Genomic DNA, 60630 nt, shown 5'->3' with positions numbered 1-60630 from the left:
GTCTCCTTTCTATTGTAATATTAATAACTCATGTGCATTAAATCACAATATTTCGTGCAAGAGCACTGATCTGTAGCGCGTGCAACACACGCGCCACTCTATGAGAGAACCAACGCCAGTCTTGGAAGTCCCCGACTCACTGGTTTTCCGTGTACAGTATTTTCCATGTAGTTTCTTTTATTGTCTTTGTTTTCAATAAAAAAAAATCCAAAAAATTAGTCCCCCCTCCGCTTAGCGGTATTTGGTGGGGTTGGTACCATATATCCCGCTTAGTCGGATATAGGGATTTGGTAACTCTATCTTAGATAGAGTTGTGTTGTCTCTTAGACTTAGGTCTTTAGAGATTCGCAATCTGGACTAGACTATGTCAACCATATTAGTGTGTTGGGAAGCTATAACCGTTGTAACTGACTTGTTTAAGTCAAATTTGTAAGCCCTCTTTAATGAATGGATGTGATCTGTTATTCAAAAAAAAAAAAGAGCTTGAGTGTTACTTACACCTCCACAATGTCTATTACATAGCTTGCCTACGTGGCATTCTTATCGGAAATATTCTATTATTGTATGATAAATGACCCATAGGCAGATTGTGTAATAATTATATAAAAGTCGTGTCTCGGACTGATGCCAATCATCTCATCATCGTAATGGAGTATCCCACAGAGTCCTACAGCTATCCAATCGGGACCAAATTTAGATTTTAATAAGTATATTTTATCTATTATATTTATTTTTATATATATATTTATCATATTTAAATTATTATTTTTTAAAATACAACATTATTTAAGAATATTTTTTGAATCATTAAATAAAAAATAAATAAAAATAATCAACACATATTATCGAAACCCATCTCTCATAAGTTTAGCATTTCTCATCCAACATCTCACAAGGTTTGAAGATGTTAGAAGATTGATGGTAACGCTAACATAACTAGTGGTACAGAAGATATCATTATATTCTAGAATATAGACTATAATATTTACGTCATTTAAATAATAAAATTTAAAATTTATTTTTTAAATTAAATTTTATCACATAGACACTTAATTAAATAATCTATACACCAATTTGATAATATAATTGTTCTTAAAATAAACTCAACGACTCGTAGCTTTCATGTCAATTTCTTGTACGGACTACAGGTACCTCCGTCGATCACAACCGTGGATATCAAAGACGATTTGCACCAGCAAAAATAGCTGCCCACAGATTGGGCTTAAAGCCCTTCTTGGCATACCCGAAACTTGCTTGCACTGTAAAAGTTTTTATGGAAAAAAAAAAAAAAAACCTTATTTTCTCATTTTAATAGGGAAATATGCATTTAGAAAAAGAGGAGGAACAATAACCCAATACAATACCATAACCATGTGACATGTCAATATATATATATATATATATAAATAAAGAGAGAAATATGAGAAGTATAATTAAATTAATAATCTGATCTTGAATTTTTCGACAAATTATATATTAAAAAAATGGCTGTCATTAAGAAGATTAATGTGATGGTCCAAAATACACTATAATATAAGTTGACAGTTTGCCATTAAAAAAAAAGAGAAATGATACTTACAATAGTGAGTGTGCAAGCATCGTACTATCACTTTGAAAAGAAAATTAATTTTTTAACAATAAACTTTATTTTTTTTCAAAACGACTACACGATCTTCACACACTTCACGATTATATGAAGCATTACTCGTCGTATATATATCCTTACTCATGATCTAAACTTTTTCTACTAAAATCATATAATTTTTCTCCTTAGGTTGTTTTCTGCATAAGAATATTTGACCTTGTACGTAACTACGTCTGATTATCTCAAGGTATTATAATTATCAAGTTGATGATGATAAGCCATCTGACCTGTCGTGGGAGAATAATTCTATGAAATCCGCCATAATTGACAGGGTGGTATTCCTTTGTCCAACAACTATGTTTTGAATAAACAATAAATAAATAAATACGAAAAATGATCAATATTGATGCATCTGCCTGTTGTTAGTATTCTTTGATGGGTTGTTGGTGCCAAGCAATCCCTTCTGTCTTTCGCACACCTCCCTCCCACTCTCACTTTTTTGGTCGATATTTTTAAAAAATAATAATTAAAAGGTAAATATTTTTTTTTTAAAAAAATATTTATTATTTATTTATTTAGCATGATGCTGGATCTTATCTATCCAAACAATTGGCAACAATACACACTTTGATTCATGCGATATTTTAGGAGGCCATTATCTATCATTTTCAAAAGATTCTCAAAAAATGCATGACCACTTGGTTGATAAAAATCAATTCGACAAGTCACATATACTTGGTAGGAAGAAGGGTTCGTCCCTTTCCTCCACATCAAGCAATCATGCTACATGCATGACATAATCTTTAATAATAAAAATAAATGGCCGGCACCATCAAAATTAGGGTCTAAGTTCCAATAAACTTAAATCAATTAACATTTTTTTTTTGTACTTTTAGTATTATTTTATAAATATTTTTTGTTTAATTTAAATGCCATCCTTCTTTATTTTGAGATGCAAAATTAACAAATATTATTTATTTTATGATTATATACACCCACATATACAATAAATACTAGGTATATATATATAAAAAAAGATATTTTGTAAAATACGCATATTTGATAAAAATCCAAAATATAAATATAGAACAAAACAAAATAGTGTTTACTAAACTTCAAAAAGAAATATTTGACCAACCATTTTTTTCTAGAAAGAGAGAGAAAGCCATGTCGTAGTAGGTACGATAAAACAAAATGAAGAATGTTGTTTGGATAGTGAAATAAAATGATATGATTTTAGATGAAAGTTGAAAGTTAAATAAAATATTTTTTGAATATTGTTATTATTTTTGAATTTTAAAAATTTGAATTAGAATTTAAAAAAATTAAATTGTCTATTATATCTTGTATGAGAATTTAAAAAGTTTATAAAGATGAGATGAATTGAGAATGTTTCTTAATCCAAACAGTATTTTAACGTTAACATGAAAGGAGACTTAACAAATACATCTATTGTTGTTTTTGTAATACGACCGCCAAATTAATAATTTGTTCACATTTTTTAAAATTCAACGGCTAAAATTATTTTTAATTTATTTTAAAATAACCGTAGTTTGAAGTGATTAAGTATATTTTTATGATAAAAAATAACAATTACAAATAAATAGAGTTAATTATACCATATTAAATATATTTGGTTATCCTTTTTATAAGAAAGCAACCCTTGTGATTAATTAATATGGGTCTCTTTCGGAAGTTTATGGTGCCTTACGTTTGTTAATGAAAGGTTTTAATGGTCTTGAGTGTTGCCTAAGTAAGACGTGGCCGGCTTATTTACAACTATTTTATAATTTATGTGAAATTGTGGGTAATTTTATAAAATTCAACTTTATTTTAATAAAGTCACGTAATTTTATTAGTTGAGTATAAAATGAACTGTAGGTGTATCATTATCCTTGTCTTAATTATCGATGAATTAAAGTAAAGCCAATGATACATAAGAAAAGTATTAATATTGCAATTAACCCAATGCATAAATACTAAAAAGAGGGCAATTCAAGCTCTTTCTCTCTATCGGAACTTAGTAAGAGTAGTGAATAGTAATAAAAAAAATAAAAAGTAATGATAAAATATTAAATAATAATGAAGTGACTAACCCAACACAACCTCAAGCGTTGTTTGTATACAGAGGTGAGATTCCTTACTCTATATGGAAAAATCATCTCATGTCCAAATAGTTAATGTGAAATCTGAAAATTGGTTTGAAATTATTTTTAACAAACAACTCCTCAATACATCCAATGTGTTTTTTATAAGAAGCTTTCTGGGCGGTCTCCTATAATTCGTTTACCCCAAGCCTCCTGACTCCACCCACGGTTTTCTCAGTTAAATATAGAAAAAAATATTTTAAGCACAATATTTTTATAAATATCTTCTTAATTATTTAATTATTTTATTGGCAAAAAATATTTTTATTTGATATTTTATAAAAATAATTTAATTTAATTAAAATAATGTCATCTTATAATATTATTATAAAATATATTATAAAAATTAAATTTGGGTAGGTAATTTATAAATTACTATTACTTATTTATAAATATATTTACAAATAAAACAAAATCATTACAAATACTATGTAATAATTGGTGGGACTTACATCTATCAAATTTTCAAAAAATTAAAACCATTTCATCTCACTTCCTAATCTAAACATATAAAATTTTTAAAATTCATCTCGTCTCATCTCAATCCATCTGATGTCATCTCACTATCCATACAACTTCTGAAAGAGAATGCTTTGTTGATCTTAACCTAGTTGACATCATTTCTCAAATATATAAACCAACATAATGTGACAATTTTTTTGTACACTAAGAATATTCATATGATAATTCTTATTATTTATTGTAATAAAATTTGATGCTATATACATACAAATGATTAGGACTGAGCAACCGGGTACCGGATCGGGTATCCGGGTATATCCGGCCCGGAACCCGGATTCCAAATCCAGGCCGGAGTCCAGCTCGGATATAGTCGGGTATGACCCGGGCTGGAACCCGGATTGATCCGGGTTTTTACAACCCGGAAATTCGGTTCCGGCCTATACCCGGGTTTTTTTTTTTTTTTAAACAAAACCTATATTATTAATTTTTTTTTCAGGAAAAAAATATTTTGGCACTTAAACTTAGAATCCAAGCTTGTAATGACAGCGTTGTTGTTCGAGAAAGTATTGCAAAAGATGAATGAATTGAATTGATACATTCGAAGGCAGAGGACAAAGAAAAGCAACCCAAATTCTACATGATATTCAATGGTTCTTTTTTTTTTCAAGCATTTTCATATTTCCCAAGAGGAAACTCTAATTCTTTTAATGTCGGTTTTTGATTGTTGTAGACATTGGAGCTTCTTGCCGAGGTGGTGGATGTTTTGGAAGAGGAAGTGGCTCGGCTTGAACAAGAAGTTCTGCATTTTAGACAGGATCTGTATCAAGAAGCTGTCTACACATCATCCTCTAAAAGGAGTGGAGAGAATTCAACGGATTCATATGCCCAATACCCGATTTAGAATTACAAACCAGAGCGACACAAATTTGCTGCCTCATTTCACAAGTCAATATCATTCCATAGATGCTGCCTCATTATCAAGATGAAGCATGTATAACATAAAATATATGCTTCCTGTATTGCTGATAGTCAGATTGCCAATTAAAACAGCAAATTATAACAGAGGACCCATCCAAACAGCAAATTAAAACAAAAACCCCAAAATTAACCCTAGATTAAGCAAAAAAGCCAATCCTCGTTGGAGGGTTATGCTTAAAACAAAAAAGTTATTCAAAACCAAACGACAAAGTAGGAGGATCCATCAAAAACAGAGGACCCATCAAAAATAGAAATTTATAATAGTAGACTCCAACGATCAAGACAAAAAATGAAGGATTGAGATCTGGGCATCAAACACAAAGAAATGAAAACAAAACAGACCCAAATCAACAAAGTACTCAAAGGAAAAAAACCCTAAAAAAACTACTGCAGATTTGAACTTGAACAGAGATGTAGCATAGATTGACCCTAAAAAACGCATAAAAAAAAAACTTGAACATATCGAGCAAGAGAAACGGCGAGCCCAAAGTATGAAACCAAATCGAAAAATTGAATAGGAAGAACTCTGGATTTCTCCCAATGGCCCAAAGTATACGTAAACTTGAAAACAAAAAAATACCCATGTTTAACAAAAAATAGCAAATCTGCCTTCTTTGTTGGGTCGATCGATTGAGAGAGAGAGAGAGAGAGAAGAGAGACTACTGATCTAAAGTCCGGCGGCGGTGGCGGAGAGAGAGATAGACGGCGGCAAAAATTGAAGCGAAGGCCTAGGGTTTACTTCGTTGAGCTCGGACGAGAGAGAGAGAGAGAGAGAGAGAGAGAGAGAGAGAGAGAGAGAGAGAGAGAGAGAGAGAGAGAGAGAGAGAGAGAGAGAGAGAGAGATACAAAATAAGATACAATTATTTTTTATTTTTTATTTTTTATTTTATTTTTTTATAAAAACCGGGTACCGGGGTTAAAATCCGGTACCCGTGTATAATACCCGCAACCGGCCCGAATTGGACCGGTTTTAATAATGCAAGTTTCGGCCCGAATCAAATCCGGGCCGAAAATCATAACCGGACACCCGGTTATTCGGGTTCCGGCCTGGGCCGGGCATATGAACAGCCCTACAAATGATATATTTACCTATTATGTTATAATTGTAATAATAAAGCTTATTAACAGCCTATATTATCAATTATAATTAAAAACAAAAAAACAAAATAAAAATATGGGCCATATATGCCCTTTCCATGTCCTAGTAATTAATGTGGCTGCTACAGTTTCAAATAGCCTCCCCACCACATAATTGCAAAAAAATAACTAATTTTATTTTACACCCCAATTTATTATCATTTTCCAAATTGTCCCGTAAACTATCAAAACCATCAACTTGCACCCAACAATTTTTTAGTCTGTAGTTGTACCCTTGGTTCAGCTCAGCCTCATAGGTTAAATCGAATGGAACTGTAGGGGCCACCAAGTTTTAGTTTTCCTAAAATACCCTTGCATAATGTTGAAATTACCTAACTGCCCATTAATTTATAATAACTTTTATAAAATTAAATAACAATGAAAATGTTAAATTAAAAGGTTGCGCCACCTGTACAGATGAGTTCTACATGCAATTTGATGGCTTGGATGGTTCGGAAAGTATTTTTAATATATGATTTTTTATTTTTATCTTTATATTTAAATATAGATATTTATATATGTATTTAAATAAAAAGATAAAAATGATAAATCACATATTCGTATATAGTATAGGAAATGATAAGCAAAACTTTTTTTTAAAAAAAATTGATATTTGTTTAATAATGATCTTAAAATAGAAAATCATATCATGATTTTAAAAAGAGTAATGATTTGTAGTTTGTAGTCGGTATACAAATTATGCGGATATATTTTGAAAAAGTAAATAAATTTGAGTATATATAAAAAAACTATTTTTTAATGGCAGGTCCTACCTTTTTTTTTTTTTAATAAGAGTGCACGAAATTTAAATATTGATGTAATTGTATCTAGCGTTACTATTTTCCATTTGAAACATGATTAAATAATTTAATTTTATTATAGGATTAAATCTCGGCAAACTTTCCTAATACCTATTGTAAGTACAGCCCTTGGATCTCCAATTGATTGTTTTTATGGCCACATGATGCTTTTTATAGAAAGTTGATGCGAATCAAAGAGACAAGTGAACCCCTCCTAAATCATTACATTGCATGTGAGTACATCATCCATCCTTTTAACCCTATTTATTATACATCTGACCACTCTTGATTACACCAAGTCAATGAAGATCGATGAATTAAGCTTGAATTGAAATTTGAAATTTAGCTCAAACCAGAAAGTTTCTTCTTCTATTGATAACTTTTAAGAGCCCATTTGGATAATTTCTTATTTGAGTTTCACTATTTTTGTTTAATAAGAAACTCTATAAAAGTTGTGACAATCTTGGTAAACATTTATTTAAGAGTATAAATAAGAGTTCTCATATATATAATCACTTTTACGTATTATTTACGCACTTTATTAATATGATCGACTAAAATAATTATTTTATATTAAAAAAATTAATACAACCAATCATATTAGTGAATTATGCAAAAAGTACATAAAAATTACTGTATACAAAATTTTTATTATAAAAAAAAATATCACTTGTCAATTTAGATTTTATTATTATCGTCATATTTATTGATATGATGTATTTAATTGGTCATATCAATATCAATGGATGTAATTAAAAATGATAAAATTTAGAAAAAAATATATGATTTTTTTTATATAAAAAATACGTAACAAGAAATTTTGAATTTTATTTTAATTTTCAATGCATCAAGCAACACTACTCTTCACCTAGACATACATGCACTACATATATTAGCCTCTCTCTCTCTCTCTCTCTCTCTCTCTCTCTCTCCCTCCTAGTTTAGTCCCTTTATTTTCCTTTATTATTATTATTTTTGTCTATTTATTTCTCTTGTTCTTCAGCTGAGACATGGAATGGATAAAAATTTGTTTGAATGGAAATGAATGAAGATGAATAAAATAATTTCACCGTTGTCTTGGATTCCTCAAAACTTTTACTACATTGTAGGCCTCTAGATGAGTGTAAGAGCAAGTCAAATTTTGCCTATTTTGAGTAAAAGTGGTATATATTGGATTAGTTAAAATTTAAGGACTCAACTTTTGAGTTAAAGATTTTAAATAAAAAAAGTTTTGAGTTACAGTAAAGTCATTTATTATTTTAAATTTAGTGAGCTATTATTTATCTTTAAAATAATATTTTATTTTGAAAATATTATGTATCAGGTTGATGAAAAAAATAGTTATAAAAATAATAATTTTAAAGAAAAATCAAATTCTTAATTAATATATAGTGTATTTATAAAATATAATTTTTATTATTAAAATATATAATATTATATTATTATTTTGACTTTAAAATGGATGATCTAATATGAACTAGTATCTTTAATGGTTTTTACCAAAATCTTTAACTTTTATATAAATTTTAAATTTGACAATGGTTAGACCATTGAATTCTTTAACATGAACAAATAATTTTAGATATCTTGCTCTAGAAGACATAGAATTGGAAAGTCAATGGCTATAAGTAGAAAAAACCCAAAATAAGAGGGAGCAAATGAGAATAACGAGAGTCCAAAAACTAGTAAAAATGGAAATATTCAAAACAATTTGTTCTTCAATATCAAAAAGAGATCTTGGACACCGTATTCCCATCCACTCCATCTCGTAAACTTTCATACACGAGAGAGGACAGATAGCCAAATCTATTATATATATTTATAATACACATTTGAGATGAAAATTATTTTCTCATACATCTAATCCTCTCTGTCTGATATACATACATAGTTTTGGTTACATAATATATATAAAACAACCATAATTGAAAGAAGAAATAAAGGGAGAAGAAAAGAGAAAGAGAAAAGGAGGGCCTCACGCCCTCTTCTTCATATCATGCCTCTTCTCAGATCTTAGATTCTCTCAAACTTCCCATCTGGGTCGTCTTCATCTGTTGGTAATATTTTTTCTACAAAATGCTTGCCTTTTTCAATTTCCTTTCCAAGCATATGTTCTGTTTTGGATCTTTTAGTCATCCTGTGTTAAATTTAAATTGTTTTCACTTTGGTTTCTAGAATTCCTGGGTTGTTGGTCGATCGGTGATTGATCGGTGGATGCTCCGAGGTTCCTGGATTCAATCCAAGAATACCCATTTCTTATCTAACAATCAGTGCATCCAAGTTTTCGATGGATTCTGTGATGAGGTACATCTTCTCGTCCAATCCGCATTTCCATGTTTGCTTCATGGTTTTTACGATACACAGAATTCTATATTCCCCGGAACGCTACTATTGGATTGTATTTTACTTGGTTTTCAGTAAATTATTAGTAACTGATTAGATCCGGTGAGTGCTCTTTTATATCATGTGCTTGCTGAAACTAGTTTGGTTGGTGTAGAAGAAAAATGTTTTTTTTTTTTTAAAAAAAAAAATTGAAGGTGATTATCTTCTTATCAATTTGTTTTATTTATGATTGTTGGAAATTAAACTGATGGGCTTGCGGTAAATGGATGTGTAGAATGGAAATGGAGCCTGGCAAGCTTTTCATCGGCGGAATATCTTGGGACACAAATGAAGACCGACTTAAAGAGTATTTCCAGTCTTTTGGAGCAGTAGTGGAAGCTGTGATAATGAAGGATCGGGCCACTGGTCGTGCCCGTGGTTTCGGTTTTGTTGTTTTTGCAGACCCTGCTGTTGCAGAAAGAGTTGTTATGGAGAAGCATGTGATAGATGGTAGAACTGTAAGTTTGCACGTTTGAATTCATGTTTTCATTTCTGCTCGCTTTGACTCTTTGAATTTAGAACAATACTGTTATATTGTTTCCCTGCTGACATCGTGAATCAGAGTGCCCATTTTAGATTTAGGTCGGTGAATCTATTATTACAATCGAGGATTTATATGTGCCTGGATATTCTATCGTTCATCATGATTCAATGATCATTATTTTTATTTTATTTTTATAAGAAAGGGATTTCTGAACCAACTCTTGACATGTTCTCTGTTGATTGTGGAAGCTTAAAAATGTAATGTATGTTGTTTTTCTTTGCTTTTCGAGGCTTATTTGCCAGATGTTGGGTTTTGTTGACCTTGTCTCACTATTGAGTTACTCTTCATATGTGCTCTGCGTTTGTCTGTATGATTGTTTCAGATAGATAGGATTACAAAACTGAGAAAAAAAATGGCAATCAAAGTGTTCTTAGTATGAACTTCCCAATTTAGCAACTTCAGGACCGTTTGAGAAGTTGTTTACTTGATTATACAATGGATTCTGGAATGACAGATTATTAGAATGGCAATGCCAAAAAGATGTTTTTAGACAGAAGTGACCGTGCCTAGAGATTTCAAGAGTGATTACTGTGGAGGCAATTTGTTTGGAAGGGCAGTTTTAAAACAGTACTTGAATGGTGCAAAGAACAACAAGTATTTGCAGGAAGATTTTAATTTATTGGAAAATTGGGGACAACTGTGGGAGTCTTAAACAAAATTTAGAATATGAGTGTGTTTGGCATTACTAATCATGAAAAGAAAAGAAGAAGGTTTGGGCTGACAATTGCTGATAGTTTAATTCGGCTGGAAACAGTTCAGTGATGCTCACTAATGTTATGCTTCATTGTCACTTGCTATCATTCTCGCTCAGTGGATTGCTATCATTCTCGCTCAGTGGATAATTTGTGGAGTTGCTGAATTATAGATTGGAACCTTAGAAGGATGAGCTTTAATTTATCTAGAACAAAATTATATAAATAGATATAAGGCATTTTGTCATGTTCTCTCTTTCAATCTCACGAGCCTATGATTTATAGATTATTCATTGAATCTTTATATTCCATATCACCTTCATTGGCATTTGAAGACACTAAAGTCTTTTCCAATCTTGCACTAAATGTTCTTGTTTGATTTAAAATTTCAGTTTTTCTACACATCTAAGACACTCTCATTTGTATTTTAAAGATTTATTAAGTCCATTTTTTCATCCTTTAGCTTTCCAATCTCAGGTTGAAGCAAAAAAAGCAGTTCCTAGAGATGATCAGAATATTCTGAGCAGAAACAATGGCAGCATGCATGGGTCTCCTGGTCCTGCCCGCACAAAGAAGATATTTGTAGGAGGTTTAGCATCCACAGTCACAGAAAACGATTTTAAGAAGTACTTCGATCAATTTGGGATAATAACAGATGTGGTGGTGATGTATGACCATAATACCCAAAGGCCAAGAGGATTTGGGTTCATTACATATGATTCAGAGGAAGCAGTGGAGAAAGTATTGTACAAAACCTTTCACGAACTCAATGGCAAACTGGTTGAAGTGAAACGAGCTGTCCCTAAAGAACTATCTCCAGGGTCAAGTCGGGGCCAAATGGGTGGATATAACTATGGTCTGAGTAGAGTTAGCAGCTTCCTTAATTACACTCAGGGATACAATCAAAGTTCAGTTGGGGGCTATGGACATAGAGTGGATAATAGATTTAGTCCAGTTACAGTTGGTCGCAGTGGATTTCATCCCTTCAGTCCTGTGTATGGGACTGGATTGAATAATGAGCCCAGGTTGAGTCCAAGCTATGGAGGAAATGCAAACCTTAGTTCTCACCTTGGCCTTGGACGTGGATTGAACCCTTCATATGCTGGGAGTTCAAATAGGAATGTTAACCCCATTGGATATGGTGTGGGCAATGGTGGAAATAGTTCGATCTTAAATTCAGCAAGCCGTAACCTGTTGGGGAATGTGAGTCTTAATTATGCTGCTAACTCTGCAAACCCTAGTCCTTTAATGGGCTTGGGAAGTGGAAATTCTGGAATTGGTTCTTTTGGCAATTTTGGAACACTTTGGAGCTCCTCTCCTAACTCAGGCCAAGTTGGAGGTGCTGGAACTATCCACAGTAGTGGCAATCTTAGTTATGGCAGTGGAGAAGTCAGTTTTGGTTCAGGAGGGGTAGGGTATGGAAGAAATAGTGGAACTGGTGTTGCACTGGCATCATCATATGCTGCATCAAATGGCAATTACAGAGGGTCTTTTGAAGAAATTTATGAAGGCGGTTCATTTTATGGGGACCCAACTTGGCGATTGTCACCTCTAGAGCTAGAGGGGTCTGGCTCATTTGGTCTTGGCCTTGGACATGGAGCTTCAGATATTTTGAGTAGAAGCTCTGATGATTATGTTGGCCTTTATGGTGTTACCAACAGACAATCAAACAGAGGTAAGATTATTTTTTGTCTGAGTGTTATATTTCCCCCCTCCCTCCTGCGGTCCTTAATGTTCCATTTTTTTGGTCAGTTTCCTTGGCAAAGGTAACTGATGTAGAGAATGGACATGATCCTCCGTTCTTCGACCAAATCGTAGGTCCTGGCTTGTGGTTTTATCATGCACTAGAGTTCCCAAAGCATCTCATCACCACCATTATGGCTAATTGTGTTATCCTCTTGATTTTAAATCAACGACCATGTTTGGGACCATTCTTTATTTACAATCGGAACACATAAAAATAGGCCATTTATTTTAACTTTAGTTCTGTTAAGCAATGATCTGCTGCCATGACCCTCTTGTATAGGTTCCGTGTACTTGGCCTTGCCCTTTGTTTTTATCAATAAATGTTTCAATTAGTTGTAAAAAAAATTGATGATCTGCTACCAGAATGCACGTTTTCTATGTTGGCCATTCACTACCCGATCAATTGGGTCCTAAACATGGTTCAATTGTGTGCTTGGTGGTCATTTAGTTGTGAGTGTATGACAAGTACTTCAAAACAAATTTAGTCTACTGATGGAAAAAAGTATATTTTACAATCTCTCAACCCTCCATGTCAACAGGCCATATAATAGATTAGCTTTTACCTGCATTCTGTGAATATTCTGCATTCACAGAATGTCTAGCCTCAGTTATCTTTCTACACCATATTTTCAATTATTTATTCTTTTGATCTTGAAACAAACTATTTATGTTAGGCTACTCTTCTCTGTGGTATTTACATGCTCTTGATCAATATTTATCAATATTTGCTTCAGGAATTGCTGTGTAGGAAGATTATGATATGGATGTCCAAAAATTATTGTAGGTGAAGTATAATTGATGAAGAAGGTGAAGTAATGTTAATCCTCATACATTTTCGTCGTTCAGATGCTTCAGTATACAAAAATATGATTAGAGCTAATTGGTTTACCTGTTTGAAAGAACTCATCAAGAGGTCAGTTACAAGGAATTTCTTATAAGGTCTGGGCTTGAGTTTAATATAGGTTTCTTCCTTGGAATTGGAGTGAGATGCATAATCAGATTGCTGGGTATACCGACATAAAAAAATAAAAGGATTGCTGGGTACATCCAGATTTATTGGACCACGCATCTCTGGCTTCACGGTGATACAGAAACAAGCAAGAGTTCTTCCTTTTTATTTTCTCCCTCTCCCCTTTTCTGCTGTAATATTAGGCAAAGTTGCTGGCAGTTCTTGTCACTCCGGTTGCTTTTATTGTAAACTCCTTCTGGAGGATTTGTTTTTTGGCTGATTGTACGTAATCTCTGGATGATTTACTAGTGTGATACTCTGAAGGGATTGTCTTTTGGGTTACCTGAAAATAATTTACATCATAGTGATTAATTCCCCCGTGCAAGTTTTTCCTTGACATTTTAAGCTTCCTTCATCTGTTGGAAATTGTTATCTACTGCCTTCCTTTCAAAAACAGAAACAAAGATGTTTCTTTAAGAGAGAATACAACTATTCATTATATCATTTTAACAGTTTACTATTAGGAAAATTCTAAGCATATATTTTGTTATGGTTGATGCAACAGGCACATTATACCTACCATTTCCCAAATTGTTACACAGGTGTTATACTTTAGAGTGTTACAAGTAGCATCCTAAATGGTGCAAACTTGAAAATTACTAGTTGTTGAGGTATTAACCTGAGTTGATCCATGTTTTTATATTTAAGTAAGGAGGTATGATCTTCTAGATTTCTGTAAGGGTGGAAGCTGCATATCACAATATTAAGAAAGGCTTTGGATAAGCTGCATATGCACCTTTTGTTAAGCCATTGCCAAAATGAAAGAGAAAAGAAAGAATGGAAGGAAAATCCAAAAGAATCTACAAATGTCAAATACTGTTGTCACTCAGTATCATGAGTGGATATGCAGTTGCTTCATTTCTAAACACAAGGACAGTGCAAGGAACAGCATTTCATTGAAAGTGGCCGGCCAAGCTAGACATCATTTCCTTTATTTGTTCCACTCAAATGAAAGTGCAATTGCTGCAAGCTCCAGATGGAAAATATGAGAGCATGCATACGACTTTGCTCTTTGTCGACTGTCATTCATGGGTTATATCAATGTGAATGGGGCTAAATTACTCTCCCAAATGTGTGGCGTTTTGGTCTCTGTGGGTTATATCAATATGTGAATGGGGCTAAATTACTCTCCCAAATGTGTGGCCGTTTTGGTCTCAGTGTCCATTCTCTAAGTATCATCTATTCCTATGTCAGAAAATTTTTTTTGTCATCCTCACACATTACACACCACATTTATTTTAATTTTTTTTCACTTTTTCTATAATAAATATGTAGTGTGTGGATGATAAAAAAAATAATTCAATTAGTTTAATAAGAATAAAATGAAATAAAAAATAAAATAAAATAAAATAAAATTTTAATATATAAAATGTGTAATGTGAAATGATGTATAACATTCCTCTTCCTATGCCTATCTGTCTTTCATCAATTTTGCTTGGATGCCCATGTTTTTAAAATTTTCACTTTAAAATGTGATATGTTGAAACTTGAACAAAAATAATGAAATGATGATAATTAAATTAAATATTAAAAATTAAAAATAACATCTTTTGAATTCCTTATTATTAATGGACCAAAATTTTTTTCTCAATGCCTATCAATCCCTTAAAAATGTTTATTATGAAAAGAAATGATAGTTACAGTCGTGAGTGTATAAATATCATATAATTATTTAAAAATAAATAAATATAAGATTTAAATAAAAAGAAAATAATTTTTTTAATAATAAATCATAATTTCTTTTTTAAAACGATTACATAATATTTCTATATATTAAGATTATATTTAGATGTTGAATTGAATTGAGATAAAAGTTTAATAAAATTTTATTTTTAATTTTATTATTATTTTAAAAATTAAAAAAATTAAATTATTTATCATATTGGATGGCGCGTTCCGGCGGCATGGTTCTCGTCATTTTTGGAATGACAGGGAAATTAGAAACCCTCAAAACTAATTGTTGGGACAAATTACAAGGAATCGTAACAAAAAATGGCTGTCATTAACGTATCCAGCCATAGACATACTGTCACGCAACGTCGTTGAATCGACATCTTGTCATTGTCTTGTCGCATTAATTTAGCAGCCACTCCCACCATTTTAGTTGTTCTCACTTTTCCTACCAAATGGCTTGAAGCCTCTGCGAAGCTCATTCTCGATCTCCTCGAGTGGCAGGCCTTTCGTTTCCGGCACTACCAGGACGATGACTATGAGGCCGATGAAGGAGCATCCAGCATAAAGAAGGAAAGTTGCCCATGAACCCAAAGCCTCGGTCAGGGACAAGAAGGTCATGCTCACAATCAGATTGGAAGTCCAGTTGGCCATTGCCGCCATTCCTCCACCAAGGCCTCCGTATTTTAGGGGATAGATCTCTGCGTTCACAATCCATGGCACTGTCCCCATACCCGGAGAGTACACTATGATGTATAATCCGAGGAGCACCACGGCCAAGAAAACCAGCCTACTAGGACAACCCTTATCGTACCACACTAGTTTGCTTCCCTGGCATGTATTTCCAATCGCCTTTTCATTAGCCAAGCAAGCCCCCGGTTGAAACTGATCACGGAACAGAAATCATAATTATTAAGAAATTTAAATTGGCAAGTAGAATTAATCATACATGCTAGGGAGCCTAGAAAATTGGAGAAAATCTCAAATGATCAACTAGCATAGGATTAACGATGAGTCTATGGAACTTACTTGATCGCCTCCGCTCGCGCAGTAGCCACACTTCATCTTCAGGCAGTCCATGCAGTTCCAAGATGATGCATCAGGGACTGAAGCGTATGCAGAGCAGGTGCCATTGGGAGCAAAGTGGGTGGATTCAAAATTATTGATACCCGGTGCATTGCGGAAGTATAGAATACAGTAGAGAGAGCAACGAGGCCAATGATGATGCAAACGATCATCATTCTTCTTCTGCCATATCTATCCACGAAGCACATGCTGATGACTGTGCCAACGCAGTTGAGACCAGCCGTGACAAGAGAAAGGCCTAGAGCGACCACCTTGGAAGCATAGCCAGCGAGCTGCATGATGCTGGGGCAGTAATACAAGATGGTGTTGATACCAACAAATTGCTGCACAACTTGGACAGCGATGCCTGCACAAAGCGCCCTCCTCACAACAACGTTCCCCATAGGACTTCTCAACTTGGAGAAGAGATTGTTTCCGATAGACGCCTCGGCGGCCTCGTCCGCTTCAATAGATGCGCTCAAGAGCTTCATCTCTTTTTCAACTTCCTCATCAGGATAGATCTTCTGCAAAATTGCCCTTGCCTCTTCTTTCTTGTACTGATAAAAGAGGAATATTGGAAGTTTGAGAAAACCATGCATAGAAATTCATCAGATATGTATGAAGAAATTCATGATGCGAGTCAGATATATATATATGCTCATAGATCACCATTCTGTACAGCCATCTGGGAGATTCAGGAAGGGATAACATGAGGAAAACTGAACCAAAGGTGGGATCCCGGCCACCCCAAGCATCCAGCGCCATGTTCCTGGTGCTTGCAAAATCAAAGGTTTCAAATACATGGTTGAGAAAACTCATGCATGCAATCAGTAATTTTAGCATTTCAGATCATGTCATGATCATGAGATTTCAAATATTGTACGTACGTACCTGAGTAAAGCCCAGATTGATAAGGTAGGATAAAAATTGTCCAAACTTGATTAGGAGACCGTTCATGCCGACGAGTGTGACAAAAAAGAAAGTTGTGTAAAAAGATTCCTTTCACTGAAATTGAATAGATTATACAGCATCCTCTATGGTTAATATATACAACTAATGCAGACAGAAAATAACCAACTTTAACAAACTTATTGACGTGTCTCTATGACAGATATATATAAAAGAATAAAAAGAATCTTCTAGAACAATTACTACTGGTTCTTTTAGCACTCTCCCTCAATATGGACTATGTATATTCAATAGTTTCATCTTGGAAATCAGAGCTTCAAATTGTTGTTGTCCCAAAGCCTTGGTAAAAACATCTGCCAGCTGCATATTGCTCTTGACGTGCAGTGTCTTGATCAGTCCAGCTTGAAGCTTCTCCCTTACTACATGACAGTCAATGTCAATGTGCTTTGTCCTCTCATGGAATACTATGTTAGCAGCTATGTGTAAAGCTGCCTGGTTATCACAAAACAGTAGTGCAAGATGTGGATGAGTGACATGTAGATCTTTAAGCAATTGGACTAACCACATTAACTCACAAACTGTTAATGCCATTGATCTATATTCAGCCTCTGCAGAACTTCTAGAAACAGTGGACTGTTTCTTGGATCTCCACGAAATCAGTAAATCCCCAAGAAAAATGCAAAAGCCAGTAACACTTCTCCTTGTATCTACACACCCAGCCCAATCTGCATCTGCGAAACCTTTTAGATGTAGTTTTGACTTGGAGGATAAGAAAATTCCCTGTCCAGGAGTTCCTTTAATGTATTGCAACACCCTATTTAATGCAGCAAGATGTGTATGTCTAGATTTATCCATAAATTGAGAAAGCACTTGAATTGCATATGAGATGTCTGGCCTCGTAAGGTATATAAGTCTGCCTATCAACCTTCTGTATGTTGTAGGATCATCTAGCAAGTTACCTTCTGTTCTACTCAGTTTTAAATTCTGCTCCATGGGGAATTTCTGTATTTTACTCCCTAACATCCCAGTGTCTTCAAGAATTTCTAAGGCATATTTCCTTTGACTAAGAGTGATGTCATTTGCTGTCCTAACTATCTCAATACCCAAGAAATATTTCAAAGGACCCAAATCTTTTAATTTGAACTTGCTGTCCAGAAACAACTTAAGTTCCTCAACTGCACTTACATCATTAGATGCTATTAAAATATCATCTACATACACAAGCAAAGCTACAAAAACATGGATGGGCCTCCAAGATCCGTCAAGAAAAAACATGCTTATTTTTGGCCTCCAAGGCAATAAGCATGGATTGGCGCCAGTTGTGGTAATTTTCCCCTGAAACAGAGAGGGGTTGAGAAACAAGCATGGCACCAGGGCTCTCAGAATAATGAAGGAAATAGGGATTTGAGGGATGGTTTGTATTTGCAACGAGTGGAGGGGGTGGAGGGTTAGGATCGGTAGAGAATTCCATAGAAGAAAGAGTGTTTGGCAGGAACGATGTTTTTACCATAGAAAAAAGAAAATGTTGCCCAGATGACTAACACAAGAGGGGGGGTGAATTGAGTTGTATTAAAAAAAATAACAATTATAAATCAAATATATAATATAAAATATAAACAAAATATGAAATGACAATAAATATAAAGAGTAAGGGTAAGAGAGAAGCAAACTCAGTATGTTAACGAGGTTCGGCCCCATTGCCTACATCCTCGCCTCAAGCTACCCCTTGAGGATTTCCAAATTCACTATTCAACCTCATTCAGGTGGAGATAGAAACCTATTACACATTTGAACAACACCGCTACAAAGGATCCGTGAAGAACACCCTCTACACTTGCAATCACCTTACACGTGGTGATTCAACTATTCCCCGTGTATAATACTTTCTACACACACAAGGGTTATACACACCATTTTTCTGATACAAGAGTTGATAGTGGGTAGGTTATCAGAAAACACTCCTCAATGAATGAAATAAGAACAATACAGCACAAACTAGATCTCTCAAAATGAACAAGGATTAAGGCTCAATGCTTAGAGAAGAGAGAATGAAAGCTTTGAATGAATGTTGTATGCTCTTGGTGTTGTAAATGTGAAGCTCTCAAATGATCTATTTATAGGCATATGAGACTTCATATTCAAATTTAAAAAGATTCACATGTCAAAGACAACATCATTCACTTTTTCAAAAAATTCAAATAAAAGGTTCTTCTTTTTCAATTGTCAAAGACAACATCATTCACTTTTTCAAAAAAATCAAACCTAATCTTTTACTTTTGGCATATGACAAAATGAGCACACTTTCCTTTTCAAACAATTCAAACCTAATATTTTACTTTTTGTATATGACAAAATGAGCACACTTTACTTTTCCAATTTTTCAAACAAAATCATCTACCTTTTGTATAAGTCTAAAAAAGTATCAATCACTTTTGAAAATATTCAAATAAAACATGCACATGTGAAAGATGACAATCAATCATCTTTAATATTTTCAAAGTTCAACCCTTTAATCAAGGCATGCACATGCAAAAGATGACAATCAATCATCTTTCAAAATTTTCAAATTTAATTTTCAAAAATATTTATGCACATGTGGAAAATGTATTTTAATGCTTTATGATAAAATATTAATTTTGAGCATTAATCTTAATTTCGAATTTTGAAGAGATTTACAACATTACTCTATAATTTTAATGTGAACTTGTTCCCTTCTTGCTCATGCTTATTTCCTTGATGTGCTTGACTCCATTGTGTAGACAACTTGAGCTTGAGACTTCTTTATTCTTTGAATTCATTTATTATCATCAAAATCCATGTGTAAATATATAATTACATAAAACTTGAAATCTTGGGTTCAACAATCTCCCCCTTTTTGATGATGACAAATACTTGATAGAACTTGAAATCTGTATTAATACTTAAGCTCCCCCTGAGAATGTGCGTTAGTTTTTCAAGCAAAAGTATAAATATAATTTCAAGTATATATAATAAGTTTAGTAATTCAAACAATGTTAATGTTCTAGTCTAACACTTCTCCCCCTTTTGGCATCATTAAAAAGGATTCGCAACAATTAAATGGACCTGAAGAAAACGGTGCGTTAGTAGACACTGTAAATAAATAAATAAATTTCATCCGTCCGTAACCCGACAAGTGCGGCTAGAGATTTGAAAAAATGTCTGATGTTGTTGACAAACGAGATTGAAGGCTCCGAGTTTCTAAAAAATGTCATTTTCACCGATCGGAAAAAAATACATTGCTCTTTGACTTGGATGATAGCTTGTCTTATTTTTTATGCTATCTCTATAAAATCAATCCTGAAGTTCATCCAATCCGCATCAAGTTTTCATCTCATCTCTATAACTCATCTGCATTCCTTCAACATTCTCGTTTTAAGCATTCTATTCTTTTCTCAATAGCTCATTCTTCTAACATTTCTCTAGATCCATCCATGAGGCATTCTGCATCTCAACCTCCTGTCCTTTCTGCAGCTGCCATTGGTGCCATGTTACAGCAGGAAAATAATAATATGACTAATAAGTCAGATTCTGATGCTATTTATGATTTGGTGAGTCTTGGGACTCGCTACTCTTTCTCTATTGTTGCTTTTTCTCAGTGGCTACAAGTCAAAAATCATGAAGTTGAAAAGCTCAAAGAACAAATTATTGTACTTCAACGAATTGTTCAAGAGTCTCACACAAGGGAAGGAATCATTCGGCAGAAGAATAAACAGTTGAAATCTTTATTAGATTCTTCATTCCGCTTGCCGGTTCCCATGGATAAGAATGACATGATATTGTATGAAGAGAATGAGCGTCTCAAACATGAGGCTAAGAATCTCAAGTTTATGTAAAAGTATTTAAAAAATCTATCTCTATTTTTATTGATTCTCGTCTATCTTTTAAGAGATATTCATAGCATGCATCATACCTATTTCTCTTCTGATCATACATAATCTATCTTCTGGTAAAGGCTTTGTGAAAATATCTGCTAACTGATCGTGTGTGTTTGTGAATTCTAGTACTATATCGCCTTTCTGCACATGATCTCGAAGAAAATGATATCTTATTTCAATATGCTTAGTTCTAGAATGTTGTATTGGGTTCTTTGAAAGATTTATACCACTTGTATTATCACATTTGATTGGAATGTGATTATACTTGAGTTTAAAATTTTCAAGTTGTTGTTTCATGTAGAGAACTTGAGCACAACAACTACCCGCAGGAACATATTTTGCCTCAGCAGTAGATAGTGCAACAGAATTTTATTTTTTACTAAACCAGGAAACTAATGCATGACCTAAGAAATGGCATGCTCCACTAGTGCTTTTTCGATCTATTTTACAGCCAGCATAATCTGTATCTGTGTAACTGATTAGATCGAAAGATGTATGCTTAGGGTACCATAATCCTAAGTTAATTGTACCACTAAGATATCTAAGAATGCGCTTAACTGTAATTAAATGTGATTCTTTTGGAGATGATTGAAAGCGTGCACATAAGCACACACTAAACATAATATCTGGTCTACTTGCTGTTAAATATAATAAGCTACCAATCATACCTCGATATATCTTCGAGTCAACTGGCTTACCGGATTCATCTTTATCAAGTTTAGTTGATGGGCTCATTGGTGTTCCAATTTCCTTAGCATTTTCCATCCCAAACTTTTTCAGTAATTCCTTAATATATTTTGATTGATTGATGAATGTCCCACTTTTTGCTTGCTTAATTTGCAATCCGAGAAAGAATGTAAGTTCTTCCATCATGCTCATCTCAAATTCTTCCTGCATAATCTTAGCAAAAACTTGACACATATTTTCATTAGTAGCACCGAATATTATATCATCAACATAAATCTGAATCAAAAGAATATCATCATTTTCATATTTAATGAAAAGAATTGTATCGATTTTTCCTCTTGAAAAATCTTTTTCAATCAAGAAACCACTGAGTCTCTTGTACCAATCTCTAGGAGCTTGTTTAAGTCCATATAGTGCTTTTGTGAGTTTGAAAACATGATTTGGGGAAATATGATTTTCAAAATCTGGAGGTTGCTCAACATATACCTCTTCATTTATAAAACCATTTAAGAAAACACTTTTAACATCCATTTGAAATAGTTTGAAATCTTTATAACAAGCATATGCAAGTAGCATTCGAATAGCTTCTAATCTTGCGACAGGTACATATGTCTCATCATAATCGATTCCTTCTTCTTGATTAAAACCTTGGGCTACAAGTCGAGCCTTATTTCTAGTAATGACTCCGGACTCATCTTTCTTGTTTCTAAAAACCCATTTTTTTCCAATAATAGTATGATTTTTGGGTCTAGGAACAAGTGTCCAAACATCATTTCTTTTAAATTGATTCAACTCTTCTTGCATAGCTAGAATCCAAGATTCATCAAGAAGTGCGTCATCAATATTTTTGGGTTCAATTTGAGATAGAAAAGCAGTATAATTGCAAATATTTCTAAGAGATGATCGAGTACTTACACCTTGTGAAGGTTCTCCCAAAATTTGTTCCACTGGATGATCTTTCACAAATTTCTACTGTTTGGTTGCATCTTGTATTAAATTTTGATGATCTTTCCTGATGGCTCCATGTTGAACTTCCTCTATTGTTTTCTCTTTGTTGAGATTGAGACTTTCTGTGTTATTTATACCTTCTGTTTCTTCATCAATAGATTTCTTGGAGAGTGGAGAATTAGATTCATCAAATACTACATGCATAGATTCTTGTACAGTCAAAGTCTTTTTATTGAATACTCTATAAGCTTTACTATTAGTAGAATACCCGAGAAAGATACATTCATCAGATTTTGCATCAAACTTGCCTAAATTATCCCTGTCATTCTAAATAAAACATTTGCATCCAAATACATGAAAGTAACCAATGTTGGGCTTTTTCTCATTCCAAAGCTCATAGGGGGTTTTATCTAATTTAGACCTTATCATAACTCTATTTATAACATAACATGCAGTACTTACCGCTTCGGCCCAAAAATAACTAGGCAAGTTGTTCTCATTGAGCGTTGTTCTTGCCATCTCTTGAAGAGATCTATTTTTCTTCTCTACTACCCCATTTTGTTGAGGAGTTCGAGGAGCAGAAAAATTATGCACAAAACCGTTTTCATCACAAAATGTTTCAATATTTTTATTAACAAACTCTTTTCCCCTATCACTTCGGATACTTGAAATAGTATAGCTCTTTTTATTTTGAATTCTCTTGCATAACTTGGTAAAGGCATTATGTGCCTCATCTTTATGAGCAAGAAAGATGACCCAAGTATATCTAGAGAAATCATCAACAATAACAAATGCATAATATTTTCCTCCTAGACTTGCAACTCTATTTGGTCCAAAAAGATCTATGTGTATCAGTTGCAATGGTCTAGTAGTGAAAATATGTTTCTTAGTTTTAAAAGAAATTTTTGTTTGTTTACCAAATTGACATGCATCACAAATTTTGTCTTTAAGAAAATATGTTTTTGGTAAACCTCTCACAAGATCATTTTTTGAAAGTTTGGAAATAAGTTCCATGTTGGCATGTCCTAATCTTCTATGCCATAACCAACTAGTTTCATTTTGAGCTGAAAAGCAAATAGCATCTTGTGAGGTAATTTCTTCAAAATCAATTGTATAAACATTATTGTTTCTAAAAGCAATAAAACAAATATTACAATCATGATCATTCAAAATAATGCATTTATCCATTTTAAAAGTAACTGTAAATCCTTTATCACATAATTGACTTATGCTCAAAAGATTATGTTTTAAACCTTCAACAAGTATAACATCTTCAATTATGAGAGAAGATTCATTACCAATTATACCTATTCCCACGATCTTCCCTTTCGAGTTGTCTCCAAATGTCACGTGTCCTTCTTCTTTAGATCTAAGATCAAAGAACTTAGTCTTATCTCCCGTCATGTGTCTTGAACATCCACTATCTAAAAACCATTTGTTTTTGCTTGTGGAAGACTTCATGCATACCTATAAAAACAATTAAAATGATTTTTCTTGGTACTCAAGTTCTTTGGGTCCTTTATTTATTAGTATTAGAATAAACAAGATTTTTAGGTACCCATATGGCCCTAATAGTCATTGTATGATTTCTTCTAATAGGACAAGTATGATAATTATGACCATTTCTATTACAAAAATTGCAAATAGCATATGACATATATGAAAAACTTGAATGATTATAATAATATCATTTTTTGACAAAATTATTTTTATGAAAAGAATTTTAAATATTAGTCTTTGATGTAGAATGATTAACAAAGAAATTTTTATAAAGTTTGTATTTTTGTTTTGACATATATCCCAAACCTGCCTTGTCAAAAACACATCTTTGACTACCAAGAAGTTTTTTAAAATTTCTTTTTCCATTCGTAAAGTTTTCAACAATATTTTCTAAATCGGTTTTCTTCTTATTCAATTCAAGATTTTCATCTTTCAAAATGATACTCTCTTTTCTTAAAATTTCAATTTCGTTTGTCAAAGAAGAATTTTTCTTTTTCAAAGCAGTATACTTGATACCCAATTTTTCAAATTCCTCATATACCTCTTCTAAAATATTTTGCAATTCTTCATATGAAGGATTTTCAATATTATCAAGATTTGTTACCTCAGTGTCATCTTTAGCCATAAGACAAAAATTTGCTGATTCTTCATTGCTTGCTTCACTATCTGAGCTACTTGAATCATCATCCCATGTAACTTTCATTGCTTTCTTGCCCTTGTTTTGATCTTTCTTTAGCAGAGGACAATATGGCTTGATATGACCAGGTTTATTGCATTTATAACAAATTAAAGTGTTATTTTTACCTGAATCTTTTTTGGAAAACTTTTTGAAGGATTTCCTCAGAGGAGTTCTATTTTTTCTTCAAGAACCTCTGAATTCTTCTTGTTATCATCGCAACTTCTTCATCTTTATCTTCATTTTCCTCATCTTCATCACTTTCACTTTCATGAGGAACAGCTTTAAGTGCTAAGCTCTTCTTTGGCTTTCCTTCTTCTTCTCCTCTTTTCAATGTGTACTCATGGGTGATAAGTGACCCGATGAATTCATTGACTTCGAGCTTCTTGAGGTCTCTAGCTTCAAGAATCGCTGTCACTTTTGATTCCCAGCGTTTTGGTAGAGAGTTGAGAATTTTTCTTACTATCTCCACCTTGGAATAAACTTTGCCAAGAGCTGTCAAGTCAGTATGTGATGTTAGTAAAATGAGTGTGCATACTAGAAATAGATTCATCATCATTCATCTTAAACATTTCATATTCATGAGTAAGAATATAAATTTTTGATTTCTTGACTTGCGAAGTTCCTTCATAAGTAACTTCCAAGTTATCCCAAATTTCTTTTGCCGTAGCACAAATCATTATTCTATTAAACTCATTTCCATTGAGAGCATTAAATAATAAATTCATAGCAGTTAAATTCAAAGTATAAAGTCTATCGTCTTCACGATCAAACTCTTCTTCTTCCTTTTTGACCTTTACTCCATCAACCACTTTTGTTGGAATATAAGGTCCATTTACAATACATTTCCAGATTTCTCGACCTTGAACTTGAAGGAATATTCTCATTCTAACTTTCCAGAATGAGTAATTATCTCCACAAAAGAGTGGAGGCCGATTGCTAGATTGACCTTCACCAAACGAAGCTGAAATGTTAGCCATAAGATCTTAACTCAAAAGATAGTTAGTCTTATAATAGAGCTCTTAGCTCTGATACCAACTGTTGCCCAGATGACTAACACAAGAGGGGGGGTGAATTGAGTTGTATTAAAAAAAATAACAATTATAAATCAAATATATAATATAAAATATAAACAAAATATGAAATAACAATAAATATAAAGAGTAAGGGTAAGAGAGAAGCAAACTCAGTATGTTAACGAGGTTCGGCCCCACTGCCTACGTCCTTGCCTCAAGCTACCCCTTGAGGATTCCCAAATTCACTATTCAACCTCCTTCAGGTGGAGATAGAAACCTATTACACCTTTGAACAACACCGCTACAAAGGATCCGTGTAGAACACCATCTACACTTGCAATCACCTTACACGTGGTGATTTAACTATTCTCCGTGTAGAATACTTTCTACACACACAAGGGTTATACACACCCTTTTTCTGATACAAGAGTTGATAGTGGGTAGGTTATCAGAAAACACTTCTCAATGAGTGAAATAAGAACAATACAGCGCAAACTATATCTCTCAAAATGAACAAGGATTAAGGCTCAATGCTTAGAGAAGAGAGAATGAAAACTTTGAATGAATGTTGTATGCTCTTGGTGTTGTAAATGTGAAGCTCTCAAATGATCTATTTATAGGCATATGAGACTTCATATTCAAATTTAAAAAGATTCACATGTCAAAGACAACATCATTCACTTTTTCAAAAAATTCAAATAAAAGGTTCTTCTTTTTCAATTGTCAAAGACAACATCATTCACTTTTTCAAAAAAATCAAACCTAATCTTTTACTTTTGGCATATGACAAAATGAGCACACTTTCCTTTTCAAACAATTCAAACCTAATCTTTTACTTTTTGTATATGACAAAATGAGCACACTTTACTTTTCAAATTTTTCAAACAAAATCATCTACCTTTTGTATAAGTCTAAAAAAGTATCAATCACTTTTGAAAATATTCAAATAAAACATGCACATGTGAAAGATGACAATCAATCATCTTTAATATTTTCAAAATTCAACCCTTTAATCAAGGCATGCACATGCAAAAGATGACAATCAATCATCTTTCAAAATTTTTAAATTTAATTTTCAAAAATATTCATGCACATGTGGAAAATGTATTTTAATGCTTTATGATAAAATATTAATTTTGAGCATTAATCCTAATTTCGAATTTTGAAGAGATTTACAACATTACTCTATAATTTTAATGTGAACTTGTTCCCTTCTTGCTCATGCTTGTTTCCTTGATGTGCTTGACTCCATTGTGTAGACAACTTGAGCTTGAGACTTCTTTATTCTTTGAATTCATTTGTTATCATCAAAATCCATGTGTAAATATATAATTACATAAAACTTGAAATCTTGGGTTCAACAGAAAAAAAATAAAAATGGAAAACTCTTTTCTCAAGAGTTCTATGATACCATGACAAAAAAGAAAGTTGTGTAAAAAGATTCCTTTCACTGAAGTTGAATAGATTACAGAGCATCCTCTATGGTTAATATATATAACTAATGCAGACAAAAAATAACCAACTCTAACAAACTTATTGACGTGTCTCTATGACAAATATATATAAAAGAATAAAAAGAATCTTCTAGAACAATTACTACTGGTTCTTTTAACAGAGTGCGCCTCTGATCCTCACCGGGGAGGCTTCGGATATGTAAAGAGAGGCAGTCATCGATGCCATTCCGACTCCCAACCCAACGAAGACCCATCCAATAACGATCACCCAAGGAGCCGGAGCAGCAGCCATAACTATGGCACCCACGAAGAATAGCGTGTCTGCAGTCAAAATGGACTTTCTTCTGCCAAGGCTGTCGTTCATCCATGCTCCGATGGCTGCGCCGATAATGGCCGCTCCCACTGCCATACTCACTATCATTCTGTGGAGCCATGTTTTCTTGCTCACGGAGTCGAAGTCCTCACGGATGTACAACAACGCTCCCGATATCACACCTTCGCACGCATGTACGTACATCCCATGCACAAATCAGTGTATACGTACTAATCGTATATAGGATATAAACGAACCAAACCAGTTGTTCATGAAAGTTTTACTCACATATATAAATCAGTCTCTTAATTTGTTTATATATATATATATATGTATATATACACCGATTAAATATAGAATTTAACTCTGCGGATGAACAAATTAAGCTTGAACATGACTCAATATTCATCTCGGCTCGATAAAGCTACAGCGCTAATCACATGTATAATCTGGTGTAAATGCTATCACTTTAAGCATCTGGGAAATTAAAACCCCCAAAAAATTAAGGAACATGCACTAGAATGAATTGCTTGTTCTCCATCGTACATACGTACCAGTGTCGTAGTCGAAGAGGATGCCACCAATGCTGGCCGTGAGATCAAGCTAGAGCGAGCCTCAAAATATATGGTGTTTGCCATGTTGTGCGAAAACACTGAACTCTGTCTTGTTTGCGCGATGGAAACCCCCCCTCCACCGTTTTCTGTAATTTTGCAAAGCAAAGTTCTGTCTCAAACAATCCTTCTGCAACATGGGATTCAAACAAAACTCAATTAAAAAAGATTCCCAAGATAATAGAAACAAGATAAAAGAGGAAATATGAAAGCTGTGTGTATATTATTCATTGTAAATCTGCTTGTACAGTGGTGGTATTTATACACGTAAGAGGCTGAGTATTGTTGTAATCGTAAGGGTCATATATGACAATACACAATATACAATATATTCTACACTATTCTGCTCTTGTATGCTGAGGTGGTGCAGAGGCTGTTTGCTGTCCTTAGCATCTTTGGTGATATGGTTAACATCCCCTGCAAGCCAAGCAGTCCTGGAAGGACTGTGAAGCTTGACCGAAGTGTGCAGAACCTTGAGACTGAAAGAGGCTTTGTAAAAATATCAGCAAGTTGATCTTTGCTTGAGAGAAATGATATTTGAAGAGTTTTGGCATGAATGCGATCCCGAACAAAATGAAAATCAATATCAACATGTTTCATGCGAGAGTGCATAACTGGATTCACTGAGAGGTAAGTGGCTCCCAAGTTGTCACAATAGAGAGTAGGTGGTTTGGGAAAAAAATACCCAGTTTAGATAGAAGTGACTAGATCCAAATTAACTCACACGTTGCATGAGCCAAAGCCTTGTATTCATTTTCAGTGTTGGATCTTGCAATAGTGGCCTATTTCTTGGAACTCCAGCAAACCAGATTTTTACCATAGAACACACAATACCCTCCAGTTGATTTTCTGTCATCTGGGCACCCGGCCCAGTCAGCATCCGAGAAGGCAGCTAGTGCAGGAGACTGAGATGGTGTGATTTGTAAACCATAATCCAATGTATGCTTTAGATAGCGTAAAATACGCTTAATAGATTGCCAGTGAGAGATACAAGGAGCGTGCATGTACTGGCACACTCGATTCACAGAGAAAGATAAATCTGGCCTAGTAAATAATAGATACTGTAAACTGCCCACCACACTTCTATATAAGGATGGATCTTCCATGGATGTAGAATCAAAAGCAGTAAGCTTAGTAGAAGGTGACATGGGGCTACTCACAGAGTTACAGTTGATCATATTTGTTTTCTTGAGTAAATCAAGAATATACTTTTTCTGAAATAATACAACGCCATTAACATCTCGATGGCATTCTATGCCCAAAAAATAGTGAATTGGGCCCAGATCTTTAATGGAAAACTCAGCACTCAACAAAGTCACCAGTTGATCTAATGCAAACTAATTGGAGCCCGTAAGTACCACATCATCAACATAGACTAAGAAATAGATAATAACAGACTGATGCTGATAGATAAACAATGAAGTATCAGACTTTGATACGCGAAAACCCAATTCAAGGAGTTTGGAACTTAGCCGTGCATTCCAAGCACGAGGGGCCTGTTTAAGGCCATAAAGAGCTCGATTCAATTTGCACACGTAATGAGGAAATTGTGGGTGAATAAACCCATTGGTTGTGACATAAAAACATCTTCATCAAGTGTACCGTGCAAAAACATATTTTGTACATCTAGTTGATGTATCGGCCAGCCAGATGAAATAACAACTGAGAATACCAACCTGATGGAAGTAGGCTTTACCACCGGACTAAAAGTTTCTGAGTAGTCCAATCCTTCGAGTTGGCTGTAGCCTTTGGCTACAAGGCACGCCTTTCTGCGTTCTATGGTGCCATCGGACAGGTACTTTGTCTTGAAAATCCACCGACAGCCCACGATATTTTGAGAGGTATCAGGAGGAACCAATGTCCAAGTTTTATTGGAAAGCAATGCATCGAATTCAAGTTGCATGGCCTTTCTCCATTCGGGAAACTTAGATGCTTCGGTAACAGAGGTGGGTTCGGCAGGGATGACAACAGAGGTTATATGGGCACGAGGGTGAGGCCACAAAATCGTCCCGTCGGTTCATATTTTGGGAAAATTCTTATGGGATTTTCTTATGGGATTTTGCTCTTGTTTGCAAAGGATGAGTGGAAGAGACTATCGGCACAGTGGAGACACGGGTTTGAGAGGAAAGATTTTCAGAGGTAGGAGATGATGCCCTAGGTGAGAAAGGTAAAGGGCTGGAGTCGTGTGGGCTCAGTGGGTTGAGAAGGCTCAGTGGATTGAGAAGCTGATGTGGGCTGAGCTGAGTGTGGGCCCGAGGACAAAACAGAAGGAATAAGTGAGTTTGAGGCGAGATTGGGTCCAGTGGGATTTAAGGGACGTGACTGAGGAGCGGGTAGAGTAAAATGAAGAGTGGGCCTGGAACTCGGATCAGAAGAGATGGGACATGAAGTGCAGGAGGAAAGAGTAGCAAAGGGAAACACATTTTCATCAAATAAAACATCCCGAGAGATGTATAACCGGGTAGTGGGGATATGAAAACACAGATATCCATGATGATCCAAACTATAGCCAAGAAATACACATGGGATTGAACGAAAATTCAGCTTGTGTTTATTATATGGTCTGAGGTTAGGCCAGCAAAGACAACCAAAGGTTTTAAAAAAGGTGTAATCTGGTCGTTTGTGAAATAAAATTTCAAATAGAGATTTATTGTGTAGAACGGGTGTAGGCATTCGATTTATTAAGAAAACAGCAGTGATAAAGACATCGGACCAGTAAGTTTGAGGTGTGGAAGAATGAGCGAGTAATGTAAGGCCTGTTTCAATAATATGTCGGTGTTTTCTTTCAACGGAACCATTTTGAGAATGAGCATATGGACACAAAAGATGGTGAGAAATTCCAGAGGAATGTAACAAAGTATTTAGAGATCGAAATTCTCCTCCCCAATCAGACTGTATTGCTTGAATTTTTGTATTAAGGAGAGTTTCTACATGACGCTTAAAAAATAAAAAGATAGAGAATACATCAGATTTATATTTTAAAGGAAATAGCCAAGTAAATCTGGTATAATCATCGACAAAAGACAAGTAATAACGAAAGCCACCACATGACAGAATTAGAGCAGGGCCCCAAACATCTGAAAAAAGAAGCTGTAGAGGAGTAGTAGAGCGTGAGGCAGTAGGTGCATAAGGAAGTTGGTGCATTTTAGCTTGGCAGCAAGAAGAACATAGACTAGAAGCAGATGGAGATGCTGACTTCACAGGTAGAGAGGCTTGTGAAATTATTTTCTGAACAACTGACAAAGATGGATGGCCTAAATGCAGATGCCATTGAGATTGAGGAACCCGAACAACAGTGTGAGCTTGAGGTGAAAAAAGAGCAGGAGGGAAGATGTACATCCCATTGCTAGTAGGACCTTGAATGAGTATATTCTTAGTGCGAATATCCTTCACATAAAAACAAGAAGAGTGAAATTCAAAAAACACTGAGTTGTCTTCACAAAGTTTTCGGATAGAAATTAAATTTTTTGAAAGTGAAGGAACATGAAAAAGTTGAGAGAGTAGAAGATTGCCAGATGTGGATGGAAGAGTTGAGCTGCCAACATGTTGAATGGGTAGAGAGTTTCCATCTCCAACATGCACCTATTCATCTCCTTTGTACTCAGATGGATTAAGAGTTAGATTGGAAAGGTTATAAGTAAAGTGATGAGTAGTCGCAGAATCTGGATACCAATTACTGTCAACTAAAGAGGCTGTGTCATTAGTGAAAGATGGAGTAGAAGTGAAGTGAGCTGAGAGAGATGGAGGTGGAGGTGATTGATAGCTGTGATCAAATCTATAGTAGCAAGAAAGTGCAGAATGTCCGGGTCTATTGCAAACTTGACACGAAGGGCGATTTTGGGAAAAATAGGATGGGGTGAACCGACCACTATTTCGACCTCTTGCTCGGCCTCTATAACCTCCTCTACCTCTAGACATACCACGACGTCTGGGATTAAAGTTGGGAGAATTTTTTGTGGTAGCATTAACTAAAAATTCGGGTGAAGCAGTGAGGTTGGTCTGTTGGTGAGCTAATCGAGACTCATGGGTGAGCAAGTAACTATATACTTGTGAGGGACTGAGAGGTATGATTTGTGTAGTGATTGAGGTAACAATCGAATCAAAATCAGATCCCAAACCAGCCACCAAATGAGTGATGAACTCAGAGGAGGTTAGAGTTTTACCAATAGCTGCAAGAGTGTCACGAAGGAGCTTAGCCTTTTGATAGTAATCTGCAATGGAATTGGATCCCTTCTTCAAAGTGTTCAGTTGATACTAAAGTTGCATGACCCTGGTCTGCGACTGAGCTGCAAATAAGTCGGCCAAAATTTTCCAGACGTCACGTGAATTTGAGGCATCAAGAACATAAGCGATTAAAGACTCGGACAGAGATGAGATCAGCACACTCATGATAGCCTGATCTTGTTGTTTCCAGGCTAAGTATGCTGCACTTGGTGTTGCAGAGTTTTTGTCAAACATCTGAGGGGTGGTAACAGACCCATCAATATAACCATATAAATTCTGACATTTGAGGTAAGGCATTAGTTGTGCCTTCCACAAAAGGTAGTTGTCATGGTTTAGTTGAACATTGATACAATGAGTAGAGGAGGGGAGGAAAAAACTTGTGTTGAAGGTAGGTGTTGAATTCGGAGAGGGAGGTGTTTCTGTCATGACTGAGTGTTTTTGGATGCAAGCCCTATTTGTCTCTGATACCATAATAGAAACAAGATAAAAGAGGAAATATGAAAGTTGTGTGTATATTATTTATTGTAAATCTACTTGTACAATGGTGGTATTTATACACATAAGAGGCTGAGTATTGTTGTAACCATAAGGGTCATATATGACAATACACAATATACAATATATTCTAGACTATTCTGCTCTTGTATGCTGAGGTGGTGCAGAGGCCGAGCTGTCCTTGGCATCTTTGGTGATATGGTTAACACAAGACATCCACGAAAACGATAAAAAAGAAAATAAAAATTCAAAATCACTGCTTCCCGATCATTTTCTTTATTTGAAAAAAAACTTGTAGAGACCATTTTTTTTTTGGGCGTTAATTTTGTATATCAATGTTCTTCTTCAGAAATTGTGCTGCATGCGTTTACATTTGGATCAACGGCCATTTCATGCACAGAAAATATGATGTGAACAAGTAAGAGGTGGTCCAAAGCATTTCTCTTTTTTGGGTCTACGTCCGAAGGGTTATCCTGGACCTTGCCGTACAAAAACATGGCTTGAAGATCAGTTTTGTTAGGTTTTGAAAATTTCAATTCGAGGTTCAAAGGTTATCATGATCTCATGTTTAGGTCAAAAGTTTTTCAGAATTTTATCGTTCTCAAATTCAAATATTTTGCTATAAAATAATCTCAATCATCAAAATATCTTAATTGCCTTGATTGTTGTTACAATTATAAATTCAAAATAACTTTCATGATGCTAAATAAAAATTCTATCACAAAATTAAATTTTCTTTCAAGCATCCAAATATTTAAACCTCCAATATTTGAAGAGTTTAAAATAGCTCAACTGAAGAGACAAAGTAGTGTTGTGAGGAAGGGTGCAGTAGAGGTCAAGCAGTGTCAGCTAGTCCTTTTTTTGATGCTGCTTTCGACAAGATCAGTGAGAGAATGGGAATTGGCATTTTTATAAGGGATTGAAATGGAGATGCTGTGGCTGCTTTAAGTGCATCAGAGATAAGGTACGTAAGCTCAGTTTTTCTTGCTGAATGCTATGCTCTGAATATAGTTTCGAGGTTGTGTGAGGAGCTGGGATTATGGTAGGTTGTTTTTGAAGGGGATGCCAAAGCTATATTGGGTGCTATTAATTCTGAGAGTGAGGACATTTCCTGGATGTGCCAAGTGATTGATCAGGACACTTAAGTTCTTATCTGCTCACAGCTCATGGACCACTGCATTTGCTTACCGAGAAGGCAATGGTGTGGCAGCTCATACCCTTGCCAAATTGGCTATTAAGGCAGCTGTGGAGACTGTATGGTTATAAGCTGCCCATCTTAAATACAAAATCAAACCCAATATATGTATCTTAATACTAAAACACATGATGAGAAAATAAAGATCAAATTAAAGGAAAGAAAGCTGTCATAGCATGAGAAGCAAATTAAAGAACGTTTTACAATCAACGATCCTCTGCACATGATTAATGATCATCATTTCAGCGTGTAAAAAGTAAGAACTAATCATCAGAATTAGCATATAGAACTCACAAGGCATATATAATAACCATCATGAACACAAAAGATCATCATCAAGAACTACTGAAGAAAAAAAGAAAAAGACTTTTATATTTTCCAAGTAGTACTATCTGTGATCTGTTAATTTGATCTCCAAATATGAAAGATTGTTGGAGTCAATAACCAGCTGCCTGTAGAATATGTACCTAGCTTGGGCAGTATTGATCGACACTACAACATTTTGGGACTTTTGCCACGAATTCTTTTTCTGTGGCTAGTTGTCATGGGAAAAAGTGACATTTTGCCATTAAAATGTTTGGAGAGAATAAACATAGGCATTTTTCTATGAAATTGTCCTAGTCGATAATGTTTGATGGCAAAAGATTTTTCTCTACCACATCTGTAGTTTTTGTGATCAACTTGTTTCCTGGATAATAAATTTGGGCAACATATGGGCTTTTAGTGGAAAAATAGTTATTATGACAAATTAAATTGACTTTTTACCATAGATTAAAGTTATCGCAAAAAACTATTTAATTTGTACCCTCATTATCGTGGCTTAGTGTTTTTGTCTACTACTAAATAAGTAATTCCCACAAATATTACTCGTCATAAAAATCTCTACATATTTTTAAATATAAGAAAACTATACATTAACCTACTGTATACTCCACACCTACACTTGACGTCGATTATCTTTCTTTTATTTTTTTTTAGAGATTTATTTTAGAGATTTAAAATATTAATTCTTTTGTTTTAAATTTATCGAATTTCTCACTAGATTTATTTTATGATTTTTTTAGTTGTGAAAATTATTTTAATGTGATTTCTTGTTATTAATTATTATTTTGTAGTTAATAGATTTTATTATTTTATTTTACTAAATCACTGCATTTAAATTATATTATTTAAATTTATAATTGTGAAATCTTTTTCGTTAACTCTATTTTAAGACCCAGATTAAAAAGACTACACCTTATTTCTTTCCCTTCAATTTTTCCCTCTTTTTTTCCCCCTTTTTCTTCTTTCTTTTTCTTTTTCTCCTCCTTATTTCTCCCTCAGCCCGTGCACGACCCAGACCAAATCTGTACTTCTGTCCTCCACCCAGCCACGCCGTCTGCAGCTGTCCGGCAACACCGCCCAGCCCATCAGCTCCCCCACACTCCAGCGACCTCCCCCACCCTAACCACCCTTCGCCACACACTCTCTCTCTCCTCCTCGTTGGCTGTGTGAAACCCATTTGGGTTGTGGATTGTTGCGCCACCCATTTCTGTCGCCGTTGCTCACATTCTCTTCTTCATCAGCTGGCGACCTCACCCCTATATTTTTAGCCCCTCTCGTGTTGCCAAACTTCTCCACATACGGCTGCAAGCCGCGGCCCAAAATCCTCCCCTCGCCCCCATCGCACCACCATTGGCCACCATCTTCTCACCATTTCATTACCGGTCCTCTAGCAACCCAAACCACCATTCCCCAGCCCCGATCCACTAGCTTTGAAACCCCACCCTTCACGTCCTGTAAGTCCTCCTCTACGTTATTTTGATTTTTTTTTTTTTTTGTAATATAATTGCTGGTTCTAAAGGCTTATTTTTGCTTAAGTAGGTAGAACTTGAAGTGGGTTGGTGATAATTAATCCGTATATTTATTGCTTAATTTTTTTTTTTTTTTTGTAGAACTTGAAGTGGGTTTCTTGATATATTTACACCTTCTTGGTGTGTATGTTAATCTTTTACTCCATCATGTTTTATGTTAAAATAGTTGGACCTATGATTAGCCATCATGAAGATATTTGCTTTACTGGTTGGAATGCTTAGAATTATCTATTGCAGGCACAACCTATATTATGAGAGTGCACAATGATTTCAATTATGTTATTTATTTTTTCTTTTATTTAGTCACTGACTTGTTCTATTCAATTTAGCAACTTCAGTGAAAAATGTTTGGGTGATGTTTACTTTTCTCAAGTCTTAAACCCGCTACTAATTGATGTTGTGTATGTAGTGTTGTAATAAGGAAATCAATGAATGTTACTGGAGATTTAGTAATGAAGGAAAATATTGCAAAGAAGGGTTTAGTAAAATTAGTCAAAGTGTCATACGTAAATTCAGTGTTTACAATGACAAATACTTGGTTGAATTACTATAGAGATCCAAAATCTTGGTTCCCTTTCTAGAAGTTCTTCCCCTGTGTAGTAGACTTCTAATTAAGGTAGATGAATCTGCCATCTATCATTACTACAATTTTCGCTCTATTATTTAGTTGTTTGTTTGCATCATCTTATCTTATGTCATGTCTTATAAAGCAATTTGATATCATAAACTATTGAAGATGTGTAAGAATGGTGGTATACAGAGGAGTTTTATTTATTTGTGGGCCTTGGGCTTAAGCAAGCAAAACTATTTAATTGCTTGTGCTTGTCCTGCCTAGACATATTGGCTTCTTCTATAAATTTGGCATATATTTTTCTTTATTTATAGGCCATAAATAGATAGTTATTGCTAGTTGCCAACTTTCCATATTGCTAGTTTCGATCAATGTTATTGAAGATTGTTCAATAACATTGATACCCCTCATTCACAAAGCAACAAATAGGTACTATGCTAGATGAGATGGATGAGTTATTTCCTAGTACTTAATTGAAAAACAGGTAATCATATAAGAAGTTACCTTTGCTTGGCCCATTATGTTCTAAGTCTTGCAAAAATGTATACTAAACTGCACTTGTAAGCTTTTCATCATATTGGAACTTAATAAAAATGTTTAATCATTGTATTTGTTTTATTGAATTTAAGGAATTGGTCTGTAACCTTGTTCATCAACTAGCCCACAATTTCATGCCAAGTCAAAAGCTTGAAGGTAAGTTTTGAGCTATTTCAAATATTTGATGATACTTACTCAAGAAGACTTCTTTTGTTGTGTTTTTATAATCCCACATTTTTTTTTTCTGTAAGCATTATTTGTGTTGTCCTCTTGCCGCATTCCTATAAACATCCATGCATGCTTGCCTTTCAGACCAAATCTAGCGCCTCCATGGCACATATATTGCTTCTATACTTATTAAAAATGGAAGACCCCACTCACATGCATGCATGCCCTTTGTTTGTTTAGTATCATTGGAGACTCATACAGGCCATATGACTTAATTGCATGGAATTTGACTTGCAAGCACATTGTCCCATGTCCCACCCCCATTAACTACTGCTTATTATTTCTTCTCCATGCAAATGATTTTTTCTCCATGTCATTTTATCTTTATGAAATTTTTCAACAAGCATTTCTCAGTTATGGTTTTTGTAGGTCAAGCTGATTAGACACCCATTATTTTACAGGTAATTTGGCTTTATTTTTGTTGATGTTTGAGCATGGAATGGAGTTGGATAAAGATGAATTATTTTGAAGTATTGGGATAAAGATGAGTTTGTAAAGCATGATTTGGTATTGGTTTCTAAAACTTGAATGTATTGGGAATGGATAAGTTTGTAAAAACAAATGTAAATTTTTCTAATATTTTATTTTTAAATTATTATAAGTATCAATTTCGATCTCTAATGTTGGAATATATTTATTTAAGCCTATATTAGACTATTTGTCATGATTATTTTCGGCTAAATCTCTCTCTCTCTCTCTCTCTCTCTCTCTCTCTTTTTGTTGGATTTTTTTTCTAAAATATCTTAGTTTTTGCCATGAATGTAACTTGTGGCAAATATATTTTTCTACCTATGCTCGTTAGTTATTACATATTTGCCACCAAACTGTAGACTTTCATGAAAAATGAACATTAACAATCATACACGATGGTGGGAAAAAGATGGACTTTGACAACTATAATTCATTTTGGCACCACAAAATCTATTACAAACATGTTTTTGGAACAACAAGATATATCACAAAACACTTTATGCCACCATATTTTCCATGAATATTATCGTGAGAATTGTATTATTTTCAACCAAAGAGATTAGTGGGTAAATAAACTTAAAGGACCACAATGGAACAGATTTTGACATGGGCCAAACTAGTTTTTACCATAAATTAGATTCGTGGAAAAAATGTATCTTTTTTTATAAAAAAAAAATTTGTGGAAAAAATATATTCACCATTTATTATATGTCATGAACGACTCACAAATAATTTTGGTGAGAAAATTTTGCCACTTAATCCTAATTTTTTCTGTCCAATCTCCTCCGTTGAATAAGCCCCATGATGCAAGCAAAGCGGAGGTTGTTTCGTCAACAGATTCAAAGAAATCTCGAATTCAAGACTCTTTTAGAGAGCATTATATATATAAATATTATAAATATAAATATGATGGATATGTATATATCCTTTGTTTGTTTGTTTGGGGCTCAACACATTTCTCTCACTCAGTTTCGATTCCTATTTTTATCTTCTAGCTAGGATCATCAATGCATTGGCTCTCCTTATAATTATGATGCGAATGGATAAGTATGGTTGGATGGGGATTAATTAGGCAGACATGCCTCCAAATTGTATTTATCTGGTTTGAGGACAGATAAGGCATTAATCATTGGGGTTTTTACTAATTATTATCATCAGTACCAGAATCCAACTAATGAAAATTATACACTAGCATTGCTCAAAAAATTTTCATGATCATCGTATATGATTTGAGCATGTATATATAATGTTTTCTTATTTATAACATCATTGTCGCGCGGTGTTGAAGGAGAAAGAGTTGACAGTAGAGCGATAATATTAATTTTTAGAGTAATGCTAAGGACAAGTTCTAAATGCACAAACATTTTGTAAAAAAACGAACCTCGTCACTAAGAAAAAAAGAAAGAAAGAGTTTTTCACACTTTTTTATGATGAAATTTACTTTTTTTACAAGAGATTTGCACGAGACTTGTGTATTTAGGATTTGTATATATCATTATTCTGATATTTATCTAAAAATTATATGGGATTCTCATGTGCTATTCCTCTTACCCAATTTAGAGATCAAGAGATTTTTTTGTCTTCCCATAACACTCGAACTTCCTGCTTCTTTTTAAGGTAAATTAGTAACTGATCATACCCACTTAAGCTATTAATTAACCTTTGAGAATTAATATCCAGTACTTGAGTTTGTATTTTTTTTTAATAAATAAATAGATCAAATGATAAAGACATAAATAAATTAACAAAAACTCTATATGCAGTCACTTTTGTATATTTTTTATGCATTCTATTAGTATAATTAGCTGCGTCATTTTTTTAATATAAAATAACTATTTTTGCCATCAAACCAATAAAGTATGTAAGGAGTACACAAAAATGACTGTATATAACATAACTTATTAATTAATCAAATAGCCTCATTCATATCTTATAAACTGTCTTACAAAAATTAATTAGGCTTCCAATACTACTCAACTTTTATGATCAATATATATTAATTGAATGCAACATTAATACATCACTACAACATCATTTTCAACACATCTCACTAGATTATTATTTTCTGTTTGAGTTATTTTATTCTCAAATTAGTGTGTAGAGAGCACACATCATGATCCAATCATTTGAATGATAAAATTTGATTTGTTTGATTCAAATTTTAAAATTTAATTTTCAAATCAAATGATGTCATATAAGCATTTTACTAATATGCTTTACACACCAGCTTAATAATAGAATTTTTCTTTCTATTTTATTAATCCCACTCATAGACTGATTAGGCAAGTCGATTTTACAAGAAGGTGACTTGGAATAAGTAAGTGTTGGTAATGAATTTAGAAGATTAGAGATTCAAGTTTCAACCCCATATTAAGAAAGTTAGAAACAAAATACCTTTAGAATGTAAAGATTCAAAAGTATCTTACCATGAATGTTTAGAAGCCCTAGCTAGCTTATAAATTATTTATTCCATGATCTATGATCAATATAGAAGAATGCATTGAACTTTAAAATTGTTTGACCATAATATAATTCATGACCTAAAATTATCAAAATAACTCAAGAATAATTAGCTGTCATCTTGACGAGATAATCAGCATCGTGCAGTTTTTTTAAAAAAGTAAATAAATATAAAATTTATTTTTTTAAATTAATTTTTTAATAATAAACTCTATTTTTTAAAAAAAAATATATACTATACTTATATAACTTATGACTGTATTAGCCCATCTAGATTGATTTATAGTTTGATTCTATTCAGCATGTGATTGGATCTTGCCTCTCAAAAAAATAATAAAAAATGCAATGTGACATTTGCAGTTTGCGCCCAATTTGTCAATAAAAATAACAAGATGTCAGTTGGCGCTGGCTCCCCCATCTTCCTTTCAGTCGTAATAGCCTATGTATGGTGCCGCAATATTTTCCCAGAAAAACCGTCTAATCCATGATTCTTTGCCTTAAAATCTCTTCTCGATACGTCGCTTAATCGTATGATTTGAAGAACAGCCCTTGTCAATAGACCCATTTTCTGTGTTTCCATACTAGCCTGTGTGATTTGATCAGAAATCTGAAAGAGAGAGAGACAGCGAGGGAGAGGAAAGGATAGAACGCGGTACTCGATCTTCAGATTCCGGTACGTGAGTCACAATAACTCTAATTCCCATTCGGAAAATCTATATACTTTGCAGTTTTAGGTTTACAGTGGCACATTGTGCATTAATGATCAAAATTGATGGTGAAATTTCTCTGTTTTCAGCTTCATTTGGCCTAATTTTTTTCGTCTTTCGGCACCATTCTTTGAAACTAATTTTTTTCGTCTTTCGGCACCATTCTTTGAAACTTCGTGTACTTGTATACATTGAAGCCTCATCCAATTTTTGGGTGCGTTTTAGCTGTGATTGCAGTATATCGGCTTGTTTTCTTAGTGACGGCCTCACTCTGGTTGAGAACTTGTATGTATGAAACACTAAACATTGGGGAGAATAAATACTGGGAGTCCTGAAAGCGAGGCTTTGAAATAACTTGTTGGAAAGCCAACTTGACCCAGAAACTTAAGCCCCACCCATGTTGTAAGACCACTCATTTTCATTGTTCGATATGAAATTTCATACCACGTCAACTTCTAACACTAATTCTTCTTGTAACCTTTTGTATCACCAAAATCTCTTATCACCAATCCAAAGAGGAAAGAGAAGAACTAATATCTGGGTTATACTAATTGCATTAAAACACCTAATGAGTTTAGACTTTATCTTTGATGATATAATTGTTTTGACAAGGGGAGTTTACCGTGGAAGTAATATCAATGGCTTTTCTTCCCTTGTATTTCTTTTTTATAAGTAAGAAAGACAATTTTATTCAACGAATGACATAGGCGAAGCCCATGTAAACAGGACATAGACAAAAGAAAACACCTAAATACATTCTATAAAGTAGAAAGCAAAAACAAAAATTCATGAGCTGGAGCTCCATTAATCACTATAGCAGAAAGCCATTGTAATAAAAAGTACACAAAAAATTCCGAATTCCCTCTAAGGTACGCTCCTTATTATTATTATTATTATTTTATAAGTAAACACATTTTATTAATCAATGAATGGGCATAGCCAATTACAATACAAAAGTATGCCCCAACTGTGTAGGCGCAATAGAGACAAGAAAATCATGTAGATCCAGTCCATTAAAGTCAACAGCAATGGCCCAAGTACGTAAAGCTCTAATAAATAAAGCTTTTAGTTCGTCTAACGTTCTCTCCTTGTCTTCGAACATCCGATCATTGCGCTCCTGCCGCAAATACCACATAATACATATAGGGACCATCTTCTACACAACTTTAATCTGTTTAATGCCTCTTAGATTTGTCCGGCTCGCTAGAACTACCACCACTGTCTTTAGGTACGCTTCTTATTATTAGAAGACTGCTCGTTCCTTTCCCACCAAATGCATCACATAAGACACAAAGGAACCATCTTCCATGCAGCAGCCACTTGAGGACAACTATGTAGCATTCCAACACACAAGCAGATCCACAACTCTCAAGGCCATCACCCAAGCGAACCCAACTCTACTCAAAACTCCATCCCACAAAGCCTTTGCCGCCTAGGAGTGCAGAAGTAGATGATCCACAGATTCCCCATGTTTCTTACACATGAAACACCACTCCATAACAATAAAGCCATGCTTCCTCAATTTATCGATCTTCAAAATGTTCCCTAGTGATGCTGTCCATATAAAAAAGCGACTTCCCTTTTATTATGAAAGAATGTATCATCTCTAGATACCATATTTTTTGTGAGGTTGACTTGACCCATTATCATTCATTTTCATGGTTGAACTTAGAATCGCCAAACAGGAAATTGAGCAAGGAGTCCTGAATCAAGGTAACTTGACATGAGTGATGATAATTTCTTTCTTCTTCATCTTCCTTTTTTGAAAGAGGCTAAACTGATTTTTATCATACATCTTTTATTTTGCAAAAAGGGTAAATAGAAAAAAATAATACACCATGCAGGCATAACACTTTCGCGAATGTAATCTCTATTTTTTTTTTTCTTGTAAAGGCAGTTATTGTTTCTTTGCTTATTCATGCTTAGCTTGTGGCAGCTGGTTTACATGATAGCTGTGTACCTTGAACTGATAATGCACACACGACTCAATCTTCTAGCCCACATGATTACTGCTCCCTTTGAGTCGATATTAATAGCATACTCTACATGAGGCACAATCTCAAAGCTATTCACTTTCCTTGAAGGCGCATATTCGAAAAACTGGTATTGGTTACCTTCATTACAAGTCTTGTAGATTCTGATGCTTTCTTGCTTCTGTTGGAACTTTAAAGCTGTTCACTTTCTTTGAAGTGGGAATATTGGAAGCTGGGAGTAGATCAGAAGTTGTGAAACTTTTCAGACCCCACCCAATGTGAGATCCAGAAGGCAGGTATTTGCTGAGAAATTAGCAAGCTTTAGCTTTTATTTTTTTATATTCCTGCCCTGCCTTCCCAGTTTCCCTTTCTTTCTCCTTTTATTATCTTATTCCATTTCCTCATCTTGATGTATAGGGGGGAGGTCTGATATTTATTAGGTAATATTTTTGTCCCGAAATGATCCAAAACTTAGAAGGCTACTCGGCTCTATGAAGTGAAAATTGCTTGAAGGTCAAAAGATGGCTTTTTATTCTGAGGAAGAAAAATCTGAGGATTACCTCTTCAAGATTGTTTTAATTGGTGATTCAGCTGTTGGAAAATCAAATTTGCTTGCAAGATTTGCTAGAGGTGAGTTCTATCCTAATTCAAAATCAACTATAGGAGTAGAGTTCCAAACCCAAAAGATGGATATCGATGGAAAGGAAATCAAGGCTCAGATATGGGACACAGCAGGTCAAGAGCGGTTTAGGGCTGTTACATCTGCATATTATAGAGGTGCAGTTGGCGCTCTTCTGGTGTACGATATCAGTAGACACCAGACATTTGATAGCATTGGCAGATGGCTTAATGAACTTCAGAGTAAGATCCACAAATGTTGCTTGACGTTCTTTCATTTTGTCTTCTCTCTCTTGGTTTCTTTCTGTAATTATGGGAAAAGAAAATAAGAGGTGCCTGTTTGGTAAAAGTGGGAACTTTACTTCTGACCTTCAAGGGAACTCCAGTTAGGATCCTACATGCTGTCAGTTTTATGTCGACCATTCAGTACTTCAAATGTTTTCATAAAGAGGGCAATGATTGTGATGCTTTCTGCTAAAATATTTTTGTTAGCACTTTCTGCAGAAAGTCTGCATGACTTATTTTAATGGTACTTGACTTTCCATTTTTATTGGTACATTTTAAAATGTATCATGCGTTTACATGGGCAAACTCTTTATTGAACCATGTTATATTGATGTTTTAAGGTCTGTTAATGCTGTCATAGAGCGATTTTACTTGATACTTAATGATGGTGTTTCGCATCACCAACCTGGACTTTCAAAGGCTGTGAACTTGCAATTCTATTATTTTTTTTTTTTTCATTTTTCCTGTGATGTCTTGTTTGTGCTTTGTAGCTTAGATTCAGGATAGATAGAGTTTAATAATCTATTATTATGGTTCATTTCCCTTGCAGTTTTATTGTCAGTATGTTCATGTGTTGTTTTTTCGCCCTCGTGGCTACAATATATTAAATACATCTATCCTTCTAAAATTTGATAAGCTGAGGATTGATTGGGTGGTTCTACTATTGAACAGCTCACTCCGACATGAATGTAGTTACAATACTTATTGGCAATAAATCCGATCTCAAGGATGCCAGGGAGGTGTCCACTGCTGAAGGCAAAGCCTTGGCAGAAGCTCAGGGTTTGTTTTTCATGGAAACGTCGGCTCTTGATTCCTCCAATGTAGCTGCTGCTTTTCAGACAGTTGTGAGAGAGATCTACAATATATTAAGTCGGAAAGTGATTAAATCTCAAGAGCTCAAAAAACAGGATTCTACCTGGATGGGAAATGGAAAGACAGTGGTTATACAGGAAATTGTCAACCAAGAAACAGAGGCAGGGACTAGAAAAGGTTGGTGCTGCTGATCGCAAGGCTACATGCGTTTGCTCCGATCATATATGATCCTTTTTGCTGGTCGCCCAGGCCGAATTTTCAAGTCTGATTTCACACTTTTTTCATGTGATCAAATCTATTATTTCCTTGCAATGTTTATTTAAACATCATCACTTGTTCTGGGTCATTGGTGGCTGAATAGAAATTGGGGTAGAGTAAATGACCTGTAAGGGAACTAAGAAAATTATATTTTACACTTGAAATTTCATTTCTAGGCATTATGTTTAGTTCACTTTGACTCCTTCCGCACGTTTGTCCTTCCTTTTGGTTGGGAAGTCGGTTTGGAATTTGTGTCTGTTGTTATAAAGGGAAAAAGGCTCGAGAAAGAAAACCTGGAGACCAGCTGTCCGCTCTCCAGCCATAAACAGCCCTCCAATCTCATTCTGCCACATTAGCATGATATGTGACTAACAATGCACTACTTACCCACACCATATCTCATCCCTTACCCAAACTCTCAACACTCCGTGGCATCACTAGCAAAATGAAAAAATATTACAAAATTATAGAGACTGTTTATTCGCGAAGGCCATGCCTACTAAGACCTCAAGGCACCTCCCCCAAGCCGTATAACCTTGTTAACCACTACTGGTAGATAATACAGCAGCAGGCCAAGAGATATTACTGTGCTAAGCCTATGGGAATACCACTAAAGGAAAATTTTGACGCGAGCGGCCCTACATCCACTTTAGGATGTAGCTCGAATTCTCACAGAATGCAGCTTTTTTGCTTTATTATTTTTGATTTTTTTCATTCATTTTTTTATATTCTTAAATATTTTAAAAAATAATAATTCACCACATCACTTAAAAAAATTTACCTAATTACTAAGTTAAAAAAAAAAAAAAAAATTCGGTAAACACTTTGGTAGCATTTCTCTTTTGACGCAGATCTCAAAAACTCAACAAAAAAAGAAAGGACAAAAAAAAAAAACAACTGAGGGAGACTACCTCAAAATCAACAAGGAAATACTAGTAATAACCTTGCCAGAATATCACTGAAAGCAACTATGGAGGCCATCGCTTTCTATATCAGCCAACAGCTGGAAAGCAAGCCTCTATCTAGTTCTTGGCTTCTAGCTTAGTGCCCACAACGATTTTCGTCATGTGATTAATAAGAAGATTTACGCCATGAACGTATAATATTGTGATGTTGTCGGTGAGCTCGAGTTTGAAAAATGATGTCTTGCGGACAACTCCCTTGGAGCCACTAGCCCGTCGGATCTTGGAAATTATCAGCAGATCAAAACACTTAGAAATGTCTAAAAAATTGGTTTGAATTAATTTTAAAGATCTTTTTAATATGTTCTTCTCATTGTTTCCAAGAGTTTTTGAGTTCAGCAAGTGGGGTTCCTCTGTTTTTAGGCCTACCAATTTAAATGCATTGAGGGGCACAGAACAGATCCATCTTTCTTATTGTGGCACCCCAAGAGCTTTTCATATTTAATGCAGAAATAGACAGACGGGGCATAACATGCAATATGAATCGCGTTTGTGCTAGCATCCAATTTACATAATGTTTAATGCAGAAAGAGACGGACATAATAGAAAGTTTCTCTGTTCATCCATTAGCCACAGGCTCTTCAGCGGGATGAAATCGTGGTCCGCACCAAAATCATATATAAGAAGCTTTGAATTATGTTTGTATGCAATCCTTCTAGCTCTAGCTGGTGGGGAAGTCATAGTTAATGATTTGGGACAGGATATTTTACGACTTTGGAAAAATTCCTTCTCGGAAGGCAGAGAGATAGATCATTATTGCTCAAAACTCAGGAGACGTTGAACAAAGTTGGCAACCGAAAGGTATTGATACTTGGACATTCAAAACTACTCCAGAAGTCGAACAGCTGGGTTTAAACTGTAAATTTGATTTGCAGATTGCAAGCTGCCAGCTAATGCTTGATTGGAAAGGAAGAAAAACATCAGTACTGCAAAGAAATTTGAATCTGCGGTGGGGTTGATCTTTAGTTGGTGGGATTTGCTAGATTAATGTGCAAACAAGGACAGGTGATGATAATTCATTATAGCGCGCAAGCATCATATGCGCTACTTTACACCCAAGAGGAGCAGGTCTTGGGGACCTACAAAATTATCCTCTGTAACACTTTAATCCTCCCCCATGACCTTCAAATTCACTGGCCCAAAGCTTTCCATACGAAGATTAAAAACGAATGACTGGGTTATCGTTTGGTTACGCAGTTTAACTAAACAGTTGAAAAGAAATGAGAATAAAATGTTTTTATTAAAACTTAAATAAAATATTTATTATAATATAATTTTTTAATATTAATTTTATTTTAAAATTTTGAAAAAAATTAAATTATTTATTATATTTTATAAAAATTATATAAGATGAAATGAAATAATTTGAATTTAGATATCTAAATCAAGTCTGAATGACTACGTAATGATCAAATTCAATGATTCGAGGTTTTTATTTTTTTTGAAATTTTGTTACGTATAAACAAAATCGTATACTAATAATCTAACCAATACTAATTCCTTTATTCAAAATTTAAATTATCACTATTTTTAATAAAATCTACTTTTTGATTAATTATATTAGATTGATGTACATATTAGTACACAATTATATTTACAACTAAATTTTTCATGTTTTTGGTTGGTATGGGGATTAGATTAGTGGCAGATCTTGAAGAAGCAAAGGATGTAAAATATGGATGTTAAATCGTGTTAATGGGTTGTGTTCGTGTCGTGTCAAAGTATGTATATTATACTATATAGCTCAACTCTAACCCGACCCATTAAGCTTATCGTGTCAAAATCTCAAATCCTAACACGACCTATTAATATAACGAGTCGTGTCGTGTTAACCCGTTATGACCCATTAGTGAATATTACAAAATATGTTAACATGATATAATACGACCAGTTTAAAACTATTTATGTAAATAGATTAAATAAGTTCAAAATTAACCAGTTTGACCTAATTAAATTTAGCATAATTTTATATAAATTTAACAATCACAATATTAATAAAAATTATAAAACTAAATACAAGTTCAAAATTACAATCCAAATAATAAAAATATCGATATTAAAATTCCAACAATTTTACTTTTAAGTATAAAGTTATAATTGTAACTTTAACTTTCTTAGCGTGTCATAACGGGTTATAACGTTTCATAACGGGTTGACCCGTTATCAACCCGTTAAACAATCGTGTCTTAACGAGTTAACCTATTTTGACCCGAACTCGTTAAGACTAAATTCTAACCCGTTATTATCGTATTGTGTTCGTGTTGGGTTAATTAATCATATAACATATTATCACCCCTAATGTAAAATGGATAACAGTTTTGAGTGTTCAATCGGAAGTTTGGATAGTGAATTCAAATAAAAGTTAAATAAAATATTATTAAAATATTATCACTTTGAAAAAAAATTAAATAGTTGATTGTATTATGTATGAAAATTTGTGCAAATTGTAATGTTTAAATTAGATGAGTTAGAATGAATTTTGAAGTCCACAATTTACTAAATGCAACACATCCACTTTAGTTTTTCATCACTGAAGTTTTTGCTGCAAGATGCCACAAAATTTGGAAAAAATAATAACATGCTCCGAGGTGCATACTGCATACTCTATTTCAGTTTACACAAAACCAGACATCAGTAAACCGCCTCAAAAAATTTGGGTCACCCAAACAAGACACAAGGAGCACAACCCAAAACGCAAACTTATATTCCACCCTTGAAAAAACATTGTTAATGAAGGGGTAAATAAAATCCAAAAATCTAGTTAAGCACATACATCTAAAGGTCAGTCACACACTAACTTTCCCTAATTTTCTTCCTCCTACAAATGATCCCCAAATTTCTCAACCATTCTGTACACAGCATCACAAAAAGGCACTCCATATATACACATCAACAGCATCTAAGAACTTTAAGAGGTTGCCTCTTGTCTTGGTTCTCTCAGATATCCAAGAAGTGTTTCGGCCTGCAAATACAAAACGAACCATGCATTGTTAAATAAATCCAAACAAAATTGTAATCGCTGAATACGCTCTGAACATACCGAGTCAAACATCATGCAACTTGTATGCAGTAACAATTATGCACAAAACAAAAGCGAGATGCCAAAGCCGTGAAGGCAATACTCAAAAGTCTTTAACTTTGTCGGGCACGATCTAGAAAAGCCATCATGGCTATAAAACTTACCATCTCATTATCCATAGGTTTTCATTCCGATATGTTTCAACATTTGAATTAGGCTCTCTCCTAGTTAGCTAAACTTATAATACAGGATCATTTCTCACTTCCTAATAACTGAGTTCTATCAATAATAGAGTCGATAGCCTTTACCAAACGACTTTAACAGCTGCTTTTTTCAAGGTGACCAAAACAAATGAATAGTGAAACCAAAACTTTGCCCACTGCCAAATCCATGTCTCACCCCCCAATCTCATCAAGACAGTCAAGTAGCTCCACATATACATGCATCAAGAAGGCAACTTTGCGCCAAAAATTTTCATCCCAATTAGCTAACAACCCGAAGCACTCAATTTGGCTTTGACTTCATTGCTCCATCATGCAGGAATAGCTATTTCTCAAAGGTGACACAGGAATTTAGAGCACATGATATGATTATCGATAAAAAATGGATTTGGACTTTATTTTTTCCTCAGTGTATGCTGAGTTATTAAACTTGAACCCCTTAATTTGAAACAGTGGTTAGAATTTAAGAACAAAAGTGCAAACTAAAGAGGCCAAAATCAGAGCCCCCAACTCAACACTACTCACCTTGTGCTTAGCTCTAACACTCCCCGTCTGTGAAAGCGCCACGAGAGGGGGAATAGCACCCTCCCTCACCAGCAACCCTCTATTCCTCACGCTGTCCGCACACAGCTGCAGCAACGTTACTACCGCGAACTCCTTCGCTTTCACCGACCCATCTTCGATCGCCTCCACCAGCACCGCAATCCCACCTTCCTCCACAATGGACTCCCTCCCCTCCTCGACTCCTGCTAGGCTACTCAGGACCACCATCGCCTTCTCCGCCATCCCAGTTCCCTGCTCCGCCACCAGCCGCACCAGCGGCTTCACCGCCCCGGCGCTCACCGCTCTCTCCTTGTTCGGTCTTATTGAGCAGAGCTTGTACAGCGTTGTTAATGCGTCCTTCTTCCCTCTACTCGACCCATTCAGTAGCAACGACACCAGCGGCGGAATCGCCCCGCAGGCTCCAATGGAGCTCTTGTTCTCCTCCACCAAAGCCAAGCTCATCAACGCACACGCCGCGTTCTGTTTCGAGTTCTCCGTCCCGGTCTTAAGCACGTACACCAGCGACTTGACCGCGCCGGCATTTGTGATCAACGCTTTGTTGCCTTCGTAAAGGGAGAGATTGAGAAGAGCCGTAACAGCGTGCTCCTGCGTCGACGGGTCACTGCTGCAACGGAGAAGCGGAATCAGAGCAGGAACCGCACCGGAATCGCCAATTAAAGCCCGGTTATCGGTCCGATTCTTCGCCAAAAGCCTCAACTTGGCCGCTGCGGACCGCTTCACCGCGATCGACGGCGATTTCAGAGCGTCTACGCAGATCTTGACCGTCGGCTGAAGATCCTCCGGCGAAATGCTCTCGATAATCTCCGTGGAGAAGCTCTCCCTCTGTAGAAACCCCAAACAAGGCTCGGCCTCCGCCGCATCAGCGTCTCCATTGTTGTCGTTTTCCGAGGACAAAGTGGGCAACCCCGCCAACCTCTGCAACTCGCCGGAGATGTCGCTGCTGCACACCGACAGGTCGCTGAAGGCCTGAGAGAGATCTAGAAACTCCTTAATCTCCACCTCCGATGAAGAGCTGGACTTCACAGACTTGCCTTTACGTAGCGCCAGCTCGCTGAGCCGCATGTCGATGCCAGAGTCGGTGAGGTTGAGGTTCTCGGACCCGCACACGGATCTCTCATCAAAGACAAAGGTGCAACTTTCTTCTTCGTTTCTTTGGAATACGCTGGACCGTATGGTGCGCATGGAGCGGCCGTTGTTCCGGTTTTTGGGTGAATTCGTAGTGTACAGGTTTCGGGTCAGAGGGAAACGGTTGGAACTGGAATGAGAATCTCCCAGAGAAACCATTGTGGTCGGGAACGAAAGCTCAGAAAGGCTTGCGAATGTCAGTTTGTTCAATGAATTTGAGAAGGTTCTGAAGAAAATGTCATGGCTGAAGAGAGAGGGAGCGAGAGACAGAGATGTAGGGGAAGAAGATGGGGGAATAGACTTTAAAGGCTAGTGGCTTTGGTATCTGGGCGGGCGAAGACAGAGTAACGGCTTGGTGAGGTCGTAATGGTCACAGACCACGTAATTTACCCATGGTTAGATGCAGTAGGAGACTCTGTGATAATGATGACGGTACTAAGTGGACGTGATGTTCTTCTAAGACGTGGGACCGTTTGGCGTCGGCACTGAGAGGTTTGAAGGCTTTTGCCTTTTGTATGAACGACGAATAAAAAAATTCAATTAATTTTAAAAAATAATATTTTAATTTTAAAATATGTGTGATTTGTGACATATAGCAAAAATCCTATAAGTATACATAATTTCGAAATTGAGAAATTATTTGTATAAGTATAGATAAATCTCATACAATTTTTCTATATATAAAAAAAAAAAAAAGTAGATTTTATATTAAAAATGTGAAAAAAGAAAACTTATTATTAATTTTGTTTTTTTTTTAATTTTACAGAAAGCTTACATAGGGCTTATTTATTTAAAATTTATACTTATTATTATTTAATAGAATATAATAAAATAGTTTATAAATAATAATAAATAATTTATAAATAATAAGTAATCTAAGATTATTAAAAGCAATGATGTTCATAATTTTTATATTTCACATCATACATATTTTTTTATTTTTTATTTTTCTTATTAAATTATGTGATATATAAATAATAAGTAGAAAAAATTATTTAATTTAAAAAAATAAAATTAAAAAATATAAAATATAAAAATAAATATAATATATAAAGATGATAAGTAAAAAAAACTATTAGCGGATTGGAGAATCTGAAATTCCTAAAACGTCCTTTCAAGTCCTAATCCTTTGACTTTGGGTGAAACTTTCCGGTGGATTCAGCCGTCACTTCTTGCTTTATTACCTTTTATTTTCCCTTAAATTTTGTAATATGCTTTATACACTTTTAACGTAAGAAATGTTAAATCTAATTAATTATAAGTAAACAAGACATATCTTTAGGGACTATGATGTTCTTTTTTCATGTGGCAACATGCTGAGTTGTTTATCACCCCAACTACAATGGCTAATACAGACAGGAAAAGACTCTTGAGTTTTGGCAGAATTCAGCTGAATTTCGCGAGTAGTGGGTATACATATAGCTCATCAATGTCTCCATCTCCATCTTTGAATACACATTTATCTGTCACCGATGCAATGCAAATCCCTGCTACTAACAGAGAAAGCCGACAGATAAAATGCACCAACCGCTGTGTTTGTAATTTTCTTTTCTTTTATTTTTTTTAATCTTATTTTTTAAAAATATAAAAATTTACTAATAATCATTTTCTTAACTGTTTAAAAAATAAAAAATAAATAAAGCACCTATCTACTTCATCAATCTATTCCATCGGTTGGAATGGCATTTCTGTTATCGGGTATCCGCACGGATTAATCCGATTTAATTGAGGCCACATATTTGAATAAATCCGGAGTTGATCCAAATTTAATAAAAATAAATTAAAAATATTTTTTTTACATTTTTAGAAGAAAAATTTTAAACATAAGTTCACATACTATATTTTTTTTATTTTATTAAATATTTGGTATATAGATAATGAATAGAAAATTTTAATTAATTTAAAAATAATAAATGAAAAAATTTTAAAAATAAAAAAGTGTATTGTATCATGCGTGACTATGTAACAAATCTCTTTTTAAAAACTACTATTTTACTAAACTCTTTTTGAAAAAAGAAAAGGGAGTTTTGTTACGTATAAGTAATGTTAACGTATTAATGTTCGTACTAATATTAATTTTTTCATATTTAAAATTTAAATTAGCACTATTTTTAATAAAATTTATTTTTTATCAATTATATTAAATTAATATATATATTAATACGTAATTATATTTACAATTGAATTTTTCTAAAATACAAAATAGTACTAAAAATAAATGCACATAATCGGTTCCATGATTTACTTCCCGGAGATTCTAAAATAATCAGGCACTTTGACACTTTGATAGACACTAGATATTTTGTTGGGTTTGATCATATCCGGAATAAGAGACAAGAAGTGAAAATAAAAAATGGACTATTATTATAAAAAATTGACATCAGTTTAGAAGAAGAGAAAGAGTTATTCCTGATCTGCTATGATTAACTGGGCCTTGAATAGTGAATTTTGAAGCCCTTAATGTGGTCTAGTGTAGTTGTATGTACGCCAATGAAAATAAATGAAAAATAAATATTGAAAATGTAAAAGAGAGATGGACACATAGATTCACGTGATTCAACATATTGTCTACGTCTACATGAGTTTTTTTTTTTATGGAAAAGTCCACTATCATATGTTTATTTACAATCTCATGTTCTCTCATACTTTTTGTACAGTGAAAATCTCAAATATATTTGTTGACGGATCTATTGTTGCTAAAGCTCCCGTCGTGAAATTGAAGAAGTTGAAGTTCAAGTCAAAGAGTCCTAGAAGTTCCCTCTCAAATGTCTAGCTATTTCCTTTTACATGCTCTCTCTTCTGCGTGTCCTTAAGAAGAGGTATAAATTGTCACTTTCCTTTGCATGTCTACATCTCCTTTACTTTTTATTTCTTTTTTTTTTCCTCTTATTTTGATACTCTTATTTTGCTTGTCCCATATTTTTTTCTCATTTCTCTCTCTTATTTTGTCTTTTAGTGTAGGGATCCCCTTTGGTCGGGCCTAGTAGGCTTTTTAGGTCATGTATATTTTACCTTCTCCACAAACTAGTGATTCTTAAGGACTATTTGTTCCAAAAATTACCTTGAAGATTTTTAAATATAAAATATGTAATCGAAATGATCCACTTAAAACTGTAGAGAAATAAATCTCTGGAGTGGGTTCCTAGTTATATGCAAGCACAAAGCTCAAACATGACGGGTGGTATACTCGATCGTGTAAGATGCAAGCACGAAGCTTGAACACGGCGGGAGATGTACTTGATCATGCAAAATGTGAATGCAAAACTCAATGTTGCCTAGATAACTAACACAAGAGAGGGGTGAATTGAGCTGTATTAAAAACAATAACAATTATAAATCAAATATACAATATAAAATATAAACAAAATACAAAACAGTAATAAATATAAAGAGTAGGGGTAAGAGAGAAGCAAACTCAGTATGTTAACGAGGTTCGACCCCACTGCCTACGTCCTCGCCTCAAACTATTTCTTGAGGATCCCCAAATTCACTATTCAACCTCATTCAGGTGGAGATAGAAACTTATTACACCTTTGAACAACACCGCTACAAAAGATCTGTGTAGAACACCCTCTACACTTGCAATCACCTTACACGTGGTGATTCAACTATTTCCTGTGTAGAACACTTTCTAAACGCACAAGGGTTATACACACCCTTTTACTGATACAAGAGCTGATAGTGGGTAGATTATCAGAAAATACTCCTCAATAAGTGAAATAAGAACAATACAGCGCAAACTATATCTTTCAAAATGAACAAGGATTAAGGCTCAATGCTTAGAGAATAGAGAATGAAAATTTTGAATGAATGTTGTATACTCTGGATGTTGTGAATATAAAGCTTTCAAATTATCTATTTATATACATATGAGACTTCATATTCAAATTTAAAAAGATTAACATGTCAAAGACAACATTATTCACTTTTTTAAAAAATTCAAATAAAAGGTTATTCTTTTTCAATTGTCAAAGACAACATCATTCATTTTTCAAAAACTTCAAACCTAATCTTTTACTTTTGGCATATGACAAAAGGAGTACACTTTTCTTTCCAAACAAATCAAATCAAATCTTTTATTTTTTACATGTGACAAAAGGAGCACACTTTACTTTTCAAAAAAATTCAAACCTAATCTTTTACTTTTTGCATATGACAAAAGGAGCACACTTTACTTTTCAAATATTTCAAACAAAAGCATCTACATTTTGCATAAGTCAAAAAAAGTATCAATCACTTTTGAAAAAATTCAAATAAAACATGCACATGTGAAATATGACAATCAATCATTTTTAATATTTTCAAAGTTCAACCATTTAATCAAGGTATGTACATGGGAAAGATGATAATCAATTATCTTTCAAAATTTTCAATTTTAATTTTCAAAAATATTCATGCACATGTGGAAAATGTATTTTAATGCTTTATGATAAAATATTAATTTTGAACCTGAATTCTAATTTTAAATTTTTAAGAGATTTACAACATTACTCTATCATTTTAATGTGAATTTGTTCCCTTCTTACTCATACTTGTTTCCTTGATGTGCTTGACTCCATTGTGTAGACAACTTGAGTTTGAGACTCCTTTATTCTTTGAATTCATTTATTATCATCAAAATCCATGTGTAGATATATAATTATACAAAATTTAAAACCTTGGGTTCAACAATCTCCCCCTTTTTGATGATGACAAATATTTAATAGAATCTTAAACCTGTATTAATACTTAAACTCCCCCTGAGAATGTGCGTTAGTTTTTCAAGCAAAAGTATAAATATAATTCCAAACATATATAATAAGTTTATCAATTCAAACAATGTTAATGTTCTAGTTTAACACTTCTCCCCCTTTTGGCATCATTAAAAAGGATCCACAACAAGTAAATGTACTGAAGAAAACGGTGCATTAGTAGAAACTGTAGATAGTTGAAAAAAAATTGGATCCGTCCGTGACCCGACAAGTGTGGCTGGAGATTTGAAAAAAAATCGCCTGATGTTGTTGACAAACGAGATTGAAGGCTCCGAGTTTCTAAAAAATGTCATTTTCACCGATCGGGACAAAAAATCACATTGCTCTTTGACTTGGATGATAGCTTGTCTTGTTCTTTATGCTATCTCTATAAAATCAGTCCTGAAATTTATCCAATCCGCATCAAATTTTCTTTTCATCTCTATAACTTATCTGCATTCCTTCAACATTCTCGTTTTAAGCCTTCTATTCTTTTTCCAATGACTCATTCTTCTAACATTTCTCTAGATCCATCCATGAGACATTCTGTACCTCAACCTCCTGTTCTTTCGGCAGCTACAATTGGTGCCATGTTGCAGCAAGAAAATAATAATTTAGCTAATAAGTCAGATTCTGATACTATCTATGACTTGGTGAGTCTTGGGACTCGCTACTCTTCCTCTATTGTTGCTTTTTCCTAGCGGCTACAAATCAAAAATCATGAAGTTGAAAAGCTCAAAGAATAAATTGTTGTATTTCAACGAATTGTTCAAGAGTCTCACACAAGGGAATGAATTATTCGGCAGAAGAATAAACAGTTGAAATCTTTATTAGATTCTTTATTCCGCTTGCCGGTTCCCATGGATAAGAATGACATGATATTGTATTATGAGAATGAACGTCTCAAACATGAGGTTAAGAATCTCAAGTTTATGTAAAAGTATTTAAAAAATCTATCTTTATTTTTATTGACTCTGGTCTATCTTTTAAGAGATATTTATAGCATGCATCATACATATTTCTCTTCTGATCATACATAATCTATCTTCTGGTAAAGGTTTTATGAAAATATCTGCTAACTGATCGTATGTGTTTGTAAACTTTAGTATTATATCGCCTTTCTACACATGATTTCAAAGAAAATGATATCTTATTTCAATATGCTTAGTTCTAGAATGTTGTATTGGGTTCTTTGAAAGATTTATAACACTTGTATTGTCACATTTGATTGGAATGTGATTATACATGAGTTTAAAATCTTCAAGTTGTTGCTTCATGTAGAGAACTTGAGCACAACAACTACCAGCAGTAATATATTCTGCCTCAGTAGTATATAGTGCAACAAAATTTTATTTTTTACTAAACCAGGAAACTAGTGCATGACCTAAAAAATGGCATGCTCCACTAGTGCTTTTTCGATCTATTTTACAGCCAGCATAATCTATATCTGTATAGCTGATTAGATCGAAAGATGTGTGCTTAGGGTACCATAATCCTAAGTTAATTGTACCACTAAGATATTTAAGAATGCGCTTAATTGCAATTAAATGTAATTATTTTGGAGATGATTGAAAGCGTGCACATAAGCACACACTAAACATAATATCTTGTCTACTGGCTGTTAAATATAATAAGCTACCAATCATACCTCGATATATTTTCGAGTCAACTGGCTTACCAGATTCATCTTATTAAGTTTAGTTGATAGACTCATTAGTGTTTCAATTTCCTTTGCACTTTCCATCCCAAATTTTTTGAGTAATTCCTTAATATATTTTGATTGATTGATGAATGTCTCACTTTTTGCTTGCTTAATTTGCAATCCAAGAAATAATGTAAGTTCTCCCATCATACTCATCTCAAATTTTTTCTGCATAGTCTTAGCAAAAACTTGACACATATTTTCATTAGTAACACCGAATATTATATCATCAACATAAATTTAAATTAAAAGAATATCATTATTTTCATATTTAATGAAAAGAGTTGTATCGATTTTTCCTCTTGAAAAATCTTTTTCAATTAAGAAATCACTGAGTCTCTCGTACCAAGCTCTAGGAGCATGTTTAAGTCTATATAGTGCTTTTGTGAGTTTGAAAACATGATTTGGGGAAATATGAATGTCTCACTTTTCTTTTCAAATAAATCAAATCCAATTTTTTACTTTTTGCATATGACAAAAGGAGCACACTTTACTTTTCAAAAAATTCAAACCTAATCTTTTACTTTTTGCATATGACAAAAGGAGCACACTTTACTTTTCAAATATTTCAAACAAAAACATTTACATTTTGCATGAGTCAAAAAAAGTATCAATCACTTTTGAAAAAATTCAAATAAAACATGCACATGTGAAATATGACAATCAATCATTTTTAATATTTTCAAAGTTCAACCCTTTAATCAAGGTATGCACATGCGAAAGATAACAATCAATCATCTTTCAAAATTTTCAATTTTAATTTTCAAAAATATTCATGCACATGTGGAAAATGTATTTTAATGCTTTATGATAAAATATTAATTTTGAACCTTAATCCTAATTTCGAATTTTTAAGAGATTTACAACATTACTCTATCATTTTAATGTGAACTTGTTCCCTTCTTGCTCATTCTTGTTTCCTTGATGTGCTTAACTTTATTGTGTAAACAACTTGAGTTTGAGACTCCTTTATTCTTTGAATTCATTTGTTATCATCAAAATCCATGTGTAGATATATAATTATATAAAACTTGAAATCTTGGGTTCAACACTCAATGTAGCGGGAAAGCTCAATGTAGTGGGATATGTTCTCAACTGCACAAAATGGAGCGCGGAGCTCAGTGTTGGGAGATATATTTAACCATGTAAATGGCGAGTGCGGAGCTCAGTGTGGCGGGATGTATACTTGACCGCATAAAATGTGAGCACGTAGCTCAATATGGCGGGAGGTACACTTGATTGCGTAAAATGTGCACAAAGGTGGTAAGGCAATCAAGTGACTTGCTGGCCTAATCGAGCACTTGGGAGGCTGGACAGTCTCCTTTCCCAGCTATTAACTTTTTATGAAAATAGTGGTAAGCCAGGCAGCTGAAAGACTGGACTCGCTTGTCTCGTTATCAAAATGCATATATTCATCCGACATTTTTATTTTCAGTGGTGTTGGTGAGATTTTCATTTTCCATCATGAACTATTGTTGACGTTTCTAGTTTATTATCAATATTGGAGTTGTATTTGGTACCCCACTCATGTTGATCAAGAAGCCAGTCAACCACCTAGACCCACTTTAGGCGATTGTTGAGCCCGTCAAATTGTTTTTAAATGAAACTCGCATATGCACACCTGGCATTTGTTGGTGAAGATGCTATCCATTGGTTCTTCTTAGCCAACTTCGTAGACTAAGGCAAGCCTATAGAGATACGGTGCTTGGTTCCTTTAGTCTTCTCATCACTTCGTAGATGTGAGAACTTAATTTTAGACCGATAACGGTTCTCAAAATCTCAAGTATTGAATTGCACAAAAAGAATCCAACCCTGGCGAATGAAATATATATTTGTATTTTTAGCCAATGACTTGTTTGTTGAGAAATAATAATCTTCGAATTAAAAGAAGGATAATAAGATTTATAACAGAAATTGACATTACTCTTGTTTGTTTATTCAAGTTAAGGGAAGGGTGCAGCATGGATATTTGATGGTATTGTGGTGAGCAGAAAGCCATAGAAATTATTCTTGAATATTATTATAAATAATAGAGCTACTTACTTTACTTTACGCTTATTTAATTTGAAAATGATTAGAAACGTTAAGTTTGATGATCTTAGTTGAGCTAAATAATTTTCCTTCATGATTACTCGGATTTCACTAATAACAAAAAAGTTCGAAGAAACAAAGGTCTTACCATTATGACTACAGTGGTTGCTGCACAAGTAATGTCTTTTTTTTTTGTCGTTTTCTATTTTTTAAATTATTATTATTATTGTTGTTGTTGTTGTTATTGTTATTTTTATTTGCATTCTATTTTATAGATATTTTTTATTTTAAATATTGCTTGGAATTATGGCTGGAGGAGAATCAAACTGGACCAACAAAATTGATCGGATCAGATCGATAGTCTTATTAGTTAGTCTCGAAATGTATTTTTTTAAACTAGACAAGATTGGACCGAGACCATATATACATCTAATATTATTTTATATAATAGTTATGTAAGTTAATTATGTAATTTTCATCTTAAGAATTACCATTGATCATATATACAATGAAATTATTTAATATTCATTAACTATATATAAAATGTTAAAGAAATCATTTAATTTCATTAACCATATATATATATAATGAAAAAAATGTTCATAAACTGATCGGCCCAATAGCTAATGGTCTGGTCCAACAAAAATGATAGAACGAAATTTTGATCTGTGACTCTTCCAGACCGAACTCAACTGATTACACCCTTACATGAAATTGTATCAAATGGAGTTTCAATGGTATATAAGTCTCTTTATTAACCTATCAACTGTATCATTAATATTTAAAGTATGGATATTTAGATATATTTTGATGAATATAATAGATCTTGTAATAAGTGGTGTGTAAATAACATAGCTCAATAGTCAGCATATAATGAGCATAATCACATATCCCTCTTACTGTTTAATAAGAGTTGGAAAAGTTTTATGAAATCTTCAGCATGAGTAGATATTTCTTGAGCAATTCATTTGTTACACTTTTAATGTATAAAGCTAAATTAAATACTACCCACCTTAGGCTGATTTAGTTACACAAAATTAAATCATCTTATCTCATATAATTATTATAATTTTTTTAAATTCCTATATAAAATATAATAAACAATCTAACATTTTCAAATCTCAAAATAAAAATAATATTAAAAATTATATTCTAACAATATTTTATTCAAATTTTAACATCTCACCTCATTTGTATAACCAAACGAAGCATAAGTCTATTATATAGGCTATAGGCTAAAGCTAACAAAATATTAATTACCAAGTGATGTAAAATCTCATGAATATTTGAAACTTTTCAAGAATCTTTTATTAATTTTTGCAATGTAATTTTTGAAGGTAATGCGCAAAGTATTGTGAAT

General features: G+C 34.1%; 3 protein-coding genes and 1 pseudogene across 11 annotated transcripts; 2 read left to right on the top strand and 2 right to left on the bottom strand.

Annotated features, from left to right (window-relative positions):
* The first annotated feature begins 8882 nt into the window (after positions 1–8882).
* On the top strand, positions 8883–13800 carry LOC122279663 (heterogeneous nuclear ribonucleoprotein 1-like). Of its 2 annotated transcripts, none has more exons than XM_043090421.1 (5): positions 8883–9166; positions 9285–9413; positions 9727–9949; positions 11205–12402; positions 13258–13800. In XM_043090421.1, exons 2-5 carry the CDS (start codon positions 9397–9399, stop codon positions 13266–13268), a joined length of 1449 nt encoding a protein of 482 aa, XP_042946355.1. In that variant the 5' UTR covers positions 8883–9166; positions 9285–9396; the 3' UTR covers positions 13269–13800. The 2 variants fall into 2 exon arrangements, with proteins under 2 accessions (XP_042946355.1, XP_042946354.1); XM_043090420.1 differs by having other exon boundaries at positions 13208–13800.
* Positions 13801–15449: 1649 nt separating this feature from the next.
* LOC122278397 lies at positions 15450–30131 on the bottom strand (annotated as a pseudogene).
* A 10496-nt stretch (positions 30132–40627) lies between these two features.
* LOC122279041 (ras-related protein RABA5a-like) lies at positions 40628–45122 on the top strand. 8 transcript variants are annotated; one of them, XM_043089327.1, is made up of 6 exons: positions 40628–40935; positions 42642–42682; positions 42906–43072; positions 43160–43238; positions 43360–43803; positions 44518–45122. In XM_043089327.1, exons 5-6 carry the CDS (start codon positions 43464–43466, stop codon positions 44847–44849), a joined length of 672 nt encoding a protein of 223 aa, XP_042945261.1. In that variant the 5' UTR covers positions 40628–40935; positions 42642–42682; positions 42906–43072; positions 43160–43238; positions 43360–43463; the 3' UTR covers positions 44850–45122. The 8 variants fall into 8 exon arrangements, with proteins under 8 accessions (XP_042945261.1, XP_042945262.1, XP_042945264.1 ...); XM_043089328.1 differs by having other exon boundaries at positions 42896–43072; XM_043089330.1 differs by lacking the exon at positions 42642–42682 and having other exon boundaries at positions 43054–43072.
* A 3434-nt stretch (positions 45123–48556) lies between these two features.
* On the bottom strand, positions 48557–51096 carry LOC122279040 (U-box domain-containing protein 4-like). Its single transcript, XM_043089322.1, has 2 exons — positions 49644–51096; positions 48557–48840 (listed from the first exon to the last, which is right to left on the bottom strand). Exons 1-2 carry the CDS (start codon positions 50964–50966, stop codon positions 48787–48789), a joined length of 1377 nt encoding a protein of 458 aa, XP_042945256.1. The 5' UTR covers positions 50967–51096; the 3' UTR covers positions 48557–48786.
* Between the last annotated feature and the right edge of the window lie 9534 nt (positions 51097–60630).

The sequence above is a fragment of the Carya illinoinensis genome, chromosome 10 (assembly GCF_018687715.1).
Source record: "Carya illinoinensis cultivar Pawnee chromosome 10, C.illinoinensisPawnee_v1, whole genome shotgun sequence".
Classification (NCBI taxonomy): Eukaryota; Viridiplantae; Streptophyta; class Magnoliopsida; order Fagales; family Juglandaceae; genus Carya; species Carya illinoinensis.
The sequence above is the reverse complement of the archived record's forward strand: the minus strand, read 5'-3'. Positions and strand labels throughout refer to the sequence as shown.

Excerpts from the sequence above, each read along its gene's own strand:
- LOC122279663 (XM_043090420.1), top strand. Across the intron at positions 9,950-11,204 it reads ATGTGATAGATGGTAGAACT|GTTGAAGCAAAAAAAGCAGT; the intron begins GTAAGTTTGCAC and ends TTCCAATCTCAG.
- LOC122279041 (XM_043089331.1), top strand. The coding sequence starts at position 43,464 with ATGGCTTTTTATTCTGAGGAAGAAAAATCTGAGGATTACCTCTTCAAG. Across the intron at positions 43,804-44,517 it reads ATGGCTTAATGAACTTCAGA|CTCACTCCGACATGAATGTA; the intron begins GTAAGATCCACA and ends ACTATTGAACAG.
- LOC122279040 (XM_043089322.1), bottom strand. The coding sequence starts at position 50,966 with ATGGTTTCTCTGGGAGATTCTCATTCCAGTTCCAACCGTTTCCCTCTG. Across the intron at positions 48,841-49,643 it reads GTGTTAGAGCTAAGCACAAG|GCCGAAACACTTCTTGGATA; the intron begins GTGAGTAGTGTT and ends TTGTATTTGCAG.